The sequence below is a fragment of the Bufo gargarizans genome, chromosome 5 (genome assembly GCF_014858855.1).
Source record: "Bufo gargarizans isolate SCDJY-AF-19 chromosome 5, ASM1485885v1, whole genome shotgun sequence".
NCBI lineage: Eukaryota > Metazoa > Chordata > Amphibia > Anura > Bufonidae > Bufo > Bufo gargarizans.
The window spans coordinates 490560790-490632878 of record NC_058084.1 but is presented as its reverse complement, the minus strand read 5'-3'; the positions used below and the strand labels follow the sequence as shown (position 1 = coordinate 490632878).

The following is a 72089-nucleotide window of genomic DNA, read 5'->3' as shown; positions in this document are numbered from 1 at the left end:
ATTAATTCACATCTATGGGAATTGCGGCCATAGCCGAGTACAGCGATTCAGTCGCCCTTCCCTGGCATTCCCAGCAGCTTGGACCCACCAACCCCTCTAAGCCTACCCGTGGCATGTCCGGCCGCCAAACTAGTCTGTGGCTGCCTCCTGCAGGCTACGGGCTGGTCCTGGCATAGGCCTCTTTCTGCTGCCCATAGGGTGCTCGCGCTCCCTCTGATACTTAAAGGGCCAGTGCATACGCATCGTAATTCTCTCCAGCCTATGTCTGGTCACTTTAGGTTATTTAACCCCTTCACAACCGCCATCGTACCGTAAAAAAAATAAATATAACATTCAAATCAACCCCCGTTCCCCATAATTAAAATAAAAATAAACATCATAGGCATCACTGCTTCCCAAAAACGCATGCATTATAAAAATATCCCATATGGTGAACAGCGCAACAAAAAAAAAAATTCTAAATGGTCACTTTGCCACTTTTTCGTTTCTTTCACCTTAACAAAAAAATTGAATAAAAGGTCAAACACACCTCAAAATGGTATCACTGAAAACTACAGACCATCGCACAAAAAAATGAGCCGCTCCGCAGACGGAACTATTAAAAAGTTATGCGGTCAAAACCGAAGAAAAACTATACAAATGTAGTATTTTTGTAATCGTACTGACCCGGGGAATGAAGGGCACAGGTCAGTTTTACTGCATAGGGAACTCCGTAAAAACAAACCCCTTGAAACTGTGTCGGGATTGCGTTTTTCTTCCAAGTCCACCCATTTTGATTTTTTTCAAGCTTCCCACTACATTGTATGTAAGAGTAAATGGTGTCACTAGAACTTAGTTGTCCTGAAAAAAACAAGACCTCATACAGCTATGTGAACGGAAAAATACAAAAGTTATGGCTCCTGGGAAGACCGGGAGAAAAAAATGAAAACGCAAATGGAAAATTGCTGGGGCTGAAAGCTTTAAGGCACCTTGTCCAATGGGAGGGGGACCAATAGGTTGTTCTGTAAGGCACCGACTTCTGCCTGATTTCTGGATTGTGACCCTTCGCTGCCTGCTTCGCAACAGTGTCTCTGATCCCCATGGGTCAGCTGTCAACCACACAGATACTACTCCAGGAGGTAGCGGCCTGGTGGTTCCCCTGCAGCGAAGTCCAGATCCCTGTACATCTGTGGGATGTACTGGAAAAAGAAGTCCGATCCTTTGAGGCTGCACCAAGCTGCTAACAGGATCTGATAGCACAGGACTCCTCAGAGGTCTTGGGGAGTCCATGCCTTGATAGGTCAGGCTTGTTTGGTGGCATGAAGGCGACCTACAAAGTATTAGGCAGGTGGCTTTAGGGTGGATTCACATGTGCTGGTCATTTGATTCCTCGGGCACATATCCACCTGTCTGAGGGCGTACACGTCCGTGTCTTTAATGAAATCCGTAATAAGGCGGTCAGTGATTCTTCCGTAAAGAACCGTGTTTGGTCTGAGTGTCCATTTTTGCTCTCCGTGTGTCATTCATGTTCCACTGACACTGCACTGCTGAAAATTAATTTTGAGAGCATTTCCTATAAACAGGTCCGTGTTTTTCATGAACCCCTAGACTATAATGGGCTATATTCCTCCAAATCCCAAGACTTGTTGGAAAATCGTATATTGACTCGTAGGGAGCCATTTCCAATAGGTGGCGCTGGCGAGAAGGTTCTCTTTCTTGGGAGATACCTCTTTGCATATTGGTTTTACATAAATATTGTACAGTAGCTGGGGCGTTCACGGTGAGTGTACCCATGTCTTCCTTTTGACTTACCGTACTGCCGATTCCCTGGCATTATTCTTGCCTGTGCACCTTCAATAGAATGCTCAACAGCTTTTCTTTTCGGTCTGCTCCTATGGGACAGAGAGACTTCTTGGTCTCCTCAAGCTCCAAGACTTTAAGGGGTTATCCCATGAATAATGTAAAAAATGTAGAAAATCAGACATCTTATAGTACATGACTACCTCTAACAAAGCTAGAACCAGCTCTGTACCTCACATGGATCCACATGGATTGTGGTAGTTGCAGGATAGAACTGAGCATGTGCTTTCGTCTCAGTGAACAGGACAGAGAAATTTGAAAAAGAGCAAACAGCAGGTGGCGCTATACAGATAGATTTCAGTGAATTACATGCAATTACAAAAGTATTCAGATCCAGGTGCTGGTTGTAACACTGCAGAAGATTTTTCTTGGGACAACCCCTTTAAGGTGCTCATGGTCCTTTGAAAGCTATGGTTTGTCCAGCATCCGGAACATACCCAGATCTCTTAGATATGAGGGCTTGTTTTTTCGGGGCCAAGTTGTACTTTGTAATGGCACCATTTAATATTGCATACAATATAGTCGGAAGCTGGAAAAAAATTCAAAATGGGGTGGAAGTGGGAAAAAATGCAATCCCACCACGTTTTTGTTTTTTTTTTACTCAAAATCCCACCCCTCCCCTAGCCTCTCGAAGGTCAGATTATTATCCATCTCTAACGTTCTTCTGATTCCCTAAGATTTTCGGCCACCAACACTAAACTGAGGTCACTAAACGTCTTACTGTTCTAGCTTACCCAAAGAACCCTTCATCTGTTCCAGTAAGTACCAGGATGTTTGTTTTAAAGGATCCATAAGCAATTTAATTTCCGTGGGATCTAATACATCAAAGATAAATCCCCTCCATCTGGTCATTAATTTTTGCAGTGACTTCTCAGTACCTTGCTCTGCTAGAAAGAACTCTCTGCGCAAGCACCATTTTACTTGTATGATGATCTCCCCAATTGAGGGGGTCTCCTGTAGTAACCATTTCTTTAGTATACATCTTTTTGCTGCTAGGATGCACACATGTGTGATCTGTGTTATTTTCGAGTTTTCGGAATCATAGTGGAATAGAATTAACCCCGTAGTCAATGTAATCGTGATGCGCATTACGTTTTTTAACCATTCCTTGAAAGTCCCCCAAAACTCCATTACTTTAGGACAATTCCACAATCCGTGGAATAAGTTGGAATTCTCCAGCTTGCATTTTGGACAATGTGTTATCCTATTTGCCTGAACAGTAGTTTGTGTTTTATAGAAGCCATATATGGCTCTGTGCACTATCTTAAATTGTGTTTCTCGCCAAACTTCATTAGGGGTCACTTTCCTCAGACATAACCACCCCTTCAAGATGTCGTCATGTACCCCTTGTTCATCCAGTTCCTTACCCCATGCCCTGAATGGCTGAAGAGGTGAACTCTCCTGCCTAGCTCCATGTAATCTACCCTGTATGTCTGATAGGGACAATGGGGAAGTCATTGTGCCTCTAAGGAGGTCAAATCTATTCGTGGGGAATTCCTTTCTTAGGTCAATTATCCTGTTTTTTTAAAAATTGTACACCTGAATATATGCCAAATAGTGACCAGAGTTTAAGTTATATTTGGTGCACAATTCTTCAAAGCTAAGATAACGAAGGCTTGTACTATGCCGTACATCAGAGACTGTACATATTCCCTTATCTCTCCATTCATGGAATTGTTTGTTAAATCTGCCTTCCAAAAATTCAGGATGTCCCCAAAGAGGCATATGCTTCGAGAAGGAAAACGGTAGCCCATTTTCCTTACGAACCGCTTTCCACGTTGCCACCGTGTCTTTTACAATAAGGCTTTTCTTCAGGGGTTGAGGCAGATTAGCAAACTTAGTATGGAGCAACGCTGTCAATGACCAGGGGGCGACTAGGCGTGATTCCAACTTATAATTCGAATAACTACTTCTTCCTGACAGCCAATCCAGGGCATGTCTAAGATTACTGGCGAGGTTATATCTCCTAATGTCTGGGAAATTCATCCCACCCTTCTCTCTTGGAAGCTGCAATTTCCGTAGGGAAATCCTCGGACGCTTGCCCTTCCAGATAAAGTAGCGGAACGCTGCTTCCAAAGATTGTATATCCGCATGTTTAAGTAATAATGGTATCGTTTGTATAGGGTATAATAACCGTGCGAAACTAATCATTTTTAATAAGTAGCATCTGCCCAGTAAGGAGAGAGGAGGATGTATCCACCTATCCACGTCACCCTGAATTTTCCGGATCAAAGGAGGGTAATTCAGCGAATAAACTGATTCCGGGGTTTTCCCCAGATTTATGCCTAAATAACGAACCATCTTTTTGGCTATTTTCACCGGGAAATTTTGATATTCAGAATCTTTGGCTTGATGCGTCTGAGAGAGAAACAGGAGTTCACTCTTGTCCGCGTTAATTTTGAAGCCAGACGCACTTCCGAAATCCGAAAGCCTATTCATCAAAGGAATTAGATCTCTCTGGGGGTTTTCCAGGAAAACTAATAAATTATCCGCATACAAAGCATGTTTTATCTCCTTGGAACCTACTTTAATACCCTCTATCTCCCCAGTGTGACTTAGGTAACGGAACAAAGGTTCTAATGCAATATTAAAAAGCAACGGTGAGAGGGGACACCCTTGTCTAGTTCCCTTACCCATATCAAATGCTGGTGAAAGAAAGCCCGGGGTGTGAATCCTGGCTGAGGGATTAGCGTATAGCACTTGTATACAAGTTCTAAAATTTCCAATTAGCCCTATTTTGTCCAACACTCTACTCATCCATCCCCAGCTTACATTATCAAACGCTTTCTCAGCATCTATTGTTAGCAGAGCTGAGGATGGATGAGATGCAGGTCTCAACTTTATTTCATCTAGCACTGGTAAAACCTTGCGAATGTTCGTGACTGCAGAACGGCCTTTAATAAATCCTACTTGAGAATCAGAAATGATTTTAGGAAGAACCTCTGCTAGTCTCACTGCCAATATTTTGGATAGGATTTTGATGTCCGTATTTATTAGTGAAATCGGTCGGTACGATGCTGCCTGCAAGGGATCCTTACCCGGTTTCGGAATTAATTTTGTGTGGGCCGTGTTAGCTGTCTCTGGAAATAAGAGTCCAGATGTATGGGAATTAAATACTTTTGTCAGTAATTCCGATGTTCTACCTCCCAGAATTTTATAGAACTCCCCCGTATATCCGTCTGGGCCAGGGGCCTTCCCTAGTTTTAAGCTTGATATAGTTGCCTGCACTTCCTGGACTGATATAGGGGCGTTAAGGTTAGTTAAGTCTTCCTGGGATATGTTTGGAAGGGAAATGGAGTTTATCCATTTATTCCCTGCCTCCACGTTTTCTTTTTCACCTTTATAAAGATTACTGTAATAATCCCTGATAATCCTATTAATATCCTTAGGGTTATGTTTTAATTGCCCATTATTATCTTTTAAAGCCAAGATCGGGGATGACTGATGAAAGCCTTTCGCGAAGTTCGCTAATAGTCTCCCTGCTTTATTTCCGAATTTATATAGTTGTGCGTCTGCTTTCGATCTATATAATAGCTCTTTCTTTTTAGCCAGAACTCATACTCCTGCTTCTCTGCCTTCCACGTTGTTTCAGTCCCATCTGATGGGCATGTTGTGAAGGCTCTGTAAGCCTGTCTAAGTTTTAGGCCATGTGCCTCAATTTCAGTTGATATCTTTTTTTTAAGGCCCGCTACATAAGAAATCAGTCTTCCTCTTAGTACGGTTTTCCCAGCATCCCGCGTTAATTGGGCGTTATTAGGCTGATCATTAGTACTGATATACTCATCCCACCAACCTATCAATAACTTGTGGAAATCTGCGTTTTCATATAAATCCGAGGGGAAGCGCCAAATGTAATCTGTTCCTCTAGGTGTCTGATCCTGCAACCACATAATAACCGGTGCATGATCCAAAATCACTAAATCATCTATACTAGAGGATTTACATCTCCCGAATAGATTTCTTGACATCAACAAATAATCTATGCGCGACCATGACTTATGCACTAATGAATAATGCGTATAATCGCGTCCCTCCGGATTCAATGTTCTCCAGGTGTCCACCAATCCTAACGTTGACATGAGTTCCTTTAAAATATGGGCATTGCGTTGTTTAGGCGTAACAGTTTTCCTATCAGTTCTCCTATCTTCTTCCCAGTCCGCCACTAAATTTAAATTACCTCCAACTATCTTGTCAGCTATCTGATCCCCTAGCAATCTCTGCGTAACTGATCTGTATAATTTTTCACTAGATTCATTGGGGCCATAAATGTTGTATATGCTTATAGCTTTACCCATAGATTGTATGGTGAGTTGAATAATTCTACCATCCTTATCGCAAGAATGTGAGGACACCTGATAGCTCAGATTTTTACGGATCAAAATTAGTACTCCAGCTTTCCTCTTACATGCCTTAGACCCGTAAACTTCCCCAACCCAAAGCTTCCTCATCCTATGGAAATCCTCTTCTCCCAGATGGGTTTCTTGTAACAGGGCTATGTCCGTTCCCAATCTATTTAAGTGTCTCAATACCATTAGGCGTTTTTGCGGGGACCTCAGCCCCTTAACGTTCCAAGAGACTACCTTAACCATTGTCTAATAGCACAGGAAATGACCACATTGTTTCTTTAGGGGAACTTTCGAACCTGTCGCACGATCTGACCGACCTGAGGCTAAACAATTTTACCTCTCCCCCACCCCGAACATATAAAATATTGAAAACATCCCCCCCTCCCAACGTCGCTACACGTATTCCTTTTTCCAACTTCCTATATTTCCTGACTTCACTTCTTCCCAACACAGTAGGATAAATATGCAATGTACAATAACATCTACAAAGCATGATATATCCCTCATCCTATGTCCCCTGCTCATGTTAACCATTTGTGAACAAAACAGGTTGAGCGTCAAGCGCAAACATAAATTATTCTGCCTATTAACTGGCATAAACAGTCTCTGTGATTGGCAAAAGAGTTCCATATTTATCTGCAAACATCATAAATATAGCTGCAAATGATAATAGGTAACGAATATTACCCTGGTTCCTATCATATAGTTAAACTCCCTCACTATATTGACAGTACTAGATTAACTAAAAGCACATAATAAATTGCTAGCCTATTTCAGCTATAACATAAATAAATAAATTATTCCTGCGGGATCAAACTCTGCCTCAGGTTTCACGTCCGACTTGCGATCTTTGACGCTGATCTTTCGGATGCGATGCGATCCATCCCTCAGTTGGAGGAGAATTCCATGGAGCTGGTAATTTCCTGCGTACCGTGTTGTCAGCTTGGCTCATTTTATTGTTACTCCTGGGTTCTTCATAGAGATCCCTGACCTCCTCTGGATTGTTGTAAATGTCCACTTGACCATCCGCGCGGAACACCTTTAATATAGCTGGATACATTAGTGCAAATTTCCTTTTCTGCTGATATAACTTTGAGCAGATTTGTGAAAATGCTCTACGGCGTCTCGTGACCTCAGAACCTCCTCCTTGACGTCTAGAACCTCCTCCTTGAGGTTCCTTTGTTTTGCTTTCGTTTTCTCATCTCGTTAGCCTCTCTCAGCTGTCATGTAGTTGCACTGATTGCATCCCTTTAAATCCTTTTCCCATAGTGCATCACTTTGCGGTTTTTTACAACTTCCTGGAGTGTGTGCATGCTGTTCATACTTCTCAGTCTTCTACAAGATAAGTTTTGTTCATTTATTTGTGTTTTTCTGTTTGCTGGATCCCAGGTGACCCTGACTCCCTCCGTATCTAGTGTAGGGAGCCGGTGGTCGTGTCCCCTCACTATTATAGGGTGTTCAGGTGTTATACAGTCGAGGTACGAGGATATGCGATCATCTACCATTGGGATTTTCGCATAGACTGAGCAGTCAGGGAGAGAGCCAGGTCTGATGCAGGGCTCTCCCTTTTTGTTCCTTAGTTTTGGATCCAGTCAGTCGTATATTCATTTTGTGTTTTCTAGTTTCCTGCACACCTTCCGTGACATTATAAACCGCCAAAACCGTCTCAAGCATGGATCCGGTTTCACTTTTGACTGAACGCATGCAGGGTCTTTCATTGGAGGTAGCAGATCTCCGTAAGACTCTTTCTCAGTTTCAAGTGACCGGTTCAGCTTGCGTTCATGGAGCTTGTTCTGAGCCTAAGATCTCGCTCCCGGATACGTTCTCCGGGGGTAGTGAGAATTTTGTGCGTTTTAGAGAGGCTTGCAAACTCCATTTTCGCCTACTTCCCCATTCCTCTGGTGATGAGGAACGGAGGGTGGGGATCATCATATCGCTGCTCAGGGATAACGCTCAGTCCTGGGCCTTTTTGCTGCCGGTGGGGGCACGGCCCCTCCGTTCAGTGGATGAATTCTTTTTAGCCCTGGGTCACATATATGATGATCCGGATCGTGTTGCTCTGGCTGAGTCTAGACTACGTCTTTTATGTCAGGGTAAACAATCCGCAGAGATATACTGTTCAGAATTTCGGAGATGGGCAGCTGATACTGGTTGGAATGATGCTGCACTCCGAAGTCAATTTTGCCATGGTCTCTTAGAGGGATTGAAAGATGCATTTGCCTTTCATGAGAGGCCTACCTCCTTGGACTCTGCCATGTCTCGGGCCGTTCGTATTGACAAGCATCTTAGAGAGAGAGGACAGATCACTCCTTCCTGTCATACTCAATCCCAGGACAGTGCAGCGGTCTCATTCTGTGCACAGGGGTCTCAGTCGCTGTCAACCCCTTCTGAGCAGGAGCCCATGCAGCTGGGTTTGATTGCCTCTAACAATAGAAGATTCAGCCCTCATGGGAAGGTTTGTTTCTGTTGTGGAGGTATAAATCATTTGGCAAATGTTTGTCCCTCTTGGAGATTCAGGCAGTTTTTTGAGAGTAATAAAGAAACAAAAAGGAAAAAATCCTTTAAAAATGTTCCATCTGTTACCATTGGCAAGGTTGATGCGGAAATTGAAGATTTTCCGTTTGCTTGTAGTTCCCGTTTTGTCCTACCTGCCAGGGTGGCGCTAGAGAGCAAGAACATTTTTTGTGAGATTTTTGTAGATAGTGGAGCAGCTGTCAATCTCATTGATAATCAATTTGCTATAACTCATGGTTTCCAGGTATGCACTTTGGGAAAGGATATACCTGTTTTTGCTATTGATTCCGCTCCACTTTCTCAGAAATCATTAAAGGGCATAGTTCACAATATCCGTTTGATTGTGAGTGATGCTCATGTTGAGGATGTGTCATGTTTCGTCCTTAGCGGTTTGCCTACTCCTCTTGTGTTGGGGCTACCCTGGCTCACTAAACATAACCCCACCATTGATTGGCAAGCGAGGCAAATAAATGGTTGGAGTGACTTTTGCAGAGAGAATTGCCTCACGACATCTGTTTCTGAGGTTTCTACTAAGACTGTACCATCTTTTCTCTCTGAATTTTCGGATGTCTTCTCTGAGAGTGGTGTTCAGGACTTGCCCCCGCACAGGGAGTACGATTGCCCTATTAATCTCATCCCAGGCGCCAAGCTGCCTAAATCTCGTTTATACAATCTCTCCCAACCTGAAAGGGTCGCTATGCGTGCTTATATCTCTGAGAGTCTGAGAAAGGGACACATACGACCCTCGAAGTCACCTGTTGCCGCTGGTTTTTTCTTTGTTAAGAAAAAAGATGGTTCTTTAAGACCATGTCTGGATTTCAGGGAGCTGAACAGTATCACAATTCGTGACCCTTATCCGCTTCCTTTGATCCCGGACCTGTTTAACCAGATTGTTGGGGCTAAAGTTTTTTCCAAGTTGGATCTAAGAGGGGCATACAACCTGGTCAGGGTCAGAGAAGGAGACGAATGGAAGACGGCCTTCAAAACCCCTGAGGGCCATTTTGAGAATTTGGTTATGCCTTTTGGTTTGATGAATGCTCCAGCCGTCTTTCAGCATTTTGTGAACAGCATTTTTTATCATTTAATGGGGAAATTTGTATTAGTGTATCTGGATGACATTTTGATTTTTTCTCCTGATTTCAAAACTCATAGGGAACACTTACGTCAGGTCTTGCTCATCCTGCGGGAGAATAAATTGTACGCTAAACTGGAGAAATGTGTGTTTGCGGTTCCAGAAATTCAATTTCTGGGGTTTCTTCTCTCCGTTTCTGGTTTTCGCATGGACCCCGAGAAGGTCCGCGCTGTGCTTGAGTAGGAGCTTCCTGAGAATCAGAAGGCGCTGATGCGTTTTTTGGGCTTTGCCAATTATTACAGGAAGTTTATTTTGAATTATTCCTCTGTTGTTAAACCACTCACTGATATGACTAGAAAGGGGGTAGATTTTTCCTCCTGGTCGGTAGAGGCGCGTAAGGCCTTTTCTAATATCAAGGAGAGTTTTGCTTCCGCTCCCATCTTGGTACAACCTGATATTTCTCTACCCTTCATAGTTGAGGTTGATGCTTCTGAGGTGGGTATGGGTGCGGTCTTGTCTCAGGGTCCCTCTCCTGCCAAATGGCGACTGTGTGCCTTTTTCTCGAAGAAACTCTCCTCCGCAGAGAGAAATTACGATGTGGGAGATAGGGAGTTGTTGGCTATCAAATTGGCTTTTGAGGAGTGGCGCCATTGGCTAGAGGGAGCCAGACACCCTATTACCGTGTTTACTGACCATAAGAATCTGGCCTACTTGGAGTCAGCCAAGCGTCTGAACCCGAGACAGGCCAGATGGTCTTTGTTCTTTTCCAGGTTTAATTTTGTTGTCACGTTCCGCCCTGGGGTTAAGAATGTGAAGGCGGATGCCCTGTCACGTTGTTTTCATGGAGTTGGGAATTTTGAAGACCCGGGTCCCATTTTGGCTGAAGGTGTGGTGGTCTCTGCTCTTTATCCTGAATTAGAGGCAGAGGTTCAGGTAGCCCAGTCAGAGGCTCCTGATCTTTGTCCTCCTGGGAGGTTGTTTGTGCCTCTCGCTTTAAGACACAAGATTTTTAAGGAACACCACGATACTGTCCTTGCTGGGCACCCGGGGGCAAGAGCCACAGTGGATCTCATCGCTCGGAGATTCTGGTGGCCGGCGCTTCGTAAGTCGGTTGAGGGTTTTGTGGCAGCCTGCGAGACCAGCGCTCGTGCCAAAGTCCCTCATTCACGGCCATCAGGTCCTCTCCTTCCCTTACCCATTCCTTCCCGTCCTTAGACACATCTGTCCATGGACTTCATTACGGACCTGCCTCGTTCCTCGGGGAAGACTGTGATTCTGGTGGTGGTGGACCGTTTTAGCAAAATGGTGCATTTCATCCCTTTTCCTGGCTTGCCCAATGCTAAGACGCTGGCGCAGGCATTTATTGATCACATTGTCAAATTGCATGGTATTCCTTCAGACATAGTCTCTGATAGGGGGCGCGCAGTTTGTTTCCAGATTCTGGAAGGCTTTCTGTTCTCGCTTGGGGGTTCGGTTGTCATTCTCTTCTGCTTTCCACCCGCAGTCGAATGGCCAGACAGAGCGCGTCAGTCAGAATCTGGAGACATACCTGCGCTGTTTTGTGGCGGAGAATCAGGAGGATTGGTGTTCTTTTTTGTCTCTTGCTGAGTTTGCTTTAAATAACTGTCGTCAGGAGTCCTCTGATAAGTCACCATTTTTTGGTGCATATGGGTTTCATCCGCAGTTTGGGACATTCTCGGGAGAGGGGTCTTCTGGTTTACCTGATGAGGACAGATTCTCCTCGTCTTTGTCATCTATTTGGCAAAAGATTCAGGATAATCTAAAGAGCATGAGTGAGAGATATAAGCGTGTGGCGGATAAGAGACGTGTGCCTGGTCCGGACCTGAATGTTGGTGATCTGGTGTGGTTGTCTACTAAGAATATCAAATTGAAGGTTCCCTCCTGGAAGTTGGGTCCTAAGTTTATTGGGCCTTACAAAATCTTGTCCGTCATCAATCTTGTTGCCTACCGTCTTGATCTTCCTCAGACTTGGAAGATCCATAATATTTTTCATAAGTCCTTATTAAAACCTTATGTCCAACCCATTGTACCCTCGTCTTTTCCTCCTCCTCCGATTGTGGTTGATGGTAATCTTGAATTTCAGGTCTCTAGGATTGTGGATTCTCGTGTTGTCCGCGGTTCTCTCCAGTACCTCGTTCATTGGGAGGGTTATGGTCCTGAGGAGAGGATGTGGGTCCCAGTGACGGACATTAAGGCCACTCGTCTCATCAGGGCTTTCCATAGGTCCCGTCCTGAGAAGGTGGGCTCTAAGTGTCCGGAGTCCACTCGTAGAAGGAGGGGTACTGTCACCACCAGACATCTGAGAAGCTCTGACAGACGTCTAGAACCTCCTCCTTGAGGTTCCTTTGTTTTGCTTTCGTTTTCTCATCTCGTTAGCCTCTCTCATCTGTCATGTAGTTGCACTGATTGCATCCCTTTAAATCCTTTTCCCATAGTGCATCACTTTGCGGTTTATACAACTTCCTGGAGTGTGTGCATGCTGTTCCTACTTCTCAGTCTTCTACAAGATAAGTTTTGTTCATTTATTTGTGGTTTTCTGTTTGCTGGATCCCAGGTGACCCTGACTCCCTCCGTATCTAGTGTAGGGAGCCGGTGGTCGTGTCCCCTCACTATTATAGGGTGTTCAGGTGTTATACAGTCGAGGTACGAGGATATGCGATCATCTACCATTGGGATTTTCGCATAGGCTGAGCAGTCAGGGAGAGAGCCAGGTCTGATGCAGGGCTCTCCCTTTTTGTTCCTTAGTTTTGGTTCCAGTCAGTCGTATATTCATTTTGTGTTTTCTAGTTTCCTGCACACCTTCCGTGACAAAATCAGGACGCGGTGTCCCTTTAATTCGAAGTCCTTGGATCGACTTTTATATAAGCGTAGTATCTCAGCTTTTTCGAAGTAATCCAAATACCTCACTATGACCTGTCTCGGTCTCTGGGATCTGTTATCTTCCTCTTTCCGGGTGTCCGACAATTCTCTCGCCGGACCCACCCTATGCGCTCTCTCAGCTCTACAGTTCGTCTGAAAGCCTAACGCTGCAGGTAAGTCACGTTCACATACGAGGTGTAATTCTTTCCCAGAGATGGATTCAGGGAGGCCTATTATACAGAGATTATTCCTCCTTGACCTGTTTTCCAGGTCATCAATTTTCTCCCATAATCTTTTGTTATCCACAGACACTTCTTTAAATTGGTGCTGTAAGGTTCGTACCTCCATATGCAGTGACTGTACTTCATTTTCTACTACCTCTAGGCGCTCTGCGTTTCGTGCCACTTCACTCTGTAGCGCTGTAAAAGATGCCGCCACCGTCGTGGATAGCGATTTCTGTAAATCAGGTAAAATACGATTTGCCACCTCAAAGGCCAGCCTTTTATAGTCCACCTGAGGCGTCGGATCCTCTGATGTTTCCCCCACAGTGTCCTGACTGTTGACAAGTAGAGGAGAGTCTTCTTCTTCAGGCATAAGCGCGGGCGGCTCCGCCATCTTTGGTAGATCTGCCTCTGGCTTTGCGTCTTTAGACTGTGCTTTTCCTCTAGCTTTGCTCCCCATCGTCTTTAGATAACGATCCATGCGTTGCCTCCTTTACTGGAGTAATTTCGGGCTGATAAGCCGCACAATATCAAGGGGATATGTAAGATTTGAGCGGTCGGGGACGGAGCTGTGCTCACTCGCTTCCTACTATGTCGGCGCCGGAACCGGAAGTCCCCACCACGGTTTTATGGGTTTTGTTTTTATGGCATTCCCTTCATTCTCTGGGTCAGAATAATTACCGTATTTTTCGCCCTATAGGACGCACCAGCCCATAAAACGCGCCTAGGTTTTAGAGGAGAACAATGAGGAAAAAAAAAATTTTCATTAGAAATAAAGGTCAGAACCCCTATGTTAATTAGACCTCAGCTAACAGCCCCAATGTTAATGAGACCTCAGATCAGACCCCCAATCAGACCTCAGCTCAGACCCCAATGTTAATGACCCCCAATCAGACCTCAGATAAGAGCCCCACGCCTCTCATCAGCCCCCATGTCTCTCATCACCCCCATGCCTCTCATCAACCCTATATCAGCCCCATGCCTCTCATCAGCCCCCATGCCTCTCATCAACCTCATATCAGCCCCCATGCCTCTCATCAACCTTATATCAGCCCCCATGCCTCTCATCAACCTTATATCAGCCCCATGCCTCTCATCAACCCCATATCAGCCCCATGCCTCTCATCAACCCCATATCAGCCCCATGCCTCTCATCAACCCCATATCAGCCCCATGCCTCTCATCAACCCCATATCAGCCCCCATGCCTCTCATCAACCCCATATCAGCCCCCATGCCTCTCATCACCCCCATATCAGCCCCCATTACCTTAGATCAACCCCCAGCAGCCCCCATTGCCTCAGATCAGCCCCCATGCCTCAGATCAGCCCCCATGCCTCTCATCAGCCCCCATATCAGCCCGTATTCTTCTCATCACCCCATATCAGCTCCCATATCAGCCCGTATTCTTCTCATCACCCCATATCAGCCCCCATATCAGCCCGTATTCTTCTCATCACCCCATATCAGCCCCCATTGCCTCAGATCAGCCCCCATGCCTCTCATCAGCCCCCATATCAGCCCCTATGCCTCTTATCACCCCCATATCAGCCCCATTGCCTCAGACAGCCAACTGCAGCCCCATGCTTTAAAAAAATTAATAAACCACTTACCTCTCTTGCTCCCGGACGCCGCCGCTCTTCACTGCCCGCGAGCATCTTCCTCCTGCTGTCGGCTGTGCTGTGAACTGGCGCACACAAAGTGAGAACACAGAGCGCCCTCACGCTGTGCGCAGCCACAGAACCCGAGGACCAGGAAGCGGCAAGTACAGAGCCTTCACCGCTTCCTGGTCCTCCGGTACTAATGAGCACTTCCATAATGGAAGCGCTCATAAGTATTCACCCCATAAGACGCAGGGACATTTTTCCCCCACTCTTGGTGTCTTATGGGGCAAAAAATACAGTACAGCGATACCACATTTATATAGTTTTTCTTGTGTTTTAAAACTGAAAAAAATAAAAATTGGGAAAAGTTAATTTTTCTTCCCTCTCATTGCCATATTCTGACCCCCATAACTTTTAAAAATATTTTTGTCTAAGGAGCTGTGAGAGGACAAATTTTTTTGCGGGACGATCTGCAGTTTGTATTCATTTCTTTCTGTTATGGCGTTCATCCTACAATAAATAGATTTATGTTTTAATAGTTCTGGACACAGCGATGCCTATGATGTTTATTTATTTGTTCATTTTTTTATTTTAATTTTGGGGAAACGGGTGATTAATTTTTTTTTCATATTTTATAACTCTTGGGATACCCGAGATTTTTGCGTTTTCATTTCTCTTCCTTGTCTTCCTGGAGCCATAACTTTTTTATTTTTCTTATACACAATATTTTAGCTTGGTGGCTCCCCTCCCTTCTCTGCTATGTATAAGGTGCTCTGGCTTTATAACTCACCCTATTCAGTTATATGGTATTAATTTAATTTATAGCTGTAGACAGGCACACTTCATTTGGAGAAATCCAGAAAGATCTTATCCATACCATTCAAATATCTCATTTATTAATTATAACACAGTATAAAAAAATAAAGTAAAAATGTAGAATAATAAAATGTAATAAATATTATAAAAATGGCGTACATGAATTGCAATTCATTAAATGTATTGCATAACAGACTACTTATTTCTCTTCACTTCCCTCACTGTGTGCGGACTAATGAGGGGAGTGAGTTGAAACAATCATAGAAGTTTATGTGATTATTTATATCTTCTTGTGCAAATATTCCCCATGAAATAACGCCTTTATAAACATTAGTCTTTTCATCTTCATTCATATACGTGATCAGTAAATAAATGTCCTTGCATGCCAGTCCAAAATTCTAAACTGTTACCATCTCTGTTAGTTCCTCACTAAGCAGACGGTTCTCATGAATAATCTGTAGCAGTTTGTATCAATCTGCTTATGGTAACGTATTGCGCTAATGTTGCTGGGCAGTCTTTACTTATACCAAACCCGTTTCGGAGTTCTATTGACTCCTTCTTCAGTGGCCATGAATACATTAGAAACCCTCCCACTTTTATACCCACTCTTCCAGTCCCCATATAATATGATATCCACCTTTTTTTAGGAAGAGATCTCAAAGAATAGTCTTTCTTCAATCATTATTCAGACCTAAAATGGTTAATCCTCAGAGTGTCTTCTCAACTTTGCATCCAAAAACGCATTGCGATTTCAGCGCGTTTTTTATGTATATATGCGTTTTTTGGGGGAATGATTGCCTTCTTACTTATTCTTTCACTGTAATATTTTAGATTTATAAAAATATATATAAATATAAAGTAATATATGTAAAATAGAAAATGTAAAAAATGTTACACATGCAGTGAGATAATAGCATGGTGGATACATAATGTTTTTCATATTTTTAACTTTATTTCTAATAATAAATCCTATTATGTTCTCATCTCTCATGTATCTTCCACACAAGATGCATACCTATTAGGAAGAGATGATGAGAGAACTTCTCCATCTACATTTTCTACAGTAATCCCCAATTAATGGAAAATATATTGCGATGATATATTGAAATATTAGGATGATAGATTAGGAATGATATATTAAGAGTATTAAGAATATTGAGATAAAGATCTCCTATCTTCTTTTTCGTATGCGTTAGGATGGGGACCACCCCCAACCCAAGGAGAAATCGGAGTGCTGGTAAAAACAGCTGGACTCTGAATGTCTCGTCGGTGAGGGACACCCAGCTACATTTTCATAAAAAGCCAATTAGTTCTAACTCTGCATTGAGTCCCCCAGGTATCAGTCTGTCAAAGTCAAAAATTTTCCTAGATTCTGAACGAGACATTCTTGAGATGTGATTTCCTCCTCTCCAATGTTTTTTTATTTTTTCAAATGCTACAAAAATTAAGCCTGTTGGGTCTTTATTATGACGTCCTTTAAAATGTTTAGATAGAGAATGTTTCTCCAAACCATGTGTTCAGATATCCTTTTTTAAGGGTTCTTTTGGTTCTGTCTATATACTGTTTTTTACAAGGACATTCAGTCATATATATAACATTGGTTGAGCTACACGTTAGGAATTCTCGTATTTAATAAACCAGTGGTGCCCGACCATTTTTTTCGTCTGAGGGCCGCACTAGACTTGGTACAAATTTCGCGGCCCGGAACCAGGTAGCATTGCCAGAAAGAAATGCAAATGCTATGAGGGGGCACGTGTGAGCTTTACTACTGTGAGGGGGCACATATCTGGGCATAACTTCTGTGAGGGGGCACATATCAGGGTATAACTACTGTGAAGAGGGCACATATCAGGGCATAACTACTGTGAAGAGGGCACATATCAGGGCATAACTACTGTGAGGGGGCAAGAGTGAGCATTACTACTGGGAAGAGGGCACATATCTGGCATAACTACTGTGAGGGGGCACATATCTGGGCATAACTACTGTGAGGGGGCACATATCTTGGCATAACTACTGTGAGGGGGCACATATCTTGGCATAACTACTGTGAGGGGGCATGTGTGAGCATTACGTCTGTGAAGAGGGCACATATCTTGGCATTATTACTGTGAGAGGGGCCAGGGGCACATATCTGGGCATAACTACTGTGAGGGGGCATGTGTGAGCATTACTACTGTGAAGAGGGCACATATCTTGGCATTATTACTGTGAGGGGGCATGTGATGTATATATGTGTGTAATGTATGTAGTGCAGTATGTGATGATCACACACTGCACTACTTATATTACACACATGTATACATCACATACTGCGCTGTCACCTTCTTCTGCAGGTCTACCTTGATGTCTGGTCTTTAGGCTTCAGTCAGATCCTCCACCACCAGGAGCTGGCCCCTCCTCCTTTCATCTCCCGCCAGCTTCTCCTACAGAAGGGCGCTCTATCGCTCCAGTGCCCGCCCAATCTTACCAATCAGGGGCGTAGCTAGAAATGACTGGGCCCCATAGCAAAGAAATTTATGGCCCCCCCTGCCGGATCTCCCATCCCCACATACCTATCGGGCCTCCCACCCCTTCCAGAGCTCCCACCCAAACGTCCCTACACCGCTCCCTAGATCCCCCTCAGTGTCATCCACAGATATCCTCCCCACCCAGAGCCGCTTCCTAGCTAATTTATTCACTGCACTTGCCTCTGTGAAATTGAAGAGAAGCGCCGTAATCTTGCACAGGCGCACTGGCAGAGGCCAGGAAGACGGTGCATGCGCACTTCAATGCCTCTGCCAGTGCGCCTGTGCGAGATTACGGCGCTTCTCTTCAATTTCACAGAGGCAAGTGCAGTGAATAAATTAGCTAGGAGGCAGCGGTGGGTGGGGAGAAAAGCGATGCTGCCTGTGCCGTTCGCAACGCGCCCTGCGCTGATAAAGTCCTGTTACTGCGCGGGCCGTAGGTTGGGCATCACTGTTTAAACAAAAGATTTCCAATTTGAAATGACCTTAATGTTTTTTTTCTGAAATGTGGTGTTTTTACAATTATTACATTTCTCACTTTTAAAGAAACCTTTTATGTTAAGCCAATTATGTATAGAATTCTCTCCCTTCTTTTTAGATTTGACTGATGGTACAATTTTCTGTCCCAAATTTGGGGCTTTCATATAAGTTATTTGAGGTGACATTGTTAATAGAGGGACAATTATTTTGTCTTTCAAAGCATAATGCCAATGTTTTTTTATAATTATTTCTACTTTTTTATATTATGAATTAAAAGGTAGGACAATCCGTATAGTTTCATTGTTATGTTGTTTATTTTTATATTTGTTGTATTTGCAACAAAAAAAGAAAAAGAACTTGATCACGGCATCTAAAAGGCTGTAGTGACCGTGATCGGCATTATTGCCGGTCGCGGTCATTAGCCGCAGGCCTCTGCTGTTTGAAACAGCAGAGGCCTGCGCAGCCATGGTGGCTGCTGCACACGCGGGTAGGCACCATATTTAAACATTAATTAAAACTTTTAAAAACTTTTTTTTATGTCACCCTAGGTAACTATAAGAAACAATTATTACATTGCTTCTCCCTTAGGCTACTTTCACACTAGCGGCAGCCTTCTCTGGCAGGGGAAACAGCCTGCCGGATCCATGCTGCTGCTAGTGCACCGTGCCGCCGGAAGTCCGCTCCAGCCCCATTGACTATAATGGGTACATGTCATCGTTTTTTCCGGCCGCCTCTCGACATGTTTGCCATGCTGCGCTGCCACCTGCTGGCTTGCATTGGAATATACCTCTAATAGGCATCAAAGCCTCCAGCAGGCTATGGCCTATGATTACCGGGCAACAAGTTCCCCCCGATCTCAGCGAGGGAGCGCAGCAGTCCCACATTTTAACCACTGACATACCATGGTCACAATTGACCATAGCATCTAAGGGGTTGAATGTCCTCGATCGGCGTTATCGCTGATCGGAGACATTAGCCCAGGTTTAAAACAGCAGAAACCTGGCGGCTAACGGGCGCCATATTAAGTGATGACTTCTGCTATACATGTATGGCGGATGTCGTCAAGTGGTTAATATCAAAACCCTGGATAACCCCTTTAAGCCACCATCTTCATAGATTACCTTATGTACAGTGTGTCTGAGACACTGCTCCCTTCTCTCTGATGTAGTAATTAATCTGGCTTTCCAGGCTCCTGATATTGATAGCTATCCTCTGGATGTGTCATCCATATCAGATCGTTGAGGGTTCTGCACCCCATGATCAGCTGTTCCCTGCAGTTTCAGTGCGGAGTGCTCTTTACAGAGCAGGAGGCTGCAAGGAACAGCTGATTGTGAGGGTGCGGAGTGTCGGACCCCCACGATCTCATATTGATGATCCATCCTGAGGAAATCTGCTCATTAAAAGGGTATTCCAGGAGTAAAATATAGATAAGCTAACCTCAGGATAAGGGCTCATGCACACAACCGTATGTATTTTGCGGTCCGACAAAAATACGGATGACGTCAGTGTGCATTCCGTATTTTGCAGAACGGAACAGCTGGCCCCTAATAGAACAGTACTATCCTTGTCCATAATGCGGACAATAATAGGTCATGTTCTATTCTTTTGCGGAATGGACGTACGGAAACGGAACGCACATGGAGTGACTTCCGTTTTTTTTGCAGACTCATCGAAATGAATGGTTCCGCATATGTTCCGCAAAAAAAACAAAAAACGAACGGACACAGAAAAAAATACGTTAGTGTGCATGAGCCCTAAGTCATCAGTATTTGGTTGTGGGGGTCCCACTCCTGGCACCCCCACGATCAGCTGTTTGAGAGTTCCGCGGCCTCTTCCTAGGCCAGTGATGTCACGTTCAGTCACATGAACTGAATGGGGCTGAGCTGCAATACCAAGCACAGCCACTATACAATGTACGGCGCTGTGCTTGGTAAGCAGTAAGGAAACTGCAGCTGATCAGCGGGAAAGCCCCACCGATTAGATATGGATGACCTATCCCGAGGATGGTCCATCAATATTGTACCCCAAAAAAAAGCCCTTTAAATGCATTCAATCCACAGTTACATAAGGACAAAAGACGACGACATAGATATAACTGTATTTATAAATATATCATTATATTATTATTGTATCATTCACTTTGTTGCTGGAATAAAGTAAACCTCTCCCCCGCCACTGCAGATCTTCCCTGTTATGATAAGGCCTCATGCACACGCCACGTGCATCCCGCACTTTCTTCGGTCCCCATTATACAAACGCCTATTCTTGCCTGGAAAATCTACTAAATGGCCTCACAGATGCGGACAGCACATCCATAGCATCCGTATGCTTTCTGCATTTTTTTCGCGGCCCCATAGAAATGAATTGGTCCGCGTGCCATCCACAAAAAATACGGATCGGACGCAGACCCAAAATACGGTCGTGTGCATAAGACCTTACATGTAACATGTAGGAAGCCAAAACCATAGAAGCTAGACTACAATGAGAGTAGTTATCCTTACTGATACACATAGAAGGGGTTAGGAGGATTAAAGGGGTTATCCAAGCTCCTGATAATCGATGACTTGTTTTCAGTATAGGTCATTAATATCTGATCGGTGGCGACACCTCCACCTAGCACTGTGAATAGAACAGGAAGCACAGCGCCGTTCAAAGTTTAGTGGCCATCCTGTGTTACTGCAGCTCAGCTCCCATTCACTTTAATAGGAGATGAGCTGCAGTACCCAAGCATGGCCACTACATTTTGAATGGCGCTGTGCTTGCTGTTCTATTTACAGTGCTACTTCCAGCAGAGAACAGCTGATCGGTGGAGGTGCGGAGTGTTGGACCCGAACCGATCAGATATTAATGACCTATGCTGAGGATTCTGGAGAACCCCTTCAATCTACATCCAGGAGATAATACAAAGTATAAAAGCTCAGTTACATGTAAACAGAATATCTGTTATAAGCACAACCCTGTTAAATTATCAATCTCATAAATTATACGGCCTTCAATAAAATAGAAATATATATTTACTTATAAGACCATTTAAAATATACATAAGATTAGATATACATATATATATATATAGTTTACAATGAGCCCTCAAAACCTTTAAAGTGAAGCCCCTGGAGTTGCCCTATTAGCAATTGTCCAACAAATTTCAGTCCCGTAATTGACGTCAAATATGATTAGGAAAACTCCCACTGTAATGAGCATTTGTCCATTAAAGGGGGTGTCCACTTTTAGGTCTTTTCATTAGAAGGTTCCCCCCCACAACGATAAGGTATCCCCCAGCGATATTCATTATATTTAAACCCCTGCGTAGAAAAAGTAAACTGGATCCGTTAATGAGATGCATGATCCGCGCTTGACTTCAAGTCCGTACTTGCAACAGATTCCCAAAGCAGAGGCGCGGGGGGCGGCACCTGCAGGCTGAAAGTCGGATCATGGGCGGAAACCGGAATGCTCATCGCAGGATCGATTTCACAAATGGAAAGGTGCCTTCAGAGTCCTAGTGCTTGAGGTATTTGCATTGTTCTAATCATTTTGCAGCCTTGACTCCCGGAGAGGTGGATTGTAAGTATGCAACACGGATGAGGAGGCATGACCTTGGACCTGGCCATTGTTCACATTAAGAGTCGTAGTCTGTGGTTTCCGTCCACCACAGGTTTATGGTTTTGCAGAGCTGTGTATCTTCTGGAGCGATTACCTCCTTAGAGCACGAAGATGCAAGGCTGATGAATTGTGGGAAGGCGGGCTGATTGTCAGGAGTACAGGACGGGTTGTCGCCGGATCCACTGGTGATGGTCTGAAGGAATGAAGAGTTCATTTATCACAGGGTGATTAAGTCATACGGATTGCATGATGTAGAAGAGGTCTACTGGAAGGGTGCATGATATAGAGTGCGTCCTATAGTGAGTGTATCATACAGAGAGTGTCATATAGTGAGTATCTCTTAAAGAGCACCAGTCCACTCTCCTGACATGTCTGGTTTAGTAAATACTTGCATTCCCCATGTAATAACAGTTCTGGACCATCATACCTCTAACTTGAGCCATCCCTCTATTATTCGTACTAGAAGTATGAATGAGTTGCCAGCAGTCTGCAGTAAAGGTCCATCTGGGTGTTACTATTTGGGGTGGAAAGGTGTCCCTGAACAATCTGACACTATCCAATCAGTGCTGCCAGTGTAAGACTGTGAGGGGACGCCCCCCCCCCCCCCCCCTCAAAACAGGTAACACCCACCTTTATCTGCTGACAATTCTATCAAACATCTAGTAGGAGTAATAGAGGAATATCACAATATGTAGTCATAATGCTCTGTCCTTCTGCAGGCTCCTGTATTCACCCCCAAATGCATTTGTCCTCCCAGGCCCCTCTGTCTTCTAGTCTATCCTCCTCCAGTCCCCTCTGTTCTCCTTCAGGCCCCACTGCCTTCCAGTCTATCCTCCTCCAGGCCCCTCTGTCTTCTAGTCTACCTCCTCCAGGCCTCTCTGTCCTCCTCCACACTCCTCTGTCTTCCAGTCTATCCTCCTGCAGGCCGCTCTGTCTTCCAGTCTACCTCATCCAGGCCTCTCTCTCTTCCAGTCTATCCTCTTCCAGACACCTCTTTATTCCAGTCTATCCTCTTGCAGGCCCCCCTGTCTTCCAGTCTATCCTCCTGCAGGCCCCCCTGTCTTCCAGTCTATCCTCCTCCAGGCCCCTCTCTCTTCCAGTCTATCCTCCTCCAGGCCCCTCTCTCTTCCAGTCTATCCTCCTCCAGGCCCCTCTCTCTTCCAGTCTATCCTCCTCCAGGCCCCTCTCTCTTCCAGTCTATCCTCCTCCAGGCCCCTCTCTCTTCCAGTCTATCCTCCTCCAGGCCCCTCCCTCTTCCAGTCTATCCTACTCCAGACACCTCTCTCCTCCAGTCTATCCTCCTCCAGGCCCCTCTCTCTTCCAGTTTATCCTACTCCAGACACCTCTCTCCTTCAGTCTATCCTCCTCCAGGCCCCTCTCTCCTCCAGTCTATCCTCCTCTAGGCCCCTCTGTCTTCTAGTCCATCCTCCTCCAGGCCCCTCTCTCTTCCAGTCTGTCCTCCTCCAGAAACCACTGGTGACCGCTTATCTCCCAGAAGAACAAAAGGAATGGACCCTGAAATTTAACACACCCCATCCTTCTCTCCCACAGCAGTCAGAAGCCCCCCATACACATTAGATTGTTGGCCAGCCCCGCCAAAAAAACTATTCTCTAATCTGTATGGCCGCCTGTAGTGTGCGTGGATGAGCAATACTCTGCTAGGTCTTGGCTTTTCTGATGACGTGCATTTCTTTACTGCCGCAGATTTCAGCAGACATACCGGAGATCTTGCTGGGATACAGCAGCATTTCATCATCATCCTCATCTTCACTGTCACTGTTCAGTAGCTGTATATGCGAGTCTTCCTCGGCTTCTGACTTCGGGCTGCTCGGCTCCTGCTCCAGGTCCCTTTGTCTCTTTAGCGCAATCAGACGGTGATGTATCGCTGCGTAGAGACGAGCGGCATCCTTTACACTTGCCTGGAGAACACAGCATTGAGTGAGTCCAATCTGCAGGTCCATACAGTGCAATGTACACTCTGTAATGATATATATTATATCTATGTGTGGGCATCCCAGTTCTTGCCTAACAGGAGAGTTCTAGGTAATGAAGGAATGGACCTGCTGAATTTCAACCTGTCCAATCAATTATTCTCCTCCCCCTATTGACAACACACGCATGCTCGGCTGCGCCTAGCATGCATGTGTATGAGGAGTGGTCAGGAGGAATAGCTGTCGGCCAAACAAGTGTCTAAAGTTAATGACCGGCAAATAGACAAGTAAGGCCTCCTGCACTCAACCGTATCCGTTTTTGTGGTCTCCAAATCGGGAATCCGCGAAACACGGATCCCGGCTGAGTGCATGCCACCATTTATTTTTTTAACTTCTGTAGAAACGTCCTGTCCTTGTCTGCAAAACAGGCAAGAATAGAGGCCGTGGAACGGACGTGCGGATGCGGACAGCAAACGGTGTGCTGTCCGCATCTTTTGCGGCCCTGTTAAAATTAATGGGTCCGAATCCAATACACAAAAAATGTCGTGTGCATGAGACCTAACAGTGACATATCAGGAGAATGGGCAGAGGGTGATCCAACAGAGGGTTAAAAGGGTTTTCTGGGACTCAGGGTAGGTCATCAATATCAGATCGGCAGGGGTCCAACTCTTGGCAGCCCCACCGATCAGCACTCCAGTTGGTGCTATGGCCTCTTCATAGGCCAGTGACGTCAATTTAATTGGTCACATGGCCTAGCACAGCTCAGCCCCATTCAACTGAATGGGTGTGGGCTGCAGTACCAAGCACAACCACTATACAAGGTATGGCGCTGTGCTTCTTAAGCTGTAAGGAGGCCGCAGCTGATTGACTGAGGAGTCGGGAGTTGGACCTAGATCTGGTGTTGATGACCTACCCTAAAGACCGGTCATCAATATCGTACTCCCAGAAAACCCCTTTAAGTAAGAGCTCAGATCAGACAGACCACTAAGGATAAAGCCATGTGTAGTGGTCGCTGTATGGTCGAAAAACGACAGAAAATGCGGATGTCCAGCCGGGTCTTACCTGCACTAGAAATATCCTGACACTGCTGTCCGCCAGATCCGTGGCGGTGAGGCGCACGCTTTTTCTGTTCGCCCTCTCGAGTTTCATTCCGTCAAAGATTTTACTGTTCAGGATCAGTTTCAGGTTCCCGTGGTTTCTCATCACTAAACCCAAAACAGGGGGAAAAAAAAGGGAAAATGTTCAGACTACCAATAAAAGAACGGTAAAAAGGTGTAATATGATGCTTTATATCAGAGGACACATTCAGGGTGCACAGAAAATAAGCGGTGGAGATAAGCAGCTGCCGAACACACAGACACCGCTTATCTCTGGAGGAACCAAAGGATTACCATGTGACCCTTCTGTCCCCAGACGCACAAGATAAATGGCGTCTGTCCCAATACTAAACTAAAGTAAACAACAAACTGAACTGGGCTGAATAGAGGAGGAGGGGCATATTAATTAATAATTTCAGCAAGCAATTTTCGGGATAGAAGCGTTCCCTCCCGGCAATCGCCTGCTAGCTAGCGGAGGAGACTGCTGCTATTACATGCAGTGATCCCCTCCGCAACATGGAGAGGAGAGATTGCTATGCCATCCCTCATCCCCATGCTGTATAGTGGTTCGCCGGTGGCAGATAGCTATTAGACGGCATGATCTGCCGCCGGCAAGCGCTCATTTTTAAGCCTCCTCAAAAATCTGAATTTCCTGATGAATGAGCGTTTGCTTGGTTGTCGAGCAATCGGCGGCAATATTACACTGCAAGATGATCGCTAGCGAGCGTTCATGCAGACGTTATTGTAACATTACTGATTATGGGCCGAAATATCGGCCAGTGTAATACAGCCTTAAATTACAGAACTGATTTAGGGATTACCACCTGAAGAAGGCGGTCATGACCAGCACTAACCTTCCCTTTAATACAGGCCTAAAATGGTGCTATATAGCAATGGTGTATGCATGTAAAGGTCACTCCAAAGATTTATTTATCAAGTTGAAAAAGATCCCTCCAGATAATAGCCAAATGAAAGCAAACAAGCGCAAATTTCCTATATCATCCCTCATTATGGTCAAAAAGACCTAAAAGTGCATCGGTCAGCAGGATCACCCCTGGTAAACCAGGCATACTGCCTGGTAGGGTATATCCCTCTGATTAAAATGATATCTGTCTCATGAAAATCGGTTGTGGCATTCCTGAGAAAAAAGGCTTTTATTCTTTACATGATTGAGTGCTTCAGGGCACTGAGGGGAGTGGCCAACAGCACAAAGTTGAGTGGCCAGGCCCCGCCCCTTGGTACACTGAAGCCCTCATTTGCGTAAAGAATACAAGTCTTTTTTTCAGGAATGCTGCAACCAATTTTTACAAGACAGGTATCATTTTAATCAGCAGGATCAACTCTATTGTGCAATGTACATGTTTTGATAGGATTGATTCTGCCGACGGGTGCCCTTTAAAGTGGCAAGTTTTACATTTCTCTCCTATACATAGGTTAAGAGTCTGATTAATGGGTATATGACCATTAGAACCTCGACCAATCAGATAGACTGAAGTCTGAATTAGCTGGCACTTCTACTGGGGGAAAAAAATAAAACCGTCGATTTTTATATTTTAAAAAAATTCTTATTTGGAACCAATGAATTCCCCCCTGATTCACATAGATTGGAGGAGTGAGAGCAGAATGTGCAAACAGAATAAACCAATAGGAGAATTCGGGGGCCATACAGTACAAAATTCTCAACTTAAAAATTTGACGGCTAAATTTGGTCAAACATATAAGTGACTTAGGGGTAAGTTATAGAAATTGCGCTTCAATTTAAAAAATCTAGAGCGCTGTATTTTTGCAGCACAAAATGCACTATATATGAAAAATAGTACAGGAGCCATTTTGACCACATATAGCAGTCTAATTTTTAAGTTGAGAATGTTATATATTTAGTTCTTTATTTGGCATTAAATGGCAGCCAAGCTAGGCCCAGAGGGGTTCATACAGCTTTCCCTCTCCCTGCCTCTTTCTTCGCAACTTTCCCTGCCTTTGTCCCTTTCTCAGCCTCAGATCTGCCCCCCCACCTCCATCAGCCTCCTATAAGACCCCCCAGCCTACATCAGCCTCATCAGACCCTCCCCAGCTTTAGCTCAGACACCCATCAGACCTCCTAACGTCAGATCAGACCCTCCTTAGCCTCAGATCAGACCCCCCAGCCTCAGATCAGACCCCCAATAGGCCCCCCAACCTCATATCAGACCCCTAATAGGCCCCCAGCCTCAGATCAGGACCCCCAGCCTCAGATCAGACCCCCCAGCCTCATATCAGACAACCAATAGGCCCCACAGCCTTAGATCAGACCCCTATTAGACCTGCAGCCTCAGATCAAACCCCCCCCAGCCTCAGATTAGCCCCCATCAGACCCCCAGCTTCATATCAGCCCCAATCAAACCCCCCAGCCTCAGATCAGACCCTCCTCAACCTCAGATCAGACCCAATCAGACCTCAGATCAGACATTTAAAATAAATAAATAAACTTACCTCTCCAGCTCCGGACGGCGCTGCCACTTGGCAGATTCACTTACCCTCCCTGGTCTTCTTCCTGACACTCTGTACTGTGACCTGACAGCGCACAGCATCAGGTGATAGTGCACGTAGACGCGCACTACGTCCTGACACTGTAGTTGTCAGGACACAGCGTGGGGCCAGAAGAAGACGAGGGAAGGTGAGTACAGTTAGCAATGCGCTAACCTTCCTGTGCCTCTCGCATGCTAATGACTGCTTCCACAATGGAAGCTTTCATTATCCGTTTCACAGTATGTTCTGGCAGGGGGCTGAGGGCCACATGAAATGGTCCCACGGGCCGCATACGGCCTGCGGGCCGGAGGTTCCCCACCCCTGCTATAGAGGGTCGTAGAGAGATACAACCTCTAATGGAAGGGGATCAGGCCCAAGGACTAATCTCTGCCCCTACAAGGGAAGTGGACCCTCCTGACCTGGAATGTGAGTCTTACAAGACTCCACACTGGTGGTATTTACAGACAATTCAGAAAATACTGGGCAGAAGGACCGCAGCCATTTTTGTAACGGGATTGACCACATGCCCTATGGACAAGTTGTATGCACTACACTAGAGCTTGTATACTCATCATAAATGCTTCCAATGCCTCCAAACTCATCCATATACCCCCCTATGAGCCCAGTAGATGGCAAAAGAGTGTCCTTGTGGCATCCACCAAGCTGGTACACTTCACTAAACCTTTATTTTTTCCTGTATTGACATGCTGTTCTTTCCTAGACAGTCAGGCACCACAACGGTGGTCCACGGTCAACGTATGGCACATGGGAGTATTTCTCATAGTGCACGTCAAGTGGATGCCTCAGATATGACGGGAGCCTCAGATTGCAACTCAAGGCTCTGAGATATGACTAAGGAGAGGTCAGGTTTACTCAACTCAGTATAATCTTTCCAGCCTAACTTATTTATCGCCATAGTACAACTTGTGGAGCTTAACCAACATAGATTCAATAGGCACTTGATCTCTAGGCTTAACCTCATGAGAGATGAAACCAGAGGAGGCTTGCTCCGTACGCCTTGGGTGTTTGCATTTATCAACCTCACCCTCATCATTGTGCAATCTCTGGAATCCACAGTAGGCGTCTAAAGAAATAAATCTTGAGCTTACACTGACCTCACTTTGTGATATATATTTTTTTCCCATGCCTCCAAAATAAAATAAGGCCTTTTAATTCTCCCTTTGGGCGGACCTCGATCTTCTGCTGCTACCTAGCAGGAGTTTTCTGCTTTCACAGTGCCAAAACTTCCCCGACATGTCTGTTAGAGCAAGTCAATGGGAGAAAAAAGCCGACACAGGATTTAAAGAAGCAGCAAAATCATCATGGAGGCTTCGGAATGGGCCACCCCATAACGAGCAGTTGTAGGATTAGCATGATCAAAGGCTGACCCTATGTGGAAAATATTTGGGTAATATGGGCTGGAATGAAAAGTCCACCAAGCAAAACTAAAAAGCACAGCACCGTACATTGTATAGCGGCTGTGCTTGGTATCACAGTTTAGCCCCATTCACTTCTATGAGGCCGAGATGCCCCTTGGCCACGTGACACATGAATGTGTCATCACTCGGCCTAGGAAAAGAAGTAGAGAGAAGGCCACAGCACTACTGTGTGTGCCAATGCCTTCTGAAACTGCTGATTGGCCGGGGGCCAGGGTGTTGGTACCCCACCAATAAGATACTGATGACCTATCCAGAGGACAGGTCATCAGTATAAAAATCGTGGAAAACCTCTTTAAGGGGCTTAACGTTTTAATTTTGCTCGGTGGACTTTGAGGAGGACCACTGTGTTTGCACTGGATTTCTATTGGCTACTGTGATGTATAACTGTTGATACAATGACCAAGTGACAATATTAGTGGCACCTGCATACACGCCCCCTATGCTACTTGATTGATCCAGTTTCACCCAATGTGTACCTGCAGGACAGGGTGTCACATCCCACCATGTGGCAGAAACCACCACCTAACTTTAGCTAGATACTTTCCTAGATCCACCACAAATAATACAGTACAAGTAGACTGAAGCCTCTTCTTTAGGCACAACACTAAAATATGAAAGTACCCTACACGGAAAATAACTACTGCCCAATTTTGTTAAATTTTTGAACATCTATCATGATAGTCTTACAACAATCTTAATAAGGGGTGTAGCATGGGGGAGATTTATGTGCGCTCTGCAGGATATGTAAATATTAGGGCTTTAACAAGGGGTGGGCAGTAGCCTAGGGCACGTCTGAGGTTGGAGGGAAGACACTAATATATATGTGTTTATACACTCGCTGACAAAAAAACACCAAGGAGTTGTTGGAATGAAACTCTATGAATGTAATGGTGATAAATGTAATGAGTACAATATTAGAGGATAGGAGAAGATTATTGGGGAAAACTATACAATTGAAAGGAGGTTGTAGGGCCCTGTTGGGACACCTCTAGCCTGGATAGAAGATGAGATACGGCCCCTAACCTGTATAGAAGATGAGATACGGTCTCTAGCATGGATACAAGATGAGATACGGTCTCTAGCATGGATACAAGATGAGATACGGCCTCTAGCCTGGCTACAAAATGAGATACGGCCTCTAGCCTGGCTACAAAATGAGATACGGCCTCTAGCCTGGCTACAAAATGAGATACGGCCTCTAGCCTGGCTACAAAATGAGATACGGCCTCTAGCCTGGCTACAAGATGAGATACGGCCTCTAGCCTGGCTACAAGATGAGATACGGCCTCTAGCCTGGCTACAAGATGAGATACGGCCTCTAGCCTGGCTACAAGATGAGATACGGCCTCTAGCCTGGCTACAAGATGAGATACGGCCTCTAGCCTGGCTACAAGATGAGATACGGCCTCTAGCCTGGCTACAAGATGAGATACGGCCTCTAGCCTGGCTACAAGATGAGATACGGCCTCTAGCCTGGCTACAAGATGAGATACGGCCTCTAGCCTGGCTACAAGATGAGATACGGCCTCTAGCCTGGCTACAAGATGAGATACGGCCTCTAGCCTGGCTACAAGATGAGATACGGCCTCTAGCCTGGCTACAAGATGAGATACGGCCTCTAGCCTGGCTACAAGATGAGATACGGCCTCTAGCCTGGCTACAAGATGAGATACGGCCTCTAGCCTGGCTACAAGATGAGATACGGCCTCTAGCCTGGCTACAAGATGAGATACGGCCTCTAGCCTGGCTACAAGATGAGATACGGCCTCTAGCCTGGCTACAAGATGAGATACGGCCTCTAGCCTGGCTACAAGATGAGATACGGCCTCTAGCCTGGCTACAAGATGAGATACGGCCTCTAGCCTGGCTACAAGATGAGATACGGCCTCTAGCCTGGCTACAAGATGAGATACGGCCTCTAGCCTGGCTACAAGATGAGATACGGCCTCTAGCCTGGCTACAAGATGAGATACGGCCTCTAGCCTGGCTACAAGATGAGATACGGCCTCTAGCCTGGCTACAAGATGAGATACGGCCTCTAGCCTGGCTACAAGATGAGATACGGCCTCTAGCCTGGCTACAAGATGAGATACGGCCTCTAGCCTGGCTACAAGATGAGATACGGCCTCTAGCCTGGCTACAAGATGAGATACGGCCTCTAGCCTGGCTACAAGATGAGATACGGCCTCTAGCCTGGCTACAAGATGAGATACGGCCTCTAGCCTGGCTACAAGATGAGATACGGCCTCTAGCCTGGCTACAAGATGAGATACGGCCTCTAGCCTGGCTACAAGATGAGATACGGCCTCTAGCCTGGCTACAAGATGAGATACGGCCTCTAGCCTGGCTACAAGATGAGATACGGCCTCTAGCCTGGCTACAAGATGAGATACGGCCTCTAGCCTGGCTACAAGATGAGATACGGCCTCTAGCCTGGCTACAAGATGAGATACGGCCTCTAGCCTGGCTACAAGATGAGATACGGCCTCTAGCCTGGCTACAAGATGAGATACGGCCTCTAGCCTGGCTACAAGATGAGATACGGCCTCTAGCCTGGCTACAAGATGAGATACGGCCTCTAGCCTGGCTACAAGATGAGATACGGCCTCTAGCCTGGCTACAAGATGAGATACGGCCTCTAGCCTGGCTACAAGATGAGATACGGCCTCTAGCCTGGCTACAAGATGAGATACGGCCTCTAGCCTGGCTACAAGATGAGATACGGCCTCTAGCCTGGCTACAAGATGAGATACGGCCTCTAGCCTGGCTACAAGATGAGATACGGCCTCTAGCCTGGCTACAAGATGAGATACGGCCTCTAGCCTGGCTACAAGATGAGATACGGCCTCTAGCCTGGCTACAAGATGAGATACGGCCTCTAGCCTGGCTACAAGATGAGATACGGCCTCTAGCCTGGCTACAAGATGAGATACGGCCTCTAGCCTGGCTACAAGATGAGATACGGCCTCTAGCCTGGCTACAAGATGAGATACGGCCTCTAGCCTGGCTACAAGATGAGATACGGCCTCTAGCCTGGCTACAAGATGAGATACGGCCTCTAGCCTGGCTACAAGATGAGATACGGCCTCTAGCCTGGCTACAAGATGAGATACGGCCTCTAGCCTGGCTACAAGATGAGATACGGCCTCTAGCCTGGCTACAAGATGAGATACGGCCTCTAGCCTGGCTACAAGATGAGATACGGCCTCTAGCCTGGCTACAAGATGAGATACGGCCTCTAGCCTGGCTACAAGATGAGATACGGCCTCTAGCCTGGCTACAAGATGAGATACGGCCTCTAGCCTGGCTACAAGATGAGATACGGCCTCTAGCCTGGCTACAAGATGAGATACGGCCTCTAGCCTGGCTACAAGATGAGATACGGCCTCTAGCCTGGCTACAAGATGAGATACGGCCTCTAGCCTGGCTACAAGATGAGATACGGCCTCTAGCCTGGCTACAAGATGAGATACGGCCTCTAGCCTGGCTACAAGATGAGATACGGCCTCTAGCCTGGCTACAAGATGAGATACGGCCTCTAGCCTGGCTACAAGATGAGATACGGCCTCTAGCCTGGCTACAAGATGAGATACGGCCTCTAGCCTGGCTACAAGATGAGATACGGCCTCTAGCCTGGCTACAAGATGAGATACGGCCTCTAGCCTGGCTACAAGATGAGATACGGCCTCTAGCCTGGCTACAAGATGAGATACGGCCTCTAGCCTGGCTACAAGATGAGATACGGCCTCTAGCCTGGCTACAAGATGAGATACGGCCTCTAGCCTGGCTACAAGATGAGATACGGCCTCTAGCCTGGCTACAAGATGAGATACGGCCTCTAGCCTGGCTACAAGATGAGATACGGCCTCTAGCCTGGCTACAAGATGAGATACGGCCTCTAGCCTGGCTACAAGATGAGATACGGCCTCTAGCCTGGCTACAAGATGAGATACAGCCTCCAGCCTGGCTACAAGATGAGATACAGCCTCCAGCCTAGATACAAGATGAGATACGGTCCCCAGCCTGGATACAAGATGAAATATGGCTGGCCATGGAGTCATATAGGTTCCCTATGGTATCCTGCAGCATATTGGATTGGGGATTAATCTGGTGACCGGCAGCCAAGGAAGTGCTGTAATCTGGAGGAGACGTTCCTGGGAAACCCTCGCTGTGTGCGGGCGAGCATCATCCTGCTGAACAATGCTAGTTGGAAGCCCTGCCATGAGAGGAGCACACTGGCGGCAGGATGTCCTGCACATATCACTGAGTTAGTGTCCACTACTAGGGGTGACCGACTGCCGTAGGCGATGACCATCACCAGCAGTTGGGGCAGTGTGTCACTCCATACTCAAACCCGACCGTCGTCTGATCCCAAACAGAACCTGGATTCATCACTAAAGAAGATACAGTTCCCGTCCAGAGCAGTCGGGGTTCTTGTTCATGACACCACTACAAATGAAGGTGAAGGTGGCTGTCTGTCAATTGCAGGACATGTAAATGGGAGCCGTGACACCAAATTTCCATCTACTAATTGCCTGGAAATGACCCGGACAGGGACAGGGGTGTGTAATGAAGGTGCCCCCTGTGTCTGAATGGTGGACAAGGAAACTGTGGGAGCTGATTGTGTTTGCAAATGGATCAAACTATCTTCTCTTCTGGTGGTCTGTCTGGCCGCCCAGAGCCTGCTCACCATGTGTGTGTGCCCTCACGTAAACCCTGTTCCCACCACTTCCTAACAGCGAGGTCAGAACGACCTAGATGGTGGACAATTCCTCCAAACGACCATCCTGCTTCTTGCAGTCCAATGATGCTCTTTCCCTCTCAAAGTCTGCCAACTGGGCAGAGTGTCTTATAGGAGCATGTCTAGCAGTGAACAATCTCTACCCAAAAGTAGCCTCTGAGAGCCTTTTTTTTTTTATAGGGTAACAGGGGAAGCACTTCTACGCCCTCTTGTGGCTAATCAGACCACACCTGTAATCATTTACATATCTGCCTAAGACATTACTGCAGGACGAGTTTTGCAGAGCTGAGATTTCTATCCGGGGCATTATTTTTTTTATATATTTTTTGTCATTGAGTATATATGTAAAAAAAACAATGCAAGTCTATGAATTTGTATTACCATTGGGGACTCTGTCTAAATGGCAGATATCCCAGGGTACGATGAACACCCCCGGTAACCAATCAAGTAATGGGGTGGCTAGCCTGCAAATCATTGATAACTGCACGTGTGGAGGGGATGGGTTTGGATGGGAATAGGGACGGGGAACATGTACAGAGACGGCACATTATACAGCAATCATGCTGACCTTCACACATTGAGGTAGGTGGGGGGTGTTGGGCACAAGTAGAAAACCCTGCCAGGGACACCAGGAAAGCTTGACCATCTACAATAATAGTGTACAGATGCCCTGGCCATCATGTAGACTGCATCTGTGGAGGAATACGGTGGTCAGCTTGTGTTCACCTTCCCCTCACTACTATGAATTTGGCTCTGAGGGTTTAGCCGTTTTGATTCAATCCTCTACCTATTCGTGATCGGAGCTGCCCGGTGCCGCTGCTGGCTGTGTCATTGAGTCTTAGGTAGCCATGTCCTCGTTCCGTCCACACTTGCTTCTCCTTGTTAAACACAAACAGCTTGCAGTTAACCTAAAACGAAAAAAATTTGCTATAAGAAAAAAAGAAGAAAAAATAAAGGAAAACAATCGTTTGATGGAAAGATGAGAGATGGAGTCATATCAGTGTCACTGCCGTTAGGTTACAGGATAACTAGGAAGAGGAAATCATCCCAGAGCACCAAGGATGCAGCTGTATATATAGAGATTTCAGCTCAGAAACATACAAAATTGTGAATGCAGCTCAGAATTGGTACAGAATACGTAATGTATATAGACAGTGACTGCACCAGCAGAATAGTGAGTGCAGCTCTGGAGTATAATTTAAGTGATTACTCAGGATCAGTACATTATGTGGTACTGAGAGTATTGAACCTTAATGGACAATATTCAGGGGTTTCCTACACATGTGAACCATCTTATGGGACATGTTATATGAATTTTGGGATGGGGGGGGTTCATTATTATTCATTTATGCCGACATCATCTGATCTTAGACCTTTTAAATCTTTCACCCTAGCACCAGATGGAATAAGGTGACTGACTTGCAGCACGTTGCGGTCAGACTCTTCTCCTGTGACAATATCCACTTGGTCCAGTTCGTACTTTAGCTTGGGCCTGGAGGTGTACGCCGCGGCGGACTCTATGAGGCTTCTATGCGATATGCGTCCTACAAAAAAGCAAGGAACATAAGGTTTTTACATCACAGGATGTCTTGTGGGCTATACATCTCTTCAGGTGACCATCTACGGAGCAGCTTCTCATAGGCAGAGCTGATATTTGAGAAAATTAACCCATTATATGAAGTGTCCTAATGATTAGAAGCCAGTAGGTCCCGGTGTTTGGACGGCTGGCTCCAGGTGTAAGTGGAGCTATGGGGGGTTGAGTCACTGTTGGTCCCCTGTCTACCTCATTCTTGACTTGATATTCTTGGAAAATGATTAACCCAGGTCACTATGCACCTCTCCCCCAAATCCAGTGGACTTTGGCATCTGCCCAGGTTTGCCTGGTGCTGACGCCGGACTGTCTCCTATTACAAGCGGAGCAGTGGGGGAGGGCTCCTGCAGGAGCCAGTTGCCTTATAGACATTCAGAGGGTTGTAATATCAATCATCTGGGACACAAAGAACATTTTTACATGTCTGTCTGTCAATATAAGAGGGGGAGGAACAGGGGTGCACCACCAATGAGGCCAGGTGAGGCGATAGCCTCAGGCAGACCAAGGTAAGGGCAAGATGGGGGCAGTGGAAGGGCCATGGGGAATGAGAGGTTTCATTGTGAAGGGTTTAGGTTAAGAAATTAGCATTAGGGCGGGGCGGAGGAGCGCCATTTCAGTTTCCGCCTCAGGCAGCAGAAAGGCTAGGTGCGCCCCTGGGGAGGAATGATATTAAGGACGAAATTTCTTGGATTTTTTTTTAAAACCCACAGTGTTTTTTTAAGTAGATAAAATGTAGAGAAGGATTGTATGTTCCCTATAGAGCCTATATAATACACATCTAGGCTGCCTCGTACATGAGTATACTGAGGGACGACGGTCTTGTCCTGCAGTATATATATATATATATATATATATATATACACACACACACACACATATGTCTTACTTTGATAGGGCCAATTCCTGTTACAAGATACTCTAGTGGAAGGCATTTCCCTCTTGATCGCACTGGTCTGAGACGCCATCGGCCTCTTGGGGCTCTGAAAATAGAGAGAACAGTTTATCTTACACCCGGCTATAAATAGGTGGATGTGGTTTATGGTGTACACAGAAGATTCCTTTTTGGGGTTTCTTCATGCAAATCAGACTATTATCATAAAATAATTCCTGGTAAAGTCCTTCAATCGTCCTCATCGCTCAAGAAATTTTCGGCTGTTTATTTTTTATATATATATATATATATATCTGGGGAAAATGATGACAACCAATGTGGCCACCATTATACTGCAAATACAACTAAGGCTGGAGGCGGATAACACAGGATCCACCATTGACAATAGGTGATATACAGTGCACTCAGAAAGTCTTCAGACACTTTTTTCACATTTTATTATGTTACTCCTTGTGCTAAAATAAAATAATAAAAAAAAAAAGTTTTCCTCAACATTCTACACTTAATACCTTATAATGAAAAAGTGAAAACAGAATGTTAGGAATTTTTACAGATTTATTAAAAAGGAAAAACAAAAATTTCTCCTGGACCTAAGTATTCAGACCCTTTGCTATGACACTTGGCATTTAGCTCTGGGGTCTCCCATTTCCCTGGATCATCTCTGAGAAGTTTTTACACCTTGATTGGAGTCCCCTGTGGTAAATTTAGTTGATTAGACCTAATTTGGAAAGACACAGCCCTGTCTGTATAAGGTCTCATAGCTGACAATGCAGCTCAGAGCAAAAACCAAGTCGTGAGGACTAAAGAACTGCACGTAGAGCTCAGAGACAGGATTGTGTGGAGGCAGAGATCTGGAGAAGCAGATACAAACATTTCAGCTGCACTGAATGTTCCCAAAAACACAGCGGCCTCCATAATTCTTAAACGGGAGTAGTTTGGAACAACCAAGGCTCTTCCTAGAGCTGGACGCCTCACCAAACTAGGTAATCAAACCCAGTGGTCACTCTGGCTGAGCTTCAAAGATCCTGTCTGCAGATGAGAGAAACTTCCAGAAGGTCAACCATCACTGCAGCCTCCACCAATCTGGACTTTATGGCCAGAAAGAAGCTTCTCCTCAGTAAAAGACACAGGAAAGTTTGCAACAAAAAAAAGCACCTAAAGGACTCTCAGACTATGAGAAACAAGATTCTCTGGTCTGATGCAACCAAGATTGAATTCTAAGCGTCATGTCTGGAGGAAACCAGGCCTCGCCCATCACCTACTCAATACCATCCCTACAGTGAAGCATGGTGGTGGCAGCATCATGCTGGGGGGACAGGGAGACTGGTCAGGGTGGAGGGAAAGCTGGATGGAGCCAAATACAGAGATATTCTTAAGGAAAACCCAATCCGGAGCTCTGGACTTCAGACTGGGCCGAAGGTTCACCTTCGAACAAGACAATGACCCTAAGCACACAGCCAAGACAACACAGGAGTGGCTTAGGGACAACTCTGTGAATGACCTTGAGTTGTCTAGCCGAAGCTCTGAACCCAATAAAACATCTCTGGAGAGACCTGAAAATTGCCCCATCCAACCTGACAAAGCAGGAGAGGATCTGCAGAGAGGAATGTCAGAAAATCTCCAAATCCAGAGTGTGCATACCTTGTAGTATCATCACCAAAAAGACCAGAGGCGGTAATCGCTGCCAAGGGGGCTTCAACTGAGTAAATGGGGCTGAAGACTTATGTCCTGAGTAAAGGGGCTGAAGACTTATGTCCTGAGTAAAGGGGCTGAAGACTTATGTTCTGAGTAAAGGGGCTGAAGACTTATGTCCTGAGTAAAGGGGCTGAAGACTTATGTCCTGAGTAAAGGGGCTGAAGACTTATGTCCTGAGTAAAGGGGCTGAAGACTTATGTCCTGAGTAAAGGGGCTGAAGACTTATGTCCTGAGCAAAGGGGCTGAATACTTTTCAATAAATTAGTAAAGATTTCGGACATTCTGTTCTCACTTTCTCATTATGGAGGACGGGTGCAGAATGAGGGGCACAAGGAGCAACATGACAAAATGTGAAGAAAGTGAAGGGTCTGAAGACTTTCTGAATGCGCTGTAGATAGACAGTAATTGCGTCTTACTTTCCCAGGAACACTGCCATACACACTGCTGTTCGGTATGCGGTGAACTTACTATGACTCTTTTCTCCATGTTCTCTCCGAAAACAAAATCGACATTGTATTTCTGTGGCATAAACCGCTGCTGAAAAAGCTGCATCCTAAATGGAGAAGAGTGAGAAGACTGCAGTTACAGTAATAGACAAAACCACAGCTAAAATCCCGCAACCCTCAGCAGCAGGTTTACTATAGTGAAATCTTCTAGGGGAGGCTAAGGAATAAATCATTTGACCTCCTCGTCTTCCTCGATCCTTCCGTGTCCCGAACCAAACCCTCTAGGTGCCCCTTCCCCTCCACCACCGTGCGACTGTATGTGAAATATCAGGTTTAGATAAAAGAAGGGCATCTGCCGTGTTGGCTGGGAGGCAGCTTGATGTAGCTGGGAGCCCCCCCCCCCCCCATTCCTCCAGGTAGGTTGTCAAACCCACCTTTAAAGGGATTGTCTCATGAAGAAAGCCACTGGAAATAGGCCCTGTTAGAGCATATGGACGTCATATACTGTAGAGGGGTCCCCCCCTCGGGAACCCTCTCTATGAGCCAGAAGACCCCCAGCTGCCATGTAATAACATAGGTCCACTTGTTGGCCACAGCTTCCTTCAAAGAAATCTGGTGCCGAGAGAGGGACCCTCGACAACCCACTGATTGCCAAGGCAGCTGCTTGGTAAAGGGTCTTGGTGCCCACTCTGTTGTTGTGTTGCTTGTGGTTTTTTACATTGTATCAGTACAGGAAGAGCGTGTTGCTGATAACAGGGGTATATTTGATGAAGAGCGTCTCCTTATCACTAATGAACCCATCGTCAGGTGCAAGTATCAGGTAGACAATCATCGTCTAAATCCTTGTAAGCTATGCACCCCTCCTCCGCCTTTGAGGCACTGCTTGCTTTTCTCACCTGGTTGCAATGTCCAAGAAGCATGTAGATCCAGTAGAAGACTTCGGCTCATCGGCGTTGCTTACTGGAGGGTTGCTTTTCTCTTCATGCTGCTGTCAAAGTAAATACAAAGCTGATCACGGGATGTCCCTCTGCGGAGTCGCCCAAAAATCAGCTGTACCATATGGGGGAACCCAGCAGCCAGTGGTTTGTTCCCCTGCAGCCCCACCAGAGGGAAAATGAAGCATTACATGGTGCCCATTGGAACCCGTTGCTGGGTCCTCCCCTGCTCTGGCTTATAGATAACTGTCCTGGATGGGAGACCCCCCCAACCAAACACTGTTAACTCTGAATTCATAATTTTACGTATATATATTTCAATTCTTTATTATTGTTTAGAACTGGAGGCTCTGAGCTGAATAATATGAATGTGTCCATGTAAAATGTATCAGTCTGGAGTCCGGGCTGTTTACTTCGAGAGTAATTCTTGACTGGATACAACAGTAGCAGACCCTCAGCTGTGAGAAGTGTTAGGGCTGTACGGTTCACATTCGGTAAAAATGGTGAAGGACTGGATCATAAAATGTCACGTTACCTTGTTTTCTGGTGTAGTGGCGGCGACGGCGGCAGCGTCTGTCTCCACATCTCTGCAGACGGTCACTGGCGGAGGCGGCAGCGTTGCGGGTTTAATCACCGCCCAGGGGTGAATGTTTCCTGCAAAATATTGGATCTCCAATGATTAGGTCTCTGACGCTACGGCAACTCCAAATAAAGTGTCTTTTTATTTACTAGTGCAACATTTCAGTCCTCTTACTGGGAATTTTCTCACTCCCAGTAACAGAATTGAGACATTGTATTGGTGAACTAAAGACTCTGCAAATATATTACTTTGATCCAGGATCAGAGGCGCAGCTGCCGGCACAAACACTGCGCTGCTTGAACTTTGGGTTCTATTACACGTGAAGATTCAGCAGGAGATTGTAGGGAGTGAAGCGTCCCCTCCTGGCAAATTGCCTGCTCGTCAGTGGAGGAGAGCGCTGCTATTACATGCAGTGATCCCCTCCACAGTATGGGGAGTAGTGATCGCTGTGCCATCGCTGTTTGCCTGCAGCAGATCGTAATTACACGGCACAATCTGCTACGACAAATTAGGGTTTTTAAACCTGCTAAAAGACTGAACGAGTATTTGCTCGTTCATCAGGTAAATCGGCGGCAGTATTACACTGCCAGATCATCACTAACGAGCATTACTATGAACGCTCGTTGGATATGATCTTCATGATTATTTTCTGGTGTAATAGGGCCTTTTAGGATTTGTATCTCTCTCATCTCCGTCTTTCTTCTCTTCGCCTTCCGGTCTCTTCCCCCTCTCTCTCTTCCTTCTCTATCTCTCTTTCCTCTCTCCTCCATCTCTCTCTCTTCTCTAGGGGCGGATTGGCCATAGACCTCACAGGGAAATTTCCCAGTGGGCAGATGCCCAGGGGGCCGCCTGGGCCCTCCTCACCGCCGGCCACTGGAAGTTTTTGGGGCTGTATTTTGTGCTGCTGGCAGTAGTTTGTGATGGTCTGTGGTATTTTTATCTCTGTTGGGGCGGTATAATGTGCCACAATATGGTATTGCTGGCTCTGCCTTCAATCAATTTGGACACCACTACAAAACGGGGCCACTTTTTGTATTTTTTCCAGGGCCACTTTAAGTTCCCAGTCCGCCCCTGCTCTTCCCCATCCCTCTCTCTTCCCCTCGCGCTCTTGCCAGTCCCCATTTTCTCCCTTCCCGCTTTCTCTTTTTCGCCTCTGTTTTCCTTCCCCTTTCGTCTTCTCCATCTCCCTCTCCCTTCCCGCTTTCTCTATTTGCCCTCTCTTTCTTCCCCCTCTCTCTTTTTCCGCTTTCCCTCTTTCCCCTCTCTCTTTCTTCCCCCTCTCTCTTTCTTCCCCCTATTTATTCCCCCTCTCTCTTTCCCCCTCTCTCTTAGAATTTCTCCTGCCATTTCCCTGTGAAACCATCAGCAGACCAGGGTCAGATGCGGCGGGTGCTGTAAAGCTTCCACGATCAGCTCCTGAATCCACGATCAGCTCCCGCTGAATAATATATGAGCAGGACAGGGGTTTAATGGTACAAACCTGCTCTGGTGCTGCTTCCCTGCTCCTGCAGAAGTGTGGACGGCATGAATACATTGTTCTTCAGCACTGTAATAACATAGTGGGGTGAGAAGGGACTTACTATAATTGTATCAAAAACATCAGTGAGGAACAGATGAAGCAACATCTCCCCGGACTCCTAACTACACACCAATACATTCTGGGGATTGACTTCCGTCTGACGCATTGTTTCACTCCACCCAGTGTGATTTTCATGTCTCAGCCTCTCATAGAGATTTTCTGCATCCTGTCCACTGCTCTTAAAGGGAACCTGTCATCAACTTTATGCTGACTGTACTGAGGGCAGCATAAAATAGTGACAAAAATGCTGATTTCAGCGGTGTGTCCCTCATGAGCTAAAAGTAAGTGGTTGCTGAGAACCAGCATCATAATCATTGCAGCCCAGGCCTTGAAAAGAGTCACATCTACATGAGAAGAGTCATGGTCATTCATAATCTCCTGCACTGTCACCCATCTGCAGTTCTCTCCTAGAGAGAAAGAGAGAAAACTAGGTAGAAGACTGTCAGCCATCAACAGATGGGCAGGAGAGCAGGAATTCATGAATAACCATGACTCTTCTCAGGTGGCCGTGACTCTTTTCAAGGCCTGATGCTGGTTTTCGGCAACCACTTACTTTTAGCTGATGAGTGACACACCGCTGAAATCACCATTTCTGTCACTACTTTATACTGCCCTCAGTACGGTCAGCATAAAGTGGATGACAGGTTCCCTTTAAGAACTCATGCAATGGTTCCCAATCATCATAGTAATTGGACCACCTCAGAATCGCGGCTTGTAACCACAAGGGAAGATACCGCTTCAGTTCATTACAAGGTGCTAAGCTGAGAACTGTGGGCCTGCATGTCCTGATCCCACCGCAGGCAGCTGCTATGGGGTCCCTGGAGATGGTCCCAGCTTGATCTCTTTTGCCCAGGACCATGAGCCCCAATGCAATATCAGTAATAGGGTTCCCATATCTATGATATCTGTGCCTCCTTCTATACCCCTTCAGGCACCAGGTGTGGCCGCTTGGTCTGCAGCCCCCTACAGATCAGCCCCTGCTCATTCCCCCTTATAATGGGCAGAAAGAACCTACAAACAAGGGAGCGGTGAATCCGTCAAAGGGTCGGGGAAGGGGCATACAGACATTAACCAGTACCATAATAGGGGGTCCCATTTTTAATGTGTACAGGTACTAATAGGGAACTTACCAGGCTGATTCGGGGGGAAGCTCGTCAGAACAGTAAAGGAGGAGGAGCGGACGCGTTTCTCCAAGACATTATGATCTGGACAGAGAATGATAAAAATGTATCATAGAGGAAAGATGACAGTGGCCGGTGAGCATCAGATTAAGATAAAGTCTGTCACAATGGGACCTGAATGACAATTAGAGGCGTCAAAGTCCATCTCCAAACCCCCCATTCTTAGTTAATAAAGGTTGGGGGGGGGGGGGGTACCATTCAAGACCCTCCTATGTGGCTACAAAGAGTGTCTCTCCCTCTGGAGGACCCAGTATGTCCATGCACCGCATGCACAGCCTATGGGAACAGTGTAATGCTTAATTTCTCCTGTGGTGGCGCTGCAGGGAACATTAAACACCTACTGCAAGCTTCCCATAACGCTTTTCTTATGCATGATCCGTGACTAATAACGCAGCTTATTGACATTAAAGGGGTTGTTGATTGGAGGGAGTCCCAACCCCCGCCGATCCCGAGAATGGGGATCCCCTGTCCCCTTCTGAATGCAGTGGCCAGTTGAGCTTGCACTCTGCACCCCGCTTCATTCTCCATGGGACAGTCAGCGAGTACAGTGCTCGGATATATTATGCAGTACAGCACAGGCTTCCAGTATGAATAGGAGCCAAGACCAAAATGAGTTTTTCCGTACATATAAAGCGATTACCTGTGTCGGTAGAGGACTGGGTCGGCCTGAATGTGAACGAGGATGATCGGAGCCTTTTCTCAGGATAGACACCTGCAGCACAGAATATACATACATTGATATTGTTACGCTTATTCTTGTGACTGGATTTCAGCGCAGATTTCGGAAACCGCCTCCCTTGTTTTCAGTGGGAGTACGCGCTGCCGTTGGCGCGTTTCGTGCTGGAAACCACAGCGGGTGCCCGCTCGTGAATTAACCCTTATTTGATTGAAGCAGGTCTCCCAACTTCAAAATGAAAAACTTTGCAGAAACCTGAGGGGCTGACCTGACATTCAATTATAAAATTGTAACTATTGAGTATCTGACCCTTAGATCCTTAAACCCTGTTTACGCCTGGAGATGAGCATGCACTATCCCTTTCCAACTTGAATGGGGCTGTCAGAAATAGCAGCACACACTTATTTTGGGACGGGCATCTTGCCTGAGCTATGAAAAAAATTTGCTTTATAGCAGTCACATGCACATACGAAATGCCCCATTTATTTTTAAGGGAGAGAGTAGTGGGCATGCTCATTGACCTGTGGGAGATAGTAGTGGGCATGCTTAGTGATCTGTGGGATATAGTAGTGGGCATGCTTAGTGACCTGTGGGAGATAGTAGTGGGCATGCTTAGTGACCTGTGGGATATAGTAGTGGGCATGCTTAGTGACCTGTGGGATATAGTAGCGGGCATGCTTAGTGACCTGTGGGAGATAGTAGCGGGCACGCTTAGTGACCTGTGGGAGATAGTAGCGGGCACGCTTAGTGACCTGTGGGAGATAGTAGCGGGCACGCTTAGTGACCTGTGGGAGATAGTAGCGGGCACGCTGAGTGACCTGTGGGAGATAGTAGCGGGCATGCTGAGTGACCTGTGGGAGATAGTAGCGGGCATGCTGAGTGACCTGTGGGAGATAGTAGCGGGCATGCTGAGTGACCTGTGGGAGATAGTAGCGGGCATGCTGAGTGACCTGTGGGAGATAGTAGCGGGCATGCTGAGTGACCTGTGGGAGATAGTAGCGGGCATGCTGAGTGACCTGTGGGAGATAGTAGCGGGCATGCTGAGTGACCTGTGGGAGATAGTAGTGGGCATGCTTAGTGACCTGTGGGAGATAGTAGTGGGCATGCTTATTAGTGACCTGTGGGAGATAGTAGTGAACATGCTTAGTGACCTGTGGGAGATAGTAGCGAACATGCTTAGTGACCTGTGGGAGATAGTAGCGGGCATGCTTAGTGACCTGTGGGAGATAGTAGCGAACATGCTTAGTGACCTGTGGGAGATAGTAGTGGGCATGCTTATTAGTGACCTGTGGGAGATAGTAGTGAACATGCTTAGTGACCTGTGGGAGATAGTAGCGAACATGCTTAGTGACCTGTGGGAGATAGTAGCGGGCATGCTTAGTGACCTGTGGGAGATAGTAGTGGGCATGCTTAGTGACCTGTGGGAGATAGTAGTGAACATGCTTAGTGATCTGTGGGCGATAGTAGCGGGCATGCTTAGTGACCTGTGGGAGATAGTAGCGGGCATGCTTAGTGACCTGTGGGAGATAGTAGCGGGCATGCTTAGTGACCTGTGGGAGATAGTAGCAGGAATGCTTAGTGACCTGTGGGAGATAGTAGTGGGCATGCTTAGTGACCTGTGGGAGATAGTAGTGGGCATCATTAGTGACCTGTGGGAGATAGTAGTGGGCATGCTTAGTGACCTGTGGAAGAGTGCAGTGGGCATGCTCAGTGAATGATGCAGAGGTCATTGTACAGGGAGGTTGATGAGGTGACCTGTGTATTGTCAATGGTATGTCACCCAAGAGGTTGAGAGATAATCACATGTCCTAGCCGCATGCCCTTAACTGTTATATAATGTCAAAGGCCCTATTAATGGAGCCATTTATACTTCATTAGGCATCGTCTGTTTGCTAATAGCAATTAAGCAAACCCATAAAACTGCGTGTATGTTCTGTTCCGTGCAGCCACAATGTGGGGGTTCGGGATTGGGTTGTAAAAAGTGCAAACCTATCAAACTGCAAAGTGTGAGAACTGCCAAGCATCTGTGATACCGCCCTGAGGCACATTGATAGGCGTGTCACATCCTTCATATAGATGATGGGAGTATCAGTTCACTTCAAAGCACATATTATTATCATTGCTAATGAAATATGTGTAAAATGTAATAACGCCATCTTCTTGGCGCATTGCTCATAGCTCAGAATTATGTCTGATTTAAAGAGATATTACTTACTATTGTCTGCATTTATGGCGAGGTCTCCTGCGTGTCTCTGTGTATGACGACAAAAACAGAGGCATTTTTATTACATTACAGTAAAGCAAGCATGGAGCACTATAAGGCTCTGTTTATAGTAATAATAGATGGATCAGTTTTTAACAAATCCTTAAGCCATTGACTATTGGTTTAGGGTGGTCCCAACACTGAGGCCGATACCCTGGCCAAAAGGCTTGTGGCCCAGGGTCTGTGGCTCAACTGTCCAGCTCACTCCTTGATCAAAGGGCTGGTGGTCCAGGGTCTATAACAAAGCATCCCCATCTCAGCATCTTCTTCTCGTCACTCATGAAGTCTGGCACAGTCTCTTTCTACTAAACAGTGGTCCAGACAACTAGGGGCTTTGACTGCTCTGTTTTTATACAGTTTCTTGCTGAAGTAGAACCTTCTAATGGGAGGGGTGGAGTGGAGACGCACAGCCTAAAGAGAAACAATGTTGCAATTCCAGTTGAGTTTTAATACAAGTCTATGGGAATGACTAAGCAGTTTTTCCAGACATAAGTCTTCAGACTTAAAGGGGTTGTCCACTTTTTACTATTGATGTCCTATCCTCAGGATAGGTCATCAGTATCAGTTCGGTAGAGGCCAGACTCCCGGCAACCCCACCGATCAGCTGCTTGAAGTGGGAGTACACGCTGCCGGTAGTATTCACTTGAACAGACAGAGCCATCCCATAGAAGTGAATGGGGATGTCATACTTATAATTACACCTTCTCACCACTGCAATTGCTGCTGCGAGCAGGTAAACAGAGCAAAGAAAGCAGTGCTCGTACGAGAGTGGCCTTCTCTTCAAACAGCTAATGGGCGGGGATGCCGGAAGTCGGACCCCTGCCAATCTGATATTGGTGACCTATCCTGAGGATAGGTTCATCAATAGTAAAAAAAAAATACAACCCCTTTAAACAACAGAGATAAAATAGACAGTTAAAAGGTCAGCATGTCTGCCCCCCCCCCTCTAAAACGTTGCATAGTCACTTATAGTCACTGTAGATGATTTCTAACTTCTCAGTGCATAGGTAGAAAGTCTCAAAGTCTCTCAGTATTAGCTGGCTGTCCATTAACCCTTTCCCCAGTGCATTGCAATAACAGTGCAAATGAACAGGATATATTACAATAAACATATAAAATGCAGTTCAACAATACAAAACTGTGTAAGTGCACACAGCAGTGTAAATCATAGTGCCAATTAACCCTTCAAAGTGCAATATGTTTACAGCAGCACATACTGAGCACAGTGCACATGTACAGATGGGTTTGGGACTACTACAACTCCCAAATGCACAATTTGGTTCGTATCCATTCAGCAAATCAATAGCGTACCTTAATTGGCCGATCCTTTTTCTCGGGCACAGTTACTGGCTGGGTAAGCAATGTTGTATCTGCAAGACAAGAGACATGAAGAGTGTTAGATGCATGTGTCACAATGTAAGCATAGGCCAGGGATCAGTAGTAAATAGTCTTGAATATTTGCAGCAAGGAATGAATTACGCATACATTTTCCACACACTGAACCAGCAGGGAATGCTGCTAAAAAGTTGTAAGCTCAGAGCCAAGAAGAAATCATCAGAATTATGATCCCCTCTGTCCTAGCACAGTGAAAATAAACCCAAAGTGTTATTCTGGGATACAAATCAGCAAATTTTATCTTGGCTCTGAGCTCACAACTTTCAGAAACATTCCTTGCTGGTTCAGTTTGTGGAGAAAGCAGGGTCTGTTGACTTATAATCTGGGAGATTTGATATCAAGTGATAAATAGTGCCAAGCTTCTAATATATATTTACAGCAAGAAGGAATGAATAACACATGCCTTCTCCACACACACACTGAACCAGCAGGGAATGCTGCTGAAAGTTGTGAGCTCAGAACCAAGCAGAAATCAACAAAATTCTAAAGGCCTATATACTAGCATTGTGAAAGTAAATTAATAGCAATATCCTGGGGTAGAAATCAGCAGAAGAAATCCTGCAGATTTCTTCTTGGCTCTGAGCTCATAACTTTCAGCAAGATTTCTTGCTGGTTCAGTTTGTGGAGAGAGCAGGCTATGTTGACTTCTGGGAGACATAGTATTAAGTGGTAAAAAAATAAATAAAATACCAACTTCAGCAAGAATGACTGAATTATGTGTGCCTTCTCCACACACACACACTGAACCAGCAGGGAATGCTGCTGAAAGTTGTGAGCTCAGAACCAAGAAGAAATCAACAGAATTCTGAAGGCTTCTATCCTAGCGCTGTGCAAGTAAGTCCATAGCAATAACTATATAAATGATGCTCCCAAAACATAAAAAACTAAAAGAATAAGAAAATAAAAAATAAAAATATAACGCAATGTGTCCGAAGCTCTAATCTCGATAACAATTCCAAGGATGCTTTGTCGTATCGAAATAAAAGGTTCTATCTATGACGAAAATTGCTCCAATAGCATTAAGATATGATTAAAGGGAGTCTGTCATCAGCATTTCACTTTTTTAACCCTTCCCACTGCTCCCTGGCATGCTTACAGTTAATAAAAACGTTACCTCTGGCATCAATCCTGGACTTATAAAACCATCAAAAACGATCTTTATAACATATTCAAATGAGGGCTCGCAAGTGCCCAGGGGCGGCGTTACCCTCGTAGGTGCCCTGCTAGCTCAGCCTTTTCATTGCTTCCCCCCGCCCCTTCCTAGCCTCCGCCCACCCATCCATTCCCTCTGACCGCCTCTCTACCAACTTGTTATTCCGCCGATATCCCGCGCCTGCGGACTCATTCCTTTGGCCGGCGCATGCGCACTGCGATGCCCATTCCTTGTATGGCATCACAGTAACTATTGCGCATGCGCCGGCTAACGACGCAAAAACACAACAAAGGAGGCGGTCCATCGGCGCATGCGCATTCATTACTGTGAAGCCGTACAAGGAATGGGCATCGCAGTGCGCATGCGCCGGCCAAAGGAATGAGTGCGCAGGCGCGGGATCTCGTCGGAATAACAAGTTAGTAGAAAGGCGGTCAGAGGGAAAGGATGGGCGGGCGGAGGGTAGGAAGGGGCGGGGGGACGCAATGAAAAGGCTGAGCTAACAGGGCACCTAAGAGAGTAACGCCGCCCCTGGGCACTTGCGAGCCCTCATTTGCATATCTTATAAAGATCGTTTTTTATGGTTCTATAAGTCCAGGATTGATGCCAGAGGTAACGTTTTTATTAACTGTAAGCATGCTAGGGAGCTGTGGGAAGGGTTAAAAAAGTGAAATGCTGATGACAGACTCCCTTTAAAGTGATAGCCTAATAGGTTTTTGCGGGCATCTTATCTGCACTTTTGCGGTTTTAATGACTTTTTTGCACCTAGTTTTTTGGGTGACTCTCGGGACACCTGCGTTTTTTGCTCCTGGCGTTTTTTTGTGCTTCTGGAACTCTTGGCGTTTTTTTATTTTTTTGGGCGTTTTTATATTTCCTCTCTAGGGGGGGATATGATAAAACACCATGAAGAAAACACTTGTGGTAAAAAAAATAATGCCACAAAATATGCCCCAAAAAACCTAGGTGGCCAGAAAAAAACAACAACAAAAAAAAAAAAACGCATGCAGTTATGCCAGCCCTGCAAAAAAAAAAAAAAAACTCCAGTGCAAATGTATGTGTGTAGGGACCCTAAATGAGAATAGGCTGCTATACAAGACATAAGCTACGCACAGGAGTGGCGCTATTTTTGGAAGAAAGCAGCTGGCCCAGATTCAGGTAGATTTGCCCATTACTTACACCTGAGCCGCTCAGCTGAATTTCTCTGCGCTGGAGCAATTTTGCCAAATTGCCACCTGATTCAGGAATCGTTTGTTCATTTAATTTGCTCCTGTTTAAGGCAAAGCTGAGGGCGCAAGGCCGTGCAAGTCAAAGTGGGTGTGCCCCTATGTAAATGAGGAATTTTCGGCTCAGCAGAGGTTTGCTAGCATAATTTCAGGGCAAATCCTGCTCAGCTGCTTGCACTGAGCAAATAAATAGGAGCAGACTTGCGCAGGTTCTTTGCTGAATTTCATCCTGCTTTTTCCTACCCCCCCCTGAGCAAGGAAATTCAGCCCTTTTGCAAGACATGGCACCTCCCAAAGGGACCAAAATAAGGAAGGCCAACTTTGTGGCTGCAGAGATGGACATCCTGATTGCTGCACTCCAGCAGCATAAGGAAGTCCTATATGGTGCCCATGTGGGTGCTCTGCTTGTTCAGATCGTCTGTCTAGGTGCTGCTGAAGTTGCGCGCTCCTTCAGATGACATTTGGCCATCTTTTGCTAACTTGCCCCTGCTTTTAACAGGAGCAAGTTTGCCCAGGGAAAAAAGCTTGCACGCTTCCAGCGCAAGATGCGCATCACACGCGCATGTTTCTGAATCATCGGCAGTACCTAATTTGCATATTCGCTGAGGGAATTCCATGAAGGCGCAACTTACACCCCGCGCAAAATTGCACGAAAATTGCGCAGGAACAGCTAGGCTGCGTGCGCGGGAAAATGGCCGCATTTCAGGCTTAACTGGTTTACAGAATCAGCCGCAAATTTGCATAGGAGCAAATCAGTACTTGCGCGGCGCAAATCACACTTGTTCCCGCGCAAGTGCTTCTTGAATCTGGGCCAGCTATGTTTTTGTCATCTGGTACTAAGAGGTTAAATAATCAGTCAGTGACCTGTAGTGACAGTGGGCAGGTCCCACCGGTGTGAATAATCGATGTTAATGAGCGGATTACTACTGTGTGGCTGCAGCGGAGGGCGGGGGCAGCGCGCACCGGATCAGGCTGGGCCTCGCTGGTTTCTTCGCTCTTGGCTGGTGTATTACTGGGACAAATAACAGGATGAAGAGAGGGGCGAACAAGCGTTACACCAGCACTCCCGCCACTGCCAGCCTCTACTTGACTCCTCGCCCATAGGGCCGGCTGCCAGGGGCAGACACAATCATACAGTAATCGGCCGCCATTCATCTCATTCTATACAATACAATATTTTTAATAGACTTCCTGTATCACTTCCTCGCAGCTTTCAATATCTCTGCCTGCTCTCACTCAGTAGGAACCCTCATCGTTGACTTCCAGTGGTCTCTCTGTGGACACAAGACACAGCTCTGATAATTGGACCATGTGTCCATTATTTGACCAGGAGTGAGTGACAGCAAGCAGAGATCTTGAAAGCCCCGGATTTTATTTAAAAAAATTATAGAGAAAGAATTTTGCAAAATGATATCCCTTTTCATTGTACAAAAAATTAACATTTATTGACTGTGACTGGAAAATCCCTTTAAAGACTTTAAAGGGATTTTCTAAGGTTATTATAGGTAAGTGAGACATTTTAGTCAAATGCTTTTCCCACAGGCACCACCCCGGGGTGTAGCTGAGGGAAGGTGGGCATATAATAACTAGAGACTGGGGCATAATTGGCTAATCATCCCATTTAAAGGGGTTGTACAAGTTTAGAGAAGCAGCGCCGCACCTGTCTTTAGTTTGCATCTGATATTGAAGCTCAGCTCCATTGATGTAAATAGGGCAGAGCTGCAATACCACAAACAACCTGCAGACAGGTGTGGCGCTGTTGTGGAACAAAACTGGAATGTTGGCTAGGATACCCAAGGTGTAATTATCATGACCAGAAGAAACCAGACGATCAGTACAGGATAAGTAATGTATGTAAACGGTGACCAGCAGAATAGTGAGTGCAGCTCTGGAGTATAATACAGGATGTGACTCAGGATCAGTACAGGATAAGTAATGTATGTACACAGAGACTTCACCAGCAGAATAGTGAGTGCAGCTCTGGAGTATAATACAGAATGTAACTACATATCAGTACAGGATAAGTAATATATGTACACAGTGACTGCACCAGTAGAATAGTGAGTGCCGCTCTGGAGTATAATACAGGATGTAACTCAGGATCAGTACAGGATAAGTAATGTATGTACACAGTGACTGCACCAGCAGAATAGTGAGTGCAGCTCTGGAGTATAACACAGGATGTAACTCAGGGTCAGTACAGGATAAGTAATGTAATGTATATACACAGTGATTTCACCAGTAGAATAGTGAGTGCAGCTCTGGAGTATAATACAGGATGTAACTCAGGATCAGTACAGGATAAGTAATGTAATGTATGTACACAGTGACTGCACCAGCAGAATAGTGAGTGCAGCTCTGGAGTGTAATACAGGATGTAACTCAGGGTCAGTACAGGATAAGTAATGTATATACACAGTGACTCCACTAGCAGAATAGTGAGTGCAGCTCTGGAGTATAATACAGGATGTAACTCAGGGTCAGTACAGGATAAGTAATGTATATACACAGTGACTCCACTAGCAGAATAGTGAGTGCAGCTCTGGAGTGTAATACAGGATGTAACTCAGGATCAGTACAGGATAAGTAATGTATGTACACAGTGACTGCACCAGCAGAATAGTGAGTGCAGCTCTGGAGTATAATACAGGATGTAACTCAGGATCAGTACAGGATAAGTAATGTAATGTATGTACACAGTGACTGCACCAGCAGAATAGTGAGTGCAGCTCTGGAGTATAATGCAGGATGTAACTCAGGGTCAGTACAGGATAAGTAATGTAATGTATATACACAGTGATTCCACCAGTAGAATAGTGAGTGCAGCTCTGGAGTATAATACAGGATGTAACTCAGGATCAGTACAGGATAAGTAATGTATGTACACAGTGACTGCACCAGCAGAATAGTGAGTGCAGCTCTGGAGTATAATACAGGATGTAACTCAGGATCAGTTATGCAGTCATTGATAAATTAGGCAGATAGGATACAATTACATTATAGACAAATAATATACTGTATATACAGAGATGACACATAGATTAGATGCCAGACCTCTCTGAGGAGTACAGAAGTTGAATGCACGGTGCGGACTCCATATGTATTTAGCAGAATTCACAGTCCAGTCACTGACAGTAATTATTTTGGGCTATAATCTCATGGGAAAGATATAGGCTTGTAGTACGCGTGCCACAGATCCACTGGTACCCAGCCAAGCACATAGCGTCCCCTGATACACAGAGGGGCCCGGAGTGGTGCCAGGTGCTATACAGTAATATCAGTTTATCAGGATGCAGAAATCTGTAGGGTTTAACCTGTTCATTCCTGCATCATATAACGATTACATCTTAACTCGTCACAGTTTAACACTAATTATAATGTGCATACTGGTATTTATCAATGAGTCTAATAAGTAAGTGAACCCCCCTTTTTTTTAGCTGTTCCCAGCATCAAGAGGAGGTACAGAAAGCTTTACTACTTGTGGCTTACGTCAAGTTACCATTGACTGGTGTAGCTAATGCATTTCATGCTTTAGTTATACCTTCCATCATCCATAGTAATTATCATGAGAACCAGTAATGAGTGGTAGCAGCTACTGTAAAGTCCAGAACCCCCCAAAACAAGCATTTTCTTCTCCAGCTCTGCATGATCTTCCTCTTTTTAGAGCTGGAAGTGAAACTGCTGCTGGCGCCTAAAGTTCTGCACAAGTAGCCCTGTCCCAGTAATTGGAGAGGCCTATTGGCATGCCGAATCTTTCCAAGCTACTATATTTGGTCTATATTTAGCAAAGAAACCCACACTACCCGTAATCAGTGAATTTCCATATATTCACTCCATGTTATTCTAAACTCCAGCATTCAGTGCTGATTAATTTCATAATATATCTTTATGGCAGCATGAGCTCCATTTTCTGGTACAGAACTTCACATCCCCTGCAAAATGTTAGGATACTATACTGCTACCTAGAGCCACCACTAGAGGGAGCTCAAGAGATTACTGCATACAGATATATACAGCCACCACTAGAGGGCACTCAGGAGAATACTGCATACAGATATATACAGCCACCACTAGAGGGAGCTCAGAAGATTACTGCATACAGATATATACAGCCACCACTAGGGGAGCTCAGGAGATTACTGCATACAGATATATACAGTCACCACTAGAGGGAGCTCAGGAGATTACTACATACAGATATATACAGCCACCACTGGAGGGAGCTCAGGAAATTACTCCATACAGATATAACAGCCACCACTAGAGGAAGCTCAGGAGATGACTGCATACAGATATATACAGACACCACTAGAGGGAGCTCAGGAGATTACTGCATACAGATATATACAGTCACCACTAGAGAGAGCTCAGGAGATTACTGCATACAGATATATACAGTCACCACTAGAGAGAGCTCAGGAGATTACTACATACAGATATATACAGCCACCACTAGAGGGAGCTCAGGAGATTACTGCATACAGATATATACAGCCACCACTAGAGGGAGCTCAGGAGATTACGGCATACAGATATATACAGCCACCACTAGAGGGAGCTCAGGAGATTACTGCATACAGATATATACAGCCACCACTAGAGGAAGCTCAGGAGATTACTGCATACAGATATATACAACCCTACGTATCAATGTATCGGTCTGGAGTCCGGGCTGTTTAGCTCACAGAGCATTGTCCAGACTGGATACAACTGTGCTAGTTTGTTACAATGTATCAGTCTGGAGTCCGGGCTGTTTAGCTCACAGAGCATTGTCTAGACTGGATACAATTATATCCACTTCTCAGCTGAGGGCAGGACTGGCTAAGGACAGGATTACTGCTTCTGAATGGAACAAAGGACATTCTCATTGACTGACTGCGAGTTAATGTATTCTTAATTAATGACCCCCAAAAGTCTATTAAAAAGTTTTGGGACTTTTCTCATGTGGAATCTTTAGGAATAGCGCCCTTAAAATCCATAGGTTGTGTCTGGTATTGTGTCTGGTATTGATTTGAATGGGGGTGAACTGCAATACCAGACACAGCCTATGCATAAGAGTGGCGCTGTTTCCGGATTTCTTTTTTTAATCCCAGGTGGCAATGAAACTCAAGCAGGGTTAAAATAGGAAAGTGTATGAATGACGTGGAGGCCTCTGTGGTGGCCTTGTAATTCAATTCCATGTAGGTTAATGAGATGTAGGCAGACATCACACTGTCATCTGCTTGTAACCAAACACCTTCGTTGCAGCGCGGTGATATCACCAGCAGCTGGTTCTCAGAGGATGGAGAAGGTTTTCGGAGGCGCCTCCATCTCCGCACGTGTGGAAGGGGATCAGGTGGACAGGCACGGTGCTGATGGTGCAGGTTACTGAGCACATGGCAGACCATAGATTATTATACCGTTCCTGCATATGGCGGTATTATGGCTATAATAGTGTCTTGGAGAGCTGCATGAGGCCGGCACCTCCATATACCTCCATCCATCGGATGGTGTATTGCTGTGATGGCTAACCTCCGGCACTCCGGCTGTAGTAATACTACAACTCCCAAGATGCACACTTGCTTGCCTGTTCTCAGAACTCCATAGAAATTAATAGAGCATGCTGGGAGTTGTAGTTTCACCACAGTTGGAGTGCTGGAGGTTAGCCATCACTGGTGCATTGTATATACAGAGGTACAAGAAACCATGGCCTCTAGGGCAGAAAACCTCAATCCAGTGGAGCTGGGGTGCAGCCTGTCCAGCGGCATACAGAGGTGTTATGGCGGACCTTTACAGCCTTGGTGCACTGCAGAGCAGGCTTCGTGCACACAGGGGCGGGTTAAATGGAAAAATGGGGGTCCGCTCTGTATGCCGAGCTGCATTTAGGGGGAGACTAAATGGAGAGGTGGTGGAGTGGCTCTCTGCATTATAGGGCATGCACACTGCTGCCCCAGTCATCGACATGATGAGGATAGCCAAGTACTTGTGTGAACACTGAGGGCCCAACTGCAGAGAGGAGGGAGAGCGGGGGTCCCGGAGTGTGACCGCTGCTCCACTGACGGTCTACAGGACCGCCGAGTAGAGCGCACAGAGAATGGAAAGACTGTCATGCATGCGCTCCACTGCTGCATTCACAAAGGGGCATCAAGGTGTTATTAGGGGCCAAACGCCTTTAGGCTACATTCAGCCGCTTTAAGAACCAATTGCAGTCTAGGGGGCTACTCACAAGGACCTTTTTTTCTAACAGCCAGTGAATAGTGGCCATCGAAAAATAGAACATATTTTGGGCCGGTTTTATGTCCAGATGGATCTCATTGAAATCAATGGGACCGTTTTTACCAGCCATTTAGACAGGAGTGGACCCGTCTAACGGGCGTCACAAATGGGTATTCATGATCTTTTAGGGTTTAAATTAAAAGAAATAATAGTAATAAAATACTCACCCCATCTACTTGCACACCCAGGGACACTCGCTCTTTACTTGATGCAGCAGGACCTGCCATTCCCATGACTATGCTGAGAGTGCAGGTCCTTTCCTCCTGCATCCAGTGAGGAGCGAGTGACACTGGGTGTGCAAGTGGATGAGGCGAGGAGTATTATTATTACACAAGCAGAATAGGGGCCATAGGTGGAGGAATACTGGGGGCCACTAAGAGGGGTATTCATAATACTGGGGGCCACTAATGGGGCATTCATAATACTAGCGGCATTACTAATACTGGGGGGGGCATTAATGGGGTATTAATCATAATGATGGCATTATGGATTGGGGATTTGATGTCCAAGGGGCACTATGGGAGGCCTTATTTATACAGAGGGCACTGCAGGGGTCGGGATTTACAAAAAAAGCCAATTGAATTCATCCATTTTTTTAATGGCCGTTTTAAAATGGAGGCTAAACCGCTATTAAAAACAGTCAGACGGACAGAAAATGGCTGCAACAATAGTGGCCATGAAAAACTGACAGTGTGAATGTAGCCTTAGGCCTCATGCACACGACCGTTGTGCGTTTTGCAGTCCGCAAATTGCATATCCACAAAACACGGATGGCGTCCGTGTGCGTTCCGCAATTTGCGGAACGGCATGGACAGCCATTGATATAACTGCCTATTCTTCTCCACAAAATGGCCAAGAATAGGAAAGGTTATTTTTAATTTAAAGGTTATCATTTTATTTACTTCTCCCCGTGCGCAGATGAAAACATCCAGTGTCAGCGGCAGCCAATGGCAGGCGGTGATGAGGATGAGCCTCCCTAGCATCGCGGGTGATGCAAGGGAGGCTAGTCCCCGTGCCCGCCTGCCATTGGTTTCTCCCCACCCCCCGACGCCTGATCTTTTCAGGGAGAAGCAGCGGCGGCCGTGCGGGCTTTAGAAGCGACGCAGGTAAGAATATTCAGTGTGAGGGGCCAGGGCATATGGGGGCCATTTCAGAGGTTGGATACCCCTTAAAGAATTGTCCCATCTCTAAAAGCACTTGAGTTAGGCGAGCTGATCCGGCCACGACAGGCTCAACTCGATCACAGCAATGACCACTGCATTTCCTTTAAAGCTTCCCTTGGCCGTCATAGCTGGGGTGACACCTTCATAATATACAGGGGCCCCATGCAAGAGCCACAGCAGGCACCATACAAGGGGGGGGGGGGGCACAACAATCCGACGTCCTCTGGTGTCCTGTGATTTTGCCCTGACTGCAATGAAACCACAACGTCAGACCGGGGCAGAGCCATAGGGACTGCAGAGCCGGTGGTCACACCTGGCCCCTGGTGCTCGAGGGGGCTTAAACGCCTGTCTGTCACATAGATGGCACATGGTAGATGGAGAACCTGTGACAGATTTTGCATGGAGGCCCAGGAGCTTCCAGCTACGCCCCTGCCGACACAGTAACTCCCTTGTAGTTGGGCTCGTGGACAATGACACTTTTGAGAAATAATTTGGAGAACTGAAAGATTTTCATATTTGCCAAGAACGCACGAGGTTTAGCTAGAAGCCCCGGGTAAAAAGCAACACCCAGACCCCCCTCCCCCACAATCGTCCCTCGTGGTGCCATTTAGGCCACTACAGACATGGAGTCTTCAGTCTCTCAATGACATCACAAAGCAATTAGTTCCTTGGGATCGGCAACCTTCGGCACTCCAGCTGTTGTGAAACTACAACTCCTAGCATGCTCCTTCCACTTGTGTGGGAGTTTAGAGAACAGCCAAGCAAGTGTGCATGATGGGAGATGTAGTTTCGAAACAGCTGGAGTGCCGGAGGTTGCTGACCGCTGCTTTAAGGGATTCTCTTCTTTTGCACTTTTTATTGCATGTAAGGAAAATCAGTCCAACATGTCTGGGAGTGAGACGCTCCGCGGGAAACTCGTGAGACGCTCCACGGGCCACTCGTGAGACGCTCCGCGGGCCACTCGTGAGACGCTCCGCGGGAAACTCGTGAGACGCTCCGCGGGAAACTCGTGAGACGCTCCGCGGGAAACTCGTGAGACGCTCCGCGGGAAACTCGTGAGACGCTCCGCGGGAAACTCGTGAGACGCTCCGCGGGAAACTCGTGAGACGCTCCGCGGGAAACTCATGAGACGCTCCACGGGAAACTCATGAGACGCTCTGTGGGCCACTCGCGAGACATACTTCAGATGCCATGAGAGTTCCCGCATTCCTTCTCTTATAGGTCAGAGAAACGCTCTGCAGTTACCTCTCTTCTGCTCTGCAAGTTTCATTTCTCTACATCTTCCTCCAGTTCACGCCTCGTTCCCCCCTCCCCCCCAGCTCAAGTCAAGAGTCCAGGAACAGCGAGGATGTGTATTAGGCCTCCTGCACACGACCGTATGGCTTTTTCAGTGAACGAGGGGGCCTTATACACGGATTTTCTGCACCGATTTGGGTAAATGTGCCTCTGCAAGTAATGCCTCATGCACACGACCGTGCCGTTTTTTGCAGTCCACAAACCGCGGATCCACAAAAAACGGAAGCTACCCGTGTGCCTTCCGCAATTTGTGGAACAGAACGGGCGGCCCATTGTAGACATGCCTATTCTTGTCCGCAAAACGGACAAGACTAGGAAAGGACTCATCATTTTTGAGGGGCCACGGAACGGAGCAACGGATGCGGACAGCACACAGAGTGCTGTCCGCATCTTTTGCGGACCCATTGAAATGAATGGTTCCGTATACGGACCGCATGCAGAACGCAGGAAACGGCCCGTATATGGAACGCAAAATAAGTTCGTGTGAACGAGCCCTAGGGCCTCACTCACACGTCAGTGTTCAGTCAGTGATTTCCATCAGTGATTCTGAGCCAAAGCCAGGTGCGGCTCTAAACACGGAACAGGTGCAGATCTTTCCCATAGGCCTCATTCAGACGGCCGTATGTTGCTTTCCTCATCCGATCCGCAATTTTGGGTCCCAATAGATCTTTTCTTCCGTTCCACCGTCCCGCAAAACAAATTGAACATGTCCTATGAAAATCAGGATGTGGCCTCATTAAAGTCTAGTTTTTATTCTATGGCAATACAATCCGTTTTTTTTGCGGACTTGCTTAGCTGTCCGCAAAAAAAACGGATCCGCATTTTCTGCACCGATTTGGGTAAATGTGCCTCTGCAAGTAATGCCTCATGCACACGACCATGCCGTTTTTTGCAGTCCACAAACCGCGGATCCACAAAAAACAGAAGCTACCCGTGTGCCTTCCGCAATTTGTGGAACAGAACGGGCGGCCCATTGTAGACATGCCTATTCTTGTCCGCAAAACGGACAAGAATAGGACATGCTATATTTTTTTGCGGGGCCTCGGAACGGAGCAACGGATGCGGACAGCACACGGAGTGCTGCCCTCATCTTTTGCGGCTCCGTTGAAGTGAATGGGTCCGCATCCAAGCCGCAAAAACTGCGGCTTGGATGCGGACCCAAACAATGGCCGTGTGCATGAGGCCTCATTCAGACGGCCGTATGTTGCTTTCCTCATCTGATCCGCAATTTTGGGTCCCAATAGATCTTTTCTTCCGTTCCATCGCCCCGCAAAACAAATTGAACATGTCCAATGAAAATCAGGATGTGGCCTCATTAAAGTCTAGTTTTTATTCTATGGCAATACAATCCGTTTTTTTTTGCAGACTTGCTTTACTGTCCGCAAAAAAAAACCGGATCCGCATTTTTGTAGACAGCAAAAAACATCTGCATGCCGTCTGCATGAGCCCTTAGACCTTGTGTCTGTTGAGGCTCCAATCCTGGTTTCGGCTCAAAATCACTGACCAAACACTGACGTGTGAATGAGGCTTACATTTTTCACCCCCCACAGTGCTGCAATCAGATTTGTTGTGTAAACACACTCCAATTACCACACCTGCGCACTATGCGGATTACGTGCGTTCTTTCCAAGCGGATCTTCGTGCTGCAAACCCACAGTAATCCAGTACCAGCAAAGTGTACGAGATTTGACAAATCTCATGGACACCGCTTTTTTCTTCTGTGCGGAAACTGACCTCTTGGTCAGCACGTCAACTGTCTGTGCGATTCCGCACCTTCTGTAGAGCGGTTTTCCTCGTAGATTTCAATGGGGTTGTAAACAGAAAATCTGCGTAAAAAAATGCATAAAAAACGAACATAAAATGCACTAAAATCACAATGAATCGTGCAGATTTATGTGCGTTTTTTGGTACAATCTGCGCCAAATCTAATAAGGTTCCATACACGCAGCAGTGTAGTTAATGCAGACTTTTGTGCCGTTTTAGCTGCATTTCCACGCCAAAATCTACAGGCGTTACCTCCGGATTTTGATGCGGATTTGCCCCAGAGCTTTGCATTGCACTGGGCGACATGTACACAGAAAATCCACAATTGACGTGCTGCAGGTTTCAAAGTGCGCGCCGCAGGTCAATGTCCGTCCCTCCGCACGGTGTACATGAGAGCTCATCAGCCTAGCTGGTACTATACTTGGGCATTAGGGGTCCTGCGGAGGGACGGTGATTTCACAACCTGATACATTGTTGCAATCCACCAGACAAATTGTCAGACTGGTGACGCTGGGGCCTGAAGGGGGAGCCCTATGGTGGGTCACTTGCAGCAAGAAGCCCACATGCTGATTTTGCACAGGGGCCCGGTTGTGCTTTGTCGTCCCCCGCCCCTATGGGAGAAGGTGCTTCCCGAAGTAGATTAATGCACATTAGAGTTATGCCTTACTTTAAGGTGTAGAGAAGTGCACAGCATTGGGGGGGCTTTACCCATAGAGGTCAGAGAGGATAGCATTATTGGAGGGGGGGGGGGTCGAATCCTGGTGACAGGAAAGACATTTAAACAGAGTTCCCCTTTAACTGTCCAAGTCGAGTTGGTGCAAACTGCCTATGCTGGGACAGATGTGACATGCTGGAACTTGTAGTGCTAACACACTGCGTCACGTCAATATATAGCTCTGGACCTGTAGCGATAGCTGTGATGACCTGGGACTTGTAGTTCTTCACTAAGGTGCCTAACCCTATAGCTATACTGTAAGTCCTTCAGTGATCCCGTAAATTCGCCTATATCCATAGTAATGGTAGCCACAACCCCATCACATGTCGCGCCATGTGACACACTCTCGGATCGGGCCCCTTGTGACCAAAAACAAAAACAAAAATCACAAAATTTTGCAAGACTTTGGCCTATTTTTCTATTTGAAATATCCAAGAAAAACGCTGCGGTCAGAAATGACAGACCGCCGTGTCGCGGCAGATGCAGAGATTAGCGCTCCCATCAAATTATAGTTGTCGCTCATCGCCCATCCATCAGTACAGCTCTAGATACCGCACTCACCTCTATGGCAGTCTGGCTGGCTCGCCAGGTGGAGGACACCACTCTCGACTTGCTCCTGGACGCCTGCGCGCGGCCGTCGTCCGGCGGCGGTGATGCACATTGCGACTTTTGGCGACTGGCTCTTGTCTGACCGTCTGGATCCGTCGCACAGGGGCTCTATCTCCGGGTAGAAAACATTCTGTCTGATTATAGAAGTTTGCTGGTTTCTCATACCGACTCACGAAGACGTATGGAGAAACGGAAGTTCTGCAGACGCTTACGGTCCGGTAAACGCAGGATAGCAGATTGCTTGCAAGCGTGCATACGAACAAAGCAGTCCACTGGTCTGACTCATTCCCCTGCTGCGGTCACTGGTAGTTTACCCCTGTAGGGTTAGCTCTACTTAAGCAGGGCTACGTGCAGATCCAGCAAGTGGAGTCAGTCTGGAGAGTGAAACAAGACTTGGTCTGTGGGCTGGGATATGCTGATGATGGCCTCCTCCTCCCCCTGCCAGTAGCCGCCCACTCACCAGTAAGATCAGGTTACTCAGTGTAGTCACAACCGGATCATCCTGAGTATTCCCCGTCACCTTCTCTGGTGCAATTCCTTGCCATAGATATGAGATTTATATAGTCGATAAAAAAAAATAGAAAAAAAAAATGCCATAAACAAAAAATATATAATAAATAAATAATAACTAAAAACCAAAATAATTCTGCAAATTATGCGTGACCATAACACTAATGCAAATATGTGACGGCTCGTAACTTTTTTTAGTTTTCCGTCAACATAAGGGTTCGTTTACGTATTTTTTTTATTTTAGATTTTTATTTTTTATTCATTTTGTACACCATTTTATGTACCATACAATGTATTGAAACATGCAGTTTACATATTACATATTACAGCATGGTCATAACGCGATTGCGACGCGGCCATTAACAATGCAGATCGACTATACTGTGCAGTCTTCATTAGTTAACAAGAGCCAGCTGCGGCACGTATGGCCACACGGTAGTCAACCGTACGGAACGCACTGTGTGGTCGTACCCTTAGAGGAGTTTTCCGGGACTCATATATTGATGACTTGCCCTCAGGATAGGTCCGACTCCCAGTATCACGCCAATCAGTTGTTCGAAGAAGTCGCGGCACTCCAGTGAGACCTGCCGCCTCTTCCTAAGCCAGTGACGTTACGTTCATCGGTCACATGGCTTATGTGCAGCTCAGTCCTATTCAAGTGAATGGTCCTGGGCTGCAATACCAAGCATGGCCACTATACAGTGTATGGCACTGTGCTTGGTATGCTGTGAAGAGGCTGCAGCACTCCCCGGACCTCTGAAGGCTCTTCAGACAGGGTACCCAGTTGTCAAACCCCAACCGATCAGATATTGATGACCTATCCGTAAAAAAAATGAAGGAAAAAGCTAAAAAAATGCATACCAAAAATGGTATGTGAGGGAAGCCTTAGGGCTCGTACACATGGCGGCTTATTTTGTGGAATTTTGGTGTGGACAGCTGGCATGAAATTCTGCCAAAAACCCACTGCTCCCTCCTCCTGAAACTCCATAGAAAGGAGCACCCTGCTCCTGATCCCCATAGAGAGGATCCTCCTAGTCCTGACCCCTATAGAGAGGAGCCCCCTGTTCCTAAGCCCCATAGAAAGGATCCCACTGCTTCAGAGATACCATATAGAGGAGCTCCCTGCTCCTGAGCCCTCATAGAGGGGAACCTCCTACTTCTGAGCCCCCATAGTGAGGAGCCACCTACTCCTGAGCCCCATAGAGAGAAGCCACTTACTCCTGAGCCCCCATAGAGAGAAGCCACCTACTCCTGAGCCCCCATAGAGAGAAGCTCCCTGCTGCTGAACCACCGTGTAGAGGAGTTTCCTGCTCCTGAGCCCCCATAGAGAGGAGCCACCTGCTCCTGAGCCCCCATAGATAGAGAGGAGCTCCCTGATGCTGAATCACCATATAGAGGAGCCCCCTGCTCCTGAGCCTCCAAAGAGAGGAGCTCCCTGCAGCTGAACCACCATATAGAGGAGATCCCTGCTCCTGAGCCCCATAGAGAGGAGCCCCATGCTGCTGAACCCCCATAGAGAGGAGCTCCCTGCTGCTGAGCCCCCATAGAGAGAAGCCCCCACTGCTGAGCCCCAATAGAGAGAAGCCCCCTGCTGATGAGCCCCCATAGAGTGGGACCTCCTGCTGCTGAGCCCCAATAGAGAGGAGCCCCCTTCTGCTGAGCCCCAATAGAGAGGAACCCCTGCTGCTGAGCCCCCCATAGAGAGGAGCCCCCTTCTGCTGAGCCCCAATAGAGAGGAACCCCTGCTGCTGAGCCCCCCATAGAGAGGAGCCACCTGCTCCTGACCCCCATAGAGAGGATCCTCCTACTCCTGACCCCCATAGAGAGAAGCCCCCTGTTCCTTATCCCCATAGAAAGGTCTGCTCAGGAGACCACATATAGAGAAGGCTCCCTGCTCCTGAGGCCCCATAGAGAGGAGCCACCTGCTCCTGAGCCCTCATAGAAAGGAGCCACTTGCTCCTGATTCCCCATAGAGAGGAGCCCCCTGCTGCTGAGCCCCAATAGAAAGGAGCACCCTGCTGCTGAGCCCCCATAGAGAGGAGCCACCTGCTGCTGAGCCCCTATAGAGAGGAACCCCTGCTGCTGAGCCCCCATAGAGAGGGACCCCTGCTGCTGAGCCCCCATAGAGAGGGACCCCTGCTGCTGAGCCCCCATAGAGAGGGACCCCTGCTGCTGAGCCCCCATAGAGAGGGACCCCTGCTGCCGAGCCCCCATAGAGAGGAGCCCCCTGCTGCTGAGCCCCCATAGAGAGGGGCCCGCTACTCCTAAGCACCTCATTACTCACAGTCACTTATGAAAGGAGACAGAATTAGGTAATTCAGTATATTCATTTGCACATTTTTCACATCGTGGGGAATCTTGTGAGGAGAAACTAGGTAAAACTAGAAGCAGATGAGTCTCATCTAGTTCTGCTCAGCAACAGACATGACACCAAAGTCATAATGAAGAATGGGGCCTGTTGTAGGGAATGGGGTGGGTAGTAGTCCTTTGCATAGCAGGTGGCCGGGATAAGACTATGGAGACTGCTTATCTGTCTCTTGCTAAGGGTAAAACATTTTGGACTTTGTCCAGGTCCTTTCTTTGCCCCTGGAGGTTAATGTCACCAGTGGTGTCTGGCAGATGCTTATCCCATCTCTATGCTTATGGGGGATTACTGCTCAACCGCCAGCTAACTATGAGGGATGGCCACTGACAGCCACAGGCGCCGTATCTGAAGGGCTGAGAATTGGTTCCTCTTGGACCTTATTTCCTGAGCTCTTCTTACTAAGCCCATAAAGTTTCACACCACCTAGGACTCACTCAAGCCGACCATTCCCAGAAAATGGCAAGTTCTATGGGCACCCAAGGGAAACCTCAAAAACCTGCCATCTACACAGGAGCAGTGCCAGTCAGGGCTCTTCAAGAATGCAAACAGAAGTATCTTCATAGAGCGCCAGCTATACTGGTCCGCAAAGAGTGATAACTGGTTTAACCATAATGGTGCTAGCTGTAGTGACCTTATGAGATGGTCAGTAAGTGCACCATGGTAGTGCCAGCCACAGTGCCCCAGAGCAACACCCACATAATATTGCCTGCAAGTGCTGTGAAGGAGAGCCAACATAACAGTGCCCTAACAGTGTGCTAATATTAGTGCCTGACATACTACCCAAAACAGGGGCAAACCACAGTGTCACCATGAGTACCAATCACAGTGCCACAAAGTGCAATAACCACCATGCCTCCATGGGTACCAACAATAGTGCTACTGAGTGTACTAACTGCCATACTACCATGAGTACCAACAATAGTGCTACTGAGTGTACCAACCGCCGTACCACCATGTGTACCAACCACTGTGCCACCATGAGTACCAACAATAGTGCTACTGAGTGTACCAACCGCCGTACCAACATGAGTACCAACCACTGTACCACCATGAGTACCAACAATAGTGCTACTCTGTGTACCAACCGCCGTACCACCATGAGTACCAACCACTGTACCACCATGAGTACCAACAATAGTGCTACTCTGTGTACCAACCACTGTACCACCATGTGTACCAACAATAGTGCTACTGAGTGTACCAACCGCCGTACCACCATGAGTACCAACAATAGTGCTACTGAGTGTACCAACCACCGTGCCACCATGAGTACCAACCACAGTGCTACCATGAGTACCAACCACCGTGCTACCATGAGTACCAACCACCGTGCTACCATGAGTACCAACCACCGTGCTACCATGAGTACCAACCACCGTGCTACCATGAGTACCAACCACCGTGCTACCATGAGTACCAACCACCGTGCTACCATGAGTACCAACCACCGTGCTACCATGAGTACCAACCACAGTGCTACCATGAGTACCAACCATCATAATTCTATGAGTACAAACCATAGCGTTGCTGTGCGCACCAACCACCGTGCCAATTATTTAACCATTCATTTTCCTACAACAGCAAGCATGTTATTATTAACCCCTTCACTGTCCTAGATCACCAGGATGTTACCAATAGTCCATTCACTGCCACAGATGACCAGAGATCTTGCCATTAACCTCAGGAATTTCACCAGTAAAAGCCCTTCGCCACCAAAGACTACCAGAGATGTTATCCTTAACCCTTTCCACAGCTCTAGACCATCAGGGATGTTCTATTACCCTTTCATTATCAAAGATCACCAGAGACAAATCATGTTTAATAACTCAACCAGTACCGGAAATGACCAAGGGTGATCCCATTAACCTGTTCATTACCCTCCACCACCAGACTCATTCACTGATCACCAGAAATGTCACCGTTAACCCCTTCACCACTCTAATGATTTTAAAATGAAAATATACAATTTGAAGGCTTGCAGGTGGAAGGGGCTCTCATGCTGTTTTTGGACAGGGACCCTCTCCCTTATCTGTGTCCTTCCCAGCTGGGACTGGTGGCGTGTGCTGACATTTGTAATGTGCCACCAGCATCACCCACTGCATTTTATGGTAATACGAAGGCCATATCTATCTATCTATTTATGATCTATCTATCTATCTATCTATCTATCTATCCATCTATCTCCTATGTATCTCCTATCTATCTATCTATCTATCTATTTATCTATCTATCTCCTATCTATTTATGATCTATCTATCCATCTATCTCATATCCATCTATCTATCTATCTCCTATCTATCTATCTATCTATCTATCTATCTATCTATCCATCTATCTCCTATCTATCTAGTATCTATCTCTCTCTCTCATATTTAGATCTATCTCTTTTCTATGTATCTGCAGTCTATCTAATTATCTAATATCCATCTATTTATCTAATTTACATCTGTATCTGAAATCTATCTATTTATCTATCTCCTATCAGATAAAGATCAGTTGCACCCTTGCCTGGAATTTGCACGCCATGATCCTCTCCGTGTGATTGTGACCACAATATTATTACACTCAAATAAAAGCATAAACCGTCTACAACTAAGACATAACAGGAGCCGTCAGTGGATATTATAGGTCACAGGGCCGGTGCATACTCAGCACACTGGAAGCTGAGCAGTAATGTGGTGCTACAGGGCCCCAGGGCGCCACCTGCAATGGGCCCCCACCTACCATGTGCGATTTCTAACACCTGTGTCGTCTAACACGGCAGACATTTCTGATACCCGGCTGATATTGATGACCTGTCCTAAGGATACATCATTAATACCCAATCGGTGAGGGATCGACACCCCGCGACCCCACCAACAGGACTAGCACTTTCTATTCAAGGATTAGCGGCCGTACCAGGTTACATTCACTTCAGTGGTAACTGAGCTGCAGTAACCCAGCACGGCCACTAAACTTTGCATGGCGCTGTGATTCCTGTTCCATTAGTTCCAGCCCCAGAGGCTGCAGGGTACGGCTGATGGTTGGAGGTGTGGGGGGGTCGGACCCCCATCAATGAGATATTAATGGCCTATCCTGAGGGCTCTTTTCACGGTCCGACAACTGAACAGATTACTAGTAATTTCAGTTGTAAGGTGTATCAGTTTTTTGGCATCCCTGTTGTTAAATGTGTCCTTTGATGCCCACACCCTTTCTCCCTATTTTTTGTAAAATTGATAAGCGTGTCAGAAAAGGTGAAAAAGTAGCAAATTCTGGCACTTTTCCACTAACATAGCTGCTTGAGGTTTTTTTCAGGGCAAACTGTAGTTTTTATTGGTACTGGTTTGGGATATATACAACTTTTTAATCACTTTTTATTCAACTTATTTTTTGGGGGGACATGTGATAAAAAAAAGTCTCCATTTTTATTTTTTCTCTTATGGCATTCACAGCACACATTATACATTTACATTTTTTACTAGTCATGACATTTTCGACCGCAGCTCTTAAAGTGATTTTTACTTTATAGTTTATTTTTATTTGTAAATCTGGAAAAAGGGAATGATTAGAATTTTTTATATTTTGTTTTCTTTTTATATTTTGAAAACTTTTTAGTGTACCTTTTAGTCCCCTTAGTGGACTTTAACATGCATAGACTGCAATAGTAAACTATATAAGTGAGTAAAATAACTAATATATGAGTACAATAAATAAATGGGGATTGATACAGGCTTCCTATTAATCTGCCGCAGGCAGAGCTTAACGCGCAGCGTACCGTGGCAGGCCTGGGAGCCTTCACAAAACCCCAGGCTGCCATAGCAACTAATCAGGACCCTGCAATTTGGGTGCAGGCGATCCAATTGGAGGACTGAGGGAGCCCCCTCCTTCTTTTTGTTAGAGCCCTGCACCCTGCCTGAAACCCCCCTTAAAGAGGACCTGTTACCCCTCCTGACATGTTTGTTTTAGTAACTGCTAAATACCAATTCTCGAGCATATATTCTTATGACTCCATGTTTTGCTATTCCTCTATTATTCCTACTGGAAGTTTACAAATAAATTCCCAGCAGTCAGCAGTCAAGGTACTGCTGGGTGTTACCAGTAACAGTGCTGCCGGTGTCAGACTTTGCAGGGACACACTCCAACTGGTAACACCCATCTGTAACTTTACTCCAATTTGCTGGAAATTTATAAACTTCTAGTAGAAATAACAGAGGAATGGCACAACATAGAGTCATAAGAATAGATGCTTCAGAATTGGTATTACATGGGAAGTGCAAATAGTTACTAAAACAGAGATGTCAGGAGAGGGGACAGGTGCTCTTTAAGGTCTTTTCAGGTTTGGTATCACATGGTTAAAGGGGTGGTATCACATGGCCTCTTTAAATGCGATCAGGATCCATTCACGTACATAGAAAAGGATGTTTTCCATTTGCATGGCAGTGACCTATGCAAGACTTTCTGGATTCTGGATGCTGCGGTAAATGTCTCTAATTTCTGCAGCATTTCTGCCAACACACAATTTGCTGCAGGCTGTTTTTTGCCCCTTAGCAGTTCCCAGCATCCTAATACCAGCAGATCCTTTATGGCGCACGCGAGGATCGCCAGCTATGTGATATTTTTGCAAAAAGGATTAGAGATGTTAGACAGACTTCCACCTGCACATCACCCCAGGTCTGTGGGCTGCTATCACTTTATCTGCCATCACCCATCTGACAACTCAAAGCTTTAGGGTCAGCTTTGAATTATACTGGTAGCAATTACTTAAAAACAGTCCCTTCAGGTCATTTACACACAGAGAATATGACCAAATGCAGTCAGAATTAATCAGATCACTTGCAGAGCCAGTAAGAGCTGCATTCTACTGCTGCAGATCTCCTAATCCCCTGCATTAATATAGATAAAGTATAAACTTCCAACTGCCTAAAGCCCCCAACAGAGGGAGCTCTTCAGCTTAATTCCATATATGTTCCCGATCTCCCCCTAGTGGTGGCTGCAGGTAGACTGAATTTTATTATGTAACTCCATATCTGCATGCAGGACTTTCGTCTCCGCTCAAAAATCATGTTCTGAGCGGACACCGAACGGACCCTATTATAGTCTATGGGGTCTTTAGGCTCCGTTACGCTCAGTTAGGTCTCAGTTATCTGCAGAATCCGTCCTTTCCGTTCTCCGGCTCCTCAACAGAGCCGGAGAACGGAAAGGAGAAACGGTGATGTGAAGGAGCCTAACCTTGTTAGGTTGCTATATTAAGGGTTCCGTAGCTCACTTAGGAGAGGCCTGCAAGGAGAGCACATGGTGCTAGGACTACTGAGGACCGGTGAGCAAACCACATGCCATGGGAACGTCAGCCTAACAGCTGTAGCCTAGGTGAGACAAACTCTTTATGTTCCTAGTTAGTCCCAGACGGGAAGGTGGTTTTGTTTCTGTGATTTGTTACTGAAATCCTGGAAATCCTGATTTCCACTAAAGAAAGCATGTGTTGATTTAAACCTCATGAAACTGGATCCTAATAAAAGTGACGTGAACTTTATGCCACCCGTGCCTCCGTGAGTGTCCGTAACCGCACGCTACCTTCCCCCCCCCCCCCCCGCAGGCTTAAAACTGGTGGAGGATGCGGGCACTCGGTTGCTAAGGGCAATGGCACAAAAAGAAAAATACAAATTTTTTTTTGTTTGTTCTCCGCAAGAACTTTTGACTCCTGCTCCATTGGATGTCGTGGGTAAAGCCCGCTATCTGCCTGAAGGAGTCAAGCGCTAATATGGAAGCAGCCATAACCCAGTTTGTTAAAGCGCAGGCCGAGGCGAACCTGCGCCAACAGGAGACGAACCGCCTTTTGTCAGAACAAATGGCCGCCCTTACAAAAGCCCTGCCAGTGGCTTCCCAGACAGCCCCAACATCTCCCCGGAAACCCAGGAAAATTGTGCAACAGTCGCTACAGAAATTAGACCCGGAGGACGATATTGAGAAATATCTAACCCTCTTTGAGTGCACAGCAGAGCAAGAGCACCTTCCGGTGGCCGATTAGGTCGATGTCTTGGCACCTTTCCTATCAGAGGAGCCTCAGAAGGCATACCATGACCTTGGCCAATAGGAGGTCTGGGATTATACTAAGCTACGAGCGGAAATTCTGGCACATCTAGGAGTAACCCCTGCTGTCCGAGCCCGTCATGTGCATACCTGGCGCATTGATGTAGCCAAACCTACTCGGTTTAGCCTGGTTCACCTCACGAAAAAGTGGCTGGAACCAGAGACGAGCACGGCGGGCCAAATAACTGAACGGGTTGTAATGGATCGATTTACGACTGCGTTACCTAGGACATTACAGCGCTGGGTGGGGCAGGGAGGCCCCAAAGACCTGGATGAGCTGGTGAACCTGGTTATCTTCGGGGTAACGCCTTCCCCTGTGCTCCTTCCAGGAGTGACCGTCCGAAATCACAGACAGTCCCCAACTGGGGAAACAGGAAAAATGGCACTGAAGAGTCCCCAACGATTTTCCACAAGCGTGCCCTGATTTGCCTCTCCGAAACAAGGACCTCCTGATGTTGGAGGTGCCGGGAAGTGGGGCATGTGTTCGCTACTTCTCCCCTCACTTCCAAACCAATGGAGTGCGAGGCCGGCCGGCGGATGTCCTTGTTTGCTGAACCGGTCTGTGTGGCTTTCCCGGAGGTAGAAATTTAACCCCAGTTCTGCAGCGTACTGTTGAATAATCAACCCGCAACTGTATTACTAGACTCAGGAAGTGTCGTGACTTTGGTGCATGCCTCTGACGTAACCAGAGACAATGTCCTGGGAGAATTCCTGAGTGTGCTGTGTATCCACGGGGATATTAAGGCATATCCTGTGGCCCAGATGACTTTCGAAACTGCCTCTGGCTGTATGGACCATAATGTAGGTGTGGTGGAAAACCGCCATTCTCGGACGTAACTTTCCCAACTTCTGGCAGTTATGGGAGAGGGGCCAACCCCTTAGAACTGCAGAGCAGTCTTCCGTAGAGGAGTTGTCGGAGGTTAAGCGAATTGTTGGGCCTGAAATGTTGCCAGAGGGGTCTGAGGAGAATAGTTTTCCTTTACAGGTACTGACAGGGGAAGAGGAAGCCTCCTCCTCTAGTCCAGTATTGTCTGACTTAAGAGTATCTAGCGAAAATTATGGAACTGCGCAATTAAGGGATACCACCCTTGTACATACGCGAGAAGGTGTTAAGGTCATCAATGGGGTACCTCAGGAACCAGAGGCTGATCGACAATTTCACCATTTTTCCATGAATAATAATCTCTTTTATCGAGTTACCCAGAGTAACGGAGAGGTTGTTGAGCAGCTCTTGGTGCCTCGGCCCTATCGACGCATAGTCTTAGACCTAGCTCACAGTCATGCTATGGCCGGAAAAACCCAAGAGAGAATTCTCTGGCGTTTTTATAGCCTGGGCTCTATCGAGAAGTAAAAGGTTACTGTGACTCCTGCCCCATGTGCCAATTGAGTGCACCCGTGTCTCATTTCCCGAGTCCCCTGGTACCGCTACCGATTATTGAAATTCCATTTGAGAGTCACTATGGATCTCGTGGAGCCTGTAATAAAAGGGGACATCAATATATTCTAGCCGTTGTTGACTATGCCACTCGTTATCCTGAAGCTGTCATGAAACTGGATCCTAATAAAAGTGACATGAACTTTATGCCATCCGTGTCTCTGTGAGTGTCCATAACCGTACGCTACCCCCCCGCAGGCTTACACCTGTTAATCAAAGTGCAGAGGGAGAGGCAGTTGTAGAGAGAGCAGAGCCTCTAGGTGTAATGGTAACGCCCCTGTTGCTCCTATAGACTCATTTGCATATATTAAAGCATCATTTTTCTCAGCAATGCGGACACATATGAACATGGGACCAACACAGATGTCTTCAACTGCTAAGAGCACATGTAACAGGTCAGCCAGTGCCATAGGTACAAAACTGCTGACAGATGCCCTTTAAAGCTCCCCATGTCATTTAAATATCAATGAGATAAGCGGCATTGGCTGTATTGAACAACCACTTCTCCATCATCCTAGCGAAATATACTCCCTTTCATCTGTCCTCAACTTCTTGCTAACCAACCAAATTTATGTGAGCAAGATGGAAGGGAGTAACACACGTGAGCAGGATCCGACTACAAGAGGTTTGTTTGTAGTCTGTAACCATTGTGGGGACTCGCTCTGGTAGACAGGATTAGCGGACACAGTATAGAGGCAACAACAAGTTCTTTGG

At 46.4% G+C, this 72089-nt stretch overlaps 1 protein-coding gene across 2 annotated transcripts; it reads right to left on the bottom strand.

Annotated features, from left to right (window-relative positions):
• Positions 1 to 20364: 20364 nt before the first annotated feature.
• On the bottom strand, positions 20365 to 61381 carry RANBP3L (RAN binding protein 3 like). 2 transcript variants are annotated; one of them, XM_044293693.1, is made up of 15 exons: positions 60952 to 61381; positions 46741 to 46799; positions 45382 to 45418; positions 43131 to 43202; positions 42440 to 42514; positions 41211 to 41276; positions 39686 to 39804; positions 39112 to 39203; positions 38238 to 38322; positions 36069 to 36162; positions 35011 to 35135; positions 34379 to 34499; positions 24872 to 25014; positions 23599 to 23797; positions 20365 to 22071 (listed from the first exon to the last, which is right to left on the bottom strand). In XM_044293693.1, the coding sequence occupies exons 1-15, from the start codon at positions 61160 to 61162 to the stop codon at positions 22028 to 22030; spliced, it is 1542 nt and encodes a 513-aa protein (XP_044149628.1). In that variant the 5' UTR covers positions 61163 to 61381; the 3' UTR covers positions 20365 to 22027. The 2 variants fall into 2 exon arrangements, with proteins under 2 accessions (XP_044149628.1, XP_044149629.1); XM_044293694.1 differs by having other exon boundaries at positions 39112 to 39200.
• Positions 61382 to 72089: the final 10708 nt, after the last annotated feature.

Coding starts and splice junctions, on each gene's coding strand:
- RANBP3L (XM_044293693.1), bottom strand. CDS start 61,162: ATGAGAAACCAGCAAACTTCTATAATCAGACAGAATGTTTTCTACCCG. Junction 46,800..60,951: donor CCAGCCAGACTGCCATAGAG/GTGAGTGCGGTA, acceptor CTTGTCTTGCAG/ATACAACATTGCTTACCCAG. Junction 35,136..36,068: donor CAGGAATTGGCCCTATCAAA/GTAAGACATATG, acceptor GCTTTTTTGTAG/GACGCATATCGCATAGAAGC.